Raw genomic sequence first — 72,089 nt, forward strand, 5'->3', positions numbered from 1 at the left:
TGGGCTGAGCGGGAACTATGCTTCCGCAGAGGAAGGGGAGCCAGCAGGCCAGAGGTGGATGAACGCAATGCCCTCGTTTGGGTGTAGGGACTGATCAGAGCCTGAAGGTACGGAGGTGCCGTTCCCCTCACTGCTCCATAGGCAAGCACCATGGTCTTGTAACGGATGCGAGCTTCAACTGGAAGCCAGTGGAGTTTGCGGAGGAGGGGGGTGACGTGAGAGAACTTGGGAAGGTTGAACACCAGACGGGCTGCGGCATTCTGGATGAGTTGTAGGGGTTTAATGGCACAGGCAGGGAGCCCAGCCAACAGCGAGTTGCAGTAATCCAGACGGGAGATGACAAGTGCCTGGATTAGGACCTGTGCCGCTTCCTGTGTAAGGCAGGGTCGTACTCTCCGAATGTTGTAGAGCATGAACCTGCAGGATCGGGTCACCGCCTTGATGTTAGCGGAGAACGACAGGGTTTTGTCCAGGGTCACGCCAAGGCTCTTCGCACTCTGGGAGGAGGACACAACGGAGTTGTCAACCGTGATGGCGAGATCATGGAACGGGCAGTCCTTCCCCGGGAGGAAGAGCAGCTCCGTCTTGCCAGGGTTTAGCTTGAGGTGGTGATCCGTCATCCATACTGATATGTCGGCCAGACATGCAGAGATGCGATTCGCCACCTGGTTATCAGAAGGGGGAAAGGAGAAGATTAGTTGTGTATCGTCAGCGTAGCAATGATAGGAGAGGCCATGTGAGGATATGACAGAGCCAAGTGACTTGGTGTATAGGGAGAAAAGGAGAGGGCCTAGAACTGAGCCCTGGGGGACACCAGTGGTGAGAGCACGTGGTGCGGAGACAGCTTCTCGCCACGCCACTTGGTAGGAGCGACCGGTCAGGTAGGACGCAATCCAGGAGTGAGCCGCGCCGGAGATGCCCAGCTCGGAGAGGGTGGAGAGGAGGATCTGATGGTTCACTGTATCAAAGGCAGCAGACAGGTCTAGAAGGACAAGAGCAGAGGAGAGAGAGTTAGCTTTAGCAGTGCGGAGAGCCTCCGTGACACAGAGAAGAGCAGTCTCAGTTGAATGACCAGTCCTGAAACCTGACTGGTTTGGATCAAGAAGGTCATTCTGAGAGAGATAGCAAGAGAGTTGGCTAAAGACGGCACGCTCAATAGTTTTGGAAAGAAAAGAAAGAAGGGATACTGGTCTGTAGTTGCTGACATCAGTGGGATCGAGTGTTGGTTTTTTGAGAAGGGGTGCAACTCTCGCTCTCTTGAAGACGGAAGGGACATGGCCAGCGGTCAAGGATGAGTTGATCAGCGAGGTGAGGTAGGGGAGAAGGTCACCGGAGATGGTCTGGAGAAGAGAGGAGGGGATGGGGTCAAGCGGGCAGGTTGTTGGGCGGCCTGCAGTCACTAGTCGCAAGATTTTATCTGGAGAGAGAGGGGAGAAAGAAGTCAAAGCATAGGGTAGGGCAGTGTGAGCAGGACCAGCAGTGTCATTAGACTTAACAAACGAGGATCGGATGTCGTCAACCTTCTTTTCAAAGTGGTTGACGAAGTCATCCACAGATAGGGAGGGGGGGGGGGGGGGGGGGGGATTCAGCAATGAGGAGAATGTGGCAAAGAGCTTCCTAGGGTTAGAGGCAGATGCTTGGAATTTAGAGTGGTAGAAAGTGGCCTTAGCAGCAGAAACAGATGAAGAAAATGTAGAGAGGAGGGAGTGAAAAGATGCCAGATCGGCAGGGAGTTTAGTTTTCTTCCATTTCCGCTCAGCTGCCCGGAGCTCTGTTCTGTGAGCTCGCAATGAGTCATCAAGCCACGGAGCTGGAGGGGAGGACCGAGCCGGCCGGGAGGATAGGGGACACAGGGAGTCAAAGGATGCAGAGAGGGAGGAGAGGAGGGTTGAGGAGGCAGAATCAGGAGATTGGAGGGAGAAGGATTGAGCAGAGGGAAGAGATGATAGGATGGAAGAGGAGAGAGTAGTGGGAGAGAGAGAGCGAAGGTTGCGGCGGCGCGTTACCATCTGTGTAGGGGCAGAGTGAGTAGTGTTGGAGGAGAGTGAGAGAGAAAAGGATACAAAGTAGTGGTCGGAGACATGGAGGGGAGTTGCAGTGAGATTAGTAGAAGAGCAACATCTAGTAAAGATGAAGTCAAGCGTATTGCCTGCCTTGTGAGTGGGGGGGGATGGTGAGAGGGTGAGGTCAAAAGAGGAGAGGAGTGGAAAGAAGGAGGCAGAGAGAAATGAGTCAAATGTAGACGTAGGGAGGTTGAAATCCCCCAAAACTGTGAAGGGTGAGCCATCCTCAGGAAAGGAACTTATCAAGGCGTCAAGCTCATTGATGAACTCTCCAAGGGAACCTGGAGGGCGATAGATGACAAGGATATTAAGCTTAAATGGGCTAGTGACTGTGACAGCGTGGAATTCAAATGAGGAGATAGACAGATGGGTTAGGGGAAAAATTGAGAATGACCACTTGGGAGAGATGAGGATTCCTGTGCCACCACCCCTCTGACCAGATGCTCTCGGGGTATGCGAGAACACATGGTCAGACGAGGAGAGAGCAGTAGGAGTAGCAGTGTTTTCAGTTGTAATCCATGTTTCCGTCAGCGCCAGGATGTCGAGGGACTGGAGGGTAGCATAGGCTGGGATGAAGTCAGCCTTGTTGGCGGCAGAACGGCAGTTCCAGAGGCTGCCTGAGACCTGGAACTCCAGGTGTGTGGTGCGTGCAGGGACCACCAGGTTAGAGAGGCAGCAGCCACGCGGTGTGAGGCGTTTGTGTAGCCTGTGCGGAGAGGAGAGAACAGGGATAGGCAGAGGCATAGTTGACAGGCTGCAGCAGATGGCTACAATAATGCAGAGGAGATCGGAATGAAATGAACTAAACATCTGGGAAAGGAGAGAGCAGGCCTCCCTCACCAAAAAAATAATAATATAACTCTCCCAACTTCCACCTCAGAAACTATAATTGTTTCACTGAACCACCCGAATAAAACTCTCCCAACTTCCACTTTAGAAATTAGAATTGTTGTAAACTACAGCAGACTGTTATCAGTAGCTGTAATTAAGTACAGCAGCTACCAACCACCTAACGTTAATGCCTCGGATGAGGTTAGAAAAACAGCTGAATGGTAGCAGCTAGCTGGCTCAATCACAGGTATTCTTAAGCATGAAATAACATTGGAAACAACTAACCACAGTTGCTAAAAGTTACCAGTAGCTACCCGCTAGCTAGCTAGCTTTGTTGGTCCAAGTAGTGGGTAAGCTAGCCTCGTGCTTCGCCGGGGTCTGCCGAATACAATACTTACCTACAATAATTACCTACAATAACCTTCAATAACTACCTGAGTAAGCTACCTATAATACCAAACTACAATACCTACCTACAATCTAAATACATGGTTTAAGCATAACTCAACACCATATAAGAAGCCAAGCTTACCTTTCATAACGCAGCAATGATTAAACGTTGGGTAGCTAGCACAAAGATATTGTATTTAGCTACTACAGTACAGCCAGCTGGTAGTGTTGGCTAGCTAGCAATGGCTGCTGTGTTGACTTTGTTTGAAAAACGGCGTCGCTGCGAACGAATGTAGCTGGCTAAAAGGATATTGTTTTTAGTTGCTACCGTTGCTAATAGCTACTCGCCAGCTAATCCAGGAGGTGAGTTAGCTAGCTAGCTTCGTGCTACACCCGGCACCGCCGAATACAAAAGTAACCTACAATAACTACACAACAGCTACCCACAACAGCCCACGATGCCTACCTATACTACTTAATAATATACAGCCCACGATGCCTACCTATAATACCTAACTACAATCTAAATACATAGTTTAAGCCTTACTCGACAAAGCCCAAGCTATGTATAAAGCCAAACTGGCAGACTGCAATCAGTAGCCGTAATTAAGTACAGCAGCTACCAACCACCTAACGTTAATGATAATGAGGTTAGAAAAACAGCTGAATGGTGGCGGCTAGCTGGCTCAATCACAGGTACTCTTAAGCGTGAAATAACATTGGAAACAACTAACCACTGTTGCTAAAAGTTACCAGTAGCTACCCGCTAGCTAGCTAGCTAGCTTTGTTGGTCCAAGTAGTGGGTAAGCTAGCCTCGTGCTTCGCCGGGGTCCGCCGAATACAGTCCTTACCTACAATAATTACCTACAATAACCTACAATAACTACCTGAGTAAACTACCTATAATACCTAACTACAATACCTACCTACAATCTAAATACATGGTTTAAGCTTTACTCAACACCATATAAGAAGCCAAGCTTACCTCCTGCTAGAGAAAACACAACCTCTCCCGACCACCGTCCACCGTCACCCATAAGGTTTCCAAATTTGCAGGAATCAGTCCCACCGAGATATAATGGCCTGACCCCACCCCAAATGACTGCCCGAAATACAATGTTTAGATGTCACACACCGGTACACGTGACCTGTTCCTCTAACATAATTTCTCATAACCCTCCTGGTAACGTGAAGTTTCCCACATTTAGTATGTCAATGAACATTCACACACTGTTTATTCTTCTCCTCCTAAATGCGAGATTGTGTGCGTCTTCTCTGCCAGGCTGCACTTAAGCAACGATCCAAAATAGATGCGTCACCCACTCCCCATCCGAGACAGAACTTCAAGCGACTCAAACACAGCCTCTTCCTGATTCACACAGAAACTGCTATATTTTTTAAACTCCTCGTCTGCTAGCCTGCTTGTCTACTAGCCTGCCGGTCTGCTAGCCTGCTTGTCTACTAGCTTGCCTGTCTGCTATCCTGCTTATCTACTAGCCTGCTTATCTACTAGCCTGCTTATCTACTAGCCTGCTTGTCTAATAGCCTGCCTGTCTGCTAGTCTGCTTGTCTATTAGCCTGCCTGTCTGCTAGTCTGCTTGTCTACTAGCCTGCCTGTCTGCCAGCCTGCTTGTCTACTAGCCTGCTTATCTACTAGCCTGCTTGTCTACTAGCCTGCCTGTCTCCTAGCCTGCTTGTCTACTAGCCTGCCTGTCTGCCAGCCTGCTTGTCTACTGGCCTGCCTGTCTGCCAGCCTGCTTGTCTACTAGCCTGCCTGTCTGCTAGTCTGTTTGTCTACTAGCCTGCCTGTCTACTAGTCTGCTTAAAAATCAATAGTCAACAACATTACATGCATGCTTATTTCTCATTCCAACAAAAACTCTGTACTTTTCCTAAATTTGATACTGGAGTGACCCTCGGTACTTGACCTTCCAGAATCAGCTGGGCGAATCACACAATTTCAACACTAAACGCAAGAACGTTGCTTACCTTTGTTCACAGTGGCCACTATAGTTGTGTGTGATTCGCTCAGCTTCCTCCAGATGGCGCAGCAACCCTATGGTCTCTTTTTCCAGTCCCTTCATGGTCGCCAATTATGCTGTAGCAAATTCATCCTTATACAGATCAAAGAACCAAAGTATTTCAGAGTTTTTGTAGAATTAAGATAGACTTTATTACATAAGCAATAGAGCCGAGGTGGTTTGCAAAACATCTCTATTCTACCTCTCAGCTCTCCGTTTAAATAATCATATTTACATACATATTAGCTTAAAACCCCTTCCTCTTGGGTTCCCCCACCACTGTATTCAGTTTCCCCCTCTTGACCGCTCCGTCCACCTCCTTAGTCTATGATAGTGGCGAAATCTGACTTCTATTCCGTTTGGAAACAATGATGGTACAATCAATCAAGCCCCCTTGTCATGCAAAAATAATTATGTTCAGTTTGAACTCTGTTCACCCCGGCTCACCCTGGCTTGACCTGGAGATTGATTGTTGGACATCGCAGGTCCACACTCAATCCCTCAAACATACCCAAACCCAACCCTTCTCTCCCCTCCCATCATGCTGTAATTACTTATGTTTAGTCTGAACTCTGTTCAACTCTGGCTCCGTTTTCAGGACTTTGTCTGAGGAGAGAGGTAAAAGGCAACAGTCTGGTTTCAGTCTCTGATAAGGTAGGACAGCTGTGTATTAGGTAAGAGCGAGGAATTCGACCCGAGGTCAGATCCCCATTTCACACACACACACAAACCCAGTGAGAGATATTAACTAAGTTATTGCCTAGCAACAGCGATGTACCCATGTTTAACCCTGGCTCTGTGTTCGTCATGTTGTGATTAACTTTGTTTATCTAAATAAAAAATCCTCATCAGCAGCTCGCGGCTGTGCTTCCCTTTGTAGTCTGTAATAGTTTGCAAGCCGGGTGCCACTGATTATATCCTGCCACAAGTTCTGCATCAAGTGTGTTTCAAAACTTGTTTCTTGGAAGCGTCCTTAACATGCACTATATATACAAAAGTATGTGGACACCCCTTCAAATGAGTGGATTCGGCTATTTCAGCCACACCCGTTGCTGACAGGTGTATAAAATCACGCATACAGCCATGCAATCTCCATAGACAAACATTGGAAGTAGAATAGCCTTACTGAAGAGCTCAGTGACTTTCAACATGGAACCGTCATAGGTTGCCACCTTTCCAATAAGTCAGTTCGTCAAATGTATGACCTGCTAGAGCTGCCCTGGTCAACTGTAAGTGCTGTTATTGTGAAGTGGAAACGTCTAGGAGCAACAACGGCTCATCCATGAAGTGGTAGGCCACACAAGCTCACAGAATGGGACCGCCGAGTGCTGAAGCGCGTAGCGAGTAAAAATTGTCTGTCCTCGGTTGCAACACTCACTACCAAGTTCCAAACTGCCTCTGGAAGCAAAGTCAGCACAAGAACTGTTCGTCGGGAGCTTCATGAAATGAAATTGGTGACCATGAAATTGATCACCATGCGCAATGCGTCGGCTGGAGTGGTGTAAAGCTTGCCGCCATTGGACTCTGGAGCAGTGGAAATGCGTTCTCTGGAGTGATGAATCAAGCTTCACCATCTGGCAGTCTGACGGCCAAATCTGGGTTTGGCGGATGCCAGGAGAACGCTACCTGCCCGAATGGATAGTGCCAACTGTAAAGTTTGGTAGAGGAGGAATAATGGTCTGGGGCTGGTTTTCATGGTTCAGGCTAGGCCCCTTAGTTCCAGTGAAGGGAAATCTTAATGTTACAGCATACAATGACATTCTGGAATGAGATGTTCGACGAGCAGGTGTCCACATACTCTTGGTCATGTAGAGTACCTCAGTCCAACAGCACGTTCTGATCATCAAAGCAACTATCGTGTATTTGACTGACTGGTCAAATAGCTCTAAATGTTGCAGATTGTGGCAAGGGTTCGAATCTCACATGAGTTCCCCCCCTTTCGAAATGTAGATTTATATGTATTGTAGTGTGTTGAAAAGAGACGTAGTCTAAAAACAACAGCTTGAAAAGTAAGAATGAATTTAGGACTGAATTTCAAACATTAAGGCTATAAGGCATCCAGACCTTATGAAAGTTGCACAGTATCCCCTTAATCTTATAATAAATCAAATCTAGTGATACATAACTTGACTTTAAGGAGCTACCTCTTTCAGTCTTGCACACAAAAACACACTGCTATCCCCTAATAATCATATTGCATAGGCTATATTACATGGACGTGTACACCTAAATGTAGGCCTACAACGTTTCATATGCATTTTTGTAATAATCTGTTTTGTCACATGTGCGTTATTTGACACGAGGAGTATGCAATTGAGATATTGCCTTCATGCAACCTCGGCTTCCAGGCCTGTGAGGTGACAGCCTGGTGGAGCCTACCTGTGGAGCCTACCCACAGTGATTAAACCCTCTCCTGGCAAAGAGACATTAGTGTAAGCTATCATTAGTATATTATTAGGCTACACATGTAGGCCTACAATGTTTTATAGGCTATGCATTATTTATAATCATCCACTTCGTCACATGCGTTATGAATCGAGCATCAAGGACCTACAGTGAACAGTTTTTTTCCTCAACAGAAAAGCTTGACGCGTGGGGGGCTCGAACCAGTGGTTAAAGTACACTATCAATTGTCAACTGCTTTAAAAGTGTGAAGCAACGGTGACAACAGTAGCCTGACAGCTATTTGACAAATCCATAAGGCTTTTAATTTTTGTTTGTTTTATGATGTACTATAAACAATGTTGTAAGGACTTCATTTATCTTTTTTCCTTAAAAGCACATGGATGTGTGTGAAACAGTGGGATTTTGTCATATACTGTATGCGAAAATGTGAAAATGTTGTCAAATGTTAGTAGTAGCTAGTAGTCTAGTCAAGGATGTATCAGTGCAATATTGGCACAAAACATTTCAAATCAAATCAAATTGTATTGGTCACATACACATATTTAGTACAGTGAGGGAAAAAAGTATTTGATCCCCTGCTGATTTTGTACGTTTGCCCACTGACAAAGACATGATCAGTCTATAATTTTAATGGTAGGTTTATTTGAACAGTGAGAGACAGAATAACAACAAAATAATCCATGTCAAAAATGTTAGAAATTGATTTGCATTTTAATGATGGAAATAAGTATTTGACCCCTCTGCAAAACATGACTTAGTACTTGGTGGAAAAACCCTTGTTGGCACTCACAGAGGTCAGACGTTTCTTGTAGTTGGCCACCAGGTTTGCACACATCTCAGGAGGGATTTTGTCCCACTCCTCTTTGCAGATCTTCTCCAAGTCATTAAGGTTTCGAGGCTGACGTTTGGCAACATGAACCTTCAGCTCCCTCCACAGATTTTCTATGGGATTAAGGTCTGGAGACTGGCTAGGCCACTCCAGGACCTTAATGTGCTTCTTCTTGAGCCACTCCTTTGTTGCCTTTGCCGTGTGTTTTGGTTCATTGTCATGCTGGAATACCCATCCACGACCCATTTTCAATGCTCTGGCTGAGGGAAGGAGGTTCTCACCCAAGATTTGATGGTACATGGCCCCGTCCATCGTCCCTTTGATGCAGTGAAGTTGTCCTGTTCCCTTAGCAGAAAAACACCCCCAAAGCATAATGTTTCCACCTCCATGTTTGACAGTGGGGATGGTGTTCTTGGGGTCATAGGCAGCATTATTCCTCCTCCAAACACGGCGAGTTGAGTTGATGCCAAAGAGCTCGATTTTGGTCTCATCTGACCACAACACTTTCATCCAGTTCTCCTCTGAATCGTTCAGATGTTAATTGGCAACCTTCAGTCGGGCCTATATATGTGCTTTCTTGAGCAGGGGGACCTTGCGGGCGCTGCAGGATTTCAGTCCTTCATGGCGTAGTGTGTTACCAATTGTTTTCTTGGTGACTATGGTCTCAGCTGCCTTGAGATCATTGACAAGATCCTCCCGTGTAGTTCTGGGCTGATTCCTCACCGTTCTCATGATCATTGCAACTCCACGAGGTGAGATCTTGCATGGAGTCCCAGGCCGAGGGAGATTGACAGTTATTTTGTGTTTCTTCCATTTGAGAATAATCGCACCAACTGTTGTCACCTTCTCACCAAGCTGCTTGGCGCTGGTCTTGTAGCTCATTCCAGCCTTGTGTAGGTCTACAATCTTGTCCCTGACATCCTTGGAGAGCTCTTTGGTCTTGGCCATGGTGGAGAGTTTGGAATCTGATTGATTGATTGCTTCTGTGGACAGGTGTCTTTCATACAGGTAACAAACTGAGATTAGGAGCACTCCCTTTAAGAGTGTGCTCCTAATCTCAGCTCATTACCTGTATAAAAGACACCTGGGAGCCAGAAATCTTTTCTGATTGAGAGGGGGTCAAATACTTATTTCCCTCATTAAAATGCAAATCAATTTATAAAATGCGTTTTTCTGGATTTTTTTGTTGTTATTCTGTCTCTCACTGTTCAAACAAACCTACCATTAAAATTATATAATGATCATTTCTTTGTCAGTTGGCAAATGTACAAAATCAGCAGGGGATCAAATACTTTTTTCCCTCACTGTAGATGCTATTGCGGGTGTAGCGAAATCCTTGTGTTCCTAGCTCCAACAGTGCAGCAGTATCTAACAATTCACAACAATACACATCAATCTAAAAGTAAAAGAATGGAATTAACAAATATATAAATATTGGGACGAGCAATGTCGGAGTGGCATTGACAAAAACACAGTAGAATAGAATACAGTATATACAGTCGTGGTCAAAAGTTTTGAGAATTACACAAATATTAATTTTCACAAAGTCTGCTGCCTCAGTTTTTATGATGGTAATTTGCATATACTCCAGAATGTTATGAAGAGTGATCAGATGAATTGCAATTAATTGCAAAGTCCCTCTTTGCCATGAAAATGAACTTAATCCCCAAAAAACATTTCCACTGCATTTCAGCCCTGCCACAAAAGGACCAGCTGACATCATGTCAGTGATTCTCTCGTTAACACAGGTGAGAGTGTTGACAAGGACAAGGCTTGAGATCACTCTGTCATGCTGATTGAGTTAGAATAACAGACTGGAAGCTTTAAAAGGAGGGTGGTGCTTGAAATCATTGTTCTTCCTCTGTTAACCATGGTTACCTGCAAGGAAACATGTGCCGTCATCATTGCTTTGCACAAAAAGGGCTTCACAGGCAAGGATATTGCTGCTAGTAAGATTGCACCTAAATCAACCATTTATCGGATCATCAAGGAGAGAGGTTCAATTGTTGTGAAGAAGGCTTCAGGGCGCCCAAGAAAGTCCAGCAAGCACCAAGACCGCCTCCTAAAGTTGATTCAGCTGAGCTTGCTCAGGAATGGCAGCAGGCAGGTGTGAGTGCATCTGCACGCACAGTGAAGCGAATAATTTTGGAGGATGGCCTGGTATCAAGAAGGGCAGCAAGGAAGCCACTTCTCTCCAGGAAAAATATCAGGGACAGACTGATATTCTGCAAAAGTTACATGGATTGGACTGCTGAGGACTAGGGTAAAGTCATTTTCTCTGATGAATCCCCTTTCCGATTGTTTGGGGCATCCGGAAAAAAGCTTGTCCAGAGAAGACAAGGTGAGCGCTACCATCAGTCCTGTGTCATGCAACAGTAAAGCATCCTGAGGCCATTCATGTGTGGGGTTGCTTCTCAGCCAAGGGAGTGGGCTCACTCACAATTTTGCCTAAGAACACAGCCATGAATAAAGAATGGTACCAACACATCCTCCGAGAGCAACTTCTCCCAACCATCCAAGAACAGTTTGGTGACGAACAATGCCTTTTCCAGCATGATGGAGCACCTTGCCATAAGGCAAAAGTGATAACTAAGTGGCTCGGGGAACAAAACATCAACATGTTGGGTCCATGGCCAGGAATCTCCCCAGACCTTAATCCCATTGAGAACTTGTGGTCAATCCTCAAGAGGCGGTTGGACAAACAAAAACCCACAAATTCTGACAAACTCCAAGCATTGATTATGCAAGAATGGGCTGCCATCAGTCAGGATGTGGCCCAGAAGTTAATTGACAGCATGCCAGGGCGGATTGCAGAGGTCTTGAAAAAGAAGGGTCAACACTGCAAATATTGACTCTTTGCATAAACTTAATGTAATTGTCAATAAAAGCTTGTAATTATACTTCAGTATACCATAGTAACATCTGACAAAAATATCTAAAAACACTGAAGCAGCAAACTTTGAGAAGACCAATACTTGTGTCATTCTCAAAACTTTTGACCACGACTGTAAATATGAAATGAGTAAAGCAGTATGTAAACATTATTAAAGTAACTAGTGTTCCATTATTAAAGTAACCAGTGATTCCATGTCTATGTATGTAGGGCAGCAGCGTCTAAGGTGCAGGGTTGAGTAACCAGGTGGTAGCCGGCTAGTGATAGCTATTTAACAGTCTGATGGCCTTGAGATAAAAGCTGTTTTTCAGTCTCTCGGTCCCAGCTTTGATGCACTTGTACTGACCTCGCCTTCTGGATGGTAGCGGGGTGAACAGGCCGTGGCTCGGGTGGTTGACATCCTTGATGATCTTTTTGGCCTTCCTGTGACATCGGGTGCTGTAGGTGTCCTGGAGGGCAGGCAGTGTGCCCACGGTGATGCGTTGGGCAGACCGAACCACCCTCTAGAGAGCCCTGCGGTTGCGGGCGGTGCAGTTGCCGTACTACGCGGTGATAAAGCCCAACAGGATGCTTTCAATTGTGCATCTGTAAAAGTTTGTGAGGGTCTTAGGGGCCAAGCCAAATTTCTTCAGCCGCCTGAGGTTGAAGAGGCGCTGTTGCGCCTTCTTCACCACATTGTCTGTGTGGGTGGACCATATCAGATTGTCAGTGATATGTATGCAGAGGAACTTGAAGCTTTTCACCTTCTCCACTGCGGTCCCGTCGATGTGGATAGGGGCGTGCTCCCTCTGCTGTTTCCTGAAGTCCACGATCAGCTCCTTCGTTTTGTTGAGTTGACGTTGAGGGAGAGGTTATTTTCCTGGCACCACTCTGCCAGGGCCCTCACCTTGTCCCTGTAGGCTGTCTCGTCATTGTTGTTAATCAGGGCTACTACTGTTGTGTCGTCTGCAAACTTGATGATGGAGTTGGATGCGTGTGTGACCACGCAGTCATGGGTGAACAGGGAATACAGGAGGGGGCTGAGCATGCACCCTTGTGGGACCCCTGTGTTGAGGATCAGCTAAGTGGAGGTGTTGTTTCCTACCCTCAACACCTGGGGGCGGCCCGTCAGGAAGTCCAGGACCCAGTTGCACAGGGCAGGGTTCAGACCCAGGGTCCCGAGATTAGTGATGAGCTTAGAGGGTACTATGGTGTTGAAGGCTGAGCTACTGTATAGCCAATGAACAGCATTCTTACATAGGTAAGGGATAGGGCAGTGTGCAGTGCGATGGCGATTGCAGCGTCTGTGGATGTATTGGGGCGGTACATAAATTGTAGTGGGTCTAGGGTGTCAGGTAAGGTAGAGGTGATATGATCCTTAACTAGCCTCTCAAAGCACTTCATGATGACAGAAGTGAGTGCTACGGGGTGATAGTCATTTAGTTCAGTTACCTTTGCTTTCTTGGGTACAGAAACAATGGTGGACATCTTGAAGCAAGTGGGGACAGCAGACTGGGATAGGGAGAGATTGAATATGTCCGTAAACACTCCAGCCAGCTGGTCTGCGCATGCTCTGAGGACACGGCTAGGGATGCCGTCTGGGCCTTCAGCCTTGTGAGGGTTAACACGCTTAAATGTCTTACTCACGTTGGCCACGGAGAACGAGAGGCCACAGTCCTTGGGAGCGGGTCGCATTGGTGGCACTGTGTTATCCTCACAGCGGGCAAAGAAGGTGTTTAGCTTGTCCAGGAGAGAGATGTCGGTGTCCTCGACGTGGCTGGTTTTCCCTTTGTAATCCATGATTGTCTGTAGACCCTGCCACATACGTCTCATTTCTGAGCCGTTGAATTGTGCCTCTGTACTGTACGTTTTGCCTGTTTGATTGCCTTATGGAGGGAATAACTACACTGTTTGTATTCAACCATATTCCCAGTCACCTTGCCATGGTTAAATGCGATGGTTCGCGCTTTCAGTTTTGTGAGAATGCTGCCATCTATCCACGGTTTCTGGTTTGGGTAGGTTTTAATAGTCACAGTGGGAATAACATCCCCTATACACTTCCTGATGAACTCAGTCATCGTGTCGGTGTATACGTCAATGTTATTCTCTGAGGCTACCCTTAACATATCCCAGTCCGCGGGATCAAAACAATCTTGAAGCATGGATTCCGATTGGTCAGACCAGCGTTGAATAGACCTTAGCATGGGTACTTCCTGTTTGAGTTTCTGCCTATAGGAAGTGAGGAGCAAAATGGAGTTGTGATCAGATTTGCCAAAGGGAGGGCGGGGAAGGGCCTTCTAGGCATCCCGGAAGGGGGAATAACAGTGGTCGAGCGTTTTAGCAGTGTGAGTACTACAATTAATGTGTTGATAGAACTTCGGTAGTGTTTTCCTCAAATGTTCTTTGTTAAAATCCCAGCTACAATAAATGCAGCCTCAGGATATGTGGTTTCCAGTTTGCACAAGGTCCAGTGTAGTTCCTTGAGTGCCGTCGTGGTATCGGCTTGAGGGGGAATATACACGGAGGTAATAATGTCAGCATTTGATTGTGAGGTATTCTAGGTCGGGTGAACAAAAGGACATACACCACCGCCTTTCTTCTTCCCAGAGAGTTCTTTATTCCTGTCTGCGTGATGTACTGGGAACCTAGCTGGCTGTATGGATGGGGACAGTATATCCGGAGAGAGACATGATTCCGTGAAACAGAGTATGTTACAGTCCCTGATGTATCTCTGGAAGGAGATCATCACCCTGAGCTCGTCTACTTTATTGTCCAGAGACAGAACATTAGCAAGTAATATACTCGGAAGCGGTGGATGGTGTGCACGCCTCCTGAGTCAGACTAGAAGTCCACTCCGAATACCTCTTCTCCGCCTGCGGCATCTTATAGGAGCCTCTGGGATAAGTTCAATTGCCCTGGGGGGTCCGAACAAAGGATCCAATTTGGGAAAGTTGCATTCCTGGTCGTAATGCTGGTGAGTTACCGCCGCTCTGATATCCAAAAGTTATTTCTGGCTGTATGTAACACAAAAAAACATTCTGGGCTAATAATGTAAGAAATAACACACAAAAAAGCAAAATACTGCAAAGTTGCTTAGGAGCTAGAAGCAGATCTGCCATGTCTGTCGGCGCCATCTTGCCATCATTTTGTAGCAGACCAACAGAACAAAAGTAAACCTTGAATTTGTAGGTTTTAAATATCCCTCTAGTGGCCAAGGTTGACCTGTTTAAAGAAATGCCATTGGTTGGTGGATATGAAATCTAAGATCTTTCATAGGCTGATGCAGAACTTGTGCCAGGATTTAATCAGTGTCAACTGTTGAAGTTAGCATAGGACTAACGTGTGCCATTTATCTGATGGGACCAGCTACAATTTAGCGCTCTGTCACATGCAAGTAAATCAACGATTGTAATTGGATGATACGCATTTTGAGCTGGAGAACACATTTACCTTTAAATGGTTGCTTATGTTCGCAAGTATGGCCTCATAATGTTTTGGGCTTTGAAATGGCACAGAAATATAATGTGAACCACTCCCAGTTTAGTATTTTGCCAATCGTCCCCCTCTCTTTTAGATACACACACACATACAGATGCAGGATCTTAATTTGATCACTTTTGTTGCTGAGAATTTTCCTGCAAACTTGTAGTGTATTCATGGTTTAAAAAGGCTTCTAAAGTTTATAATTTCCACTTTAAAATGTCAGACTTTATTTGCCCTAACGAAAGCGTATTTTATATCTATTGCTTCTGATATTTTTACATTTTTACATTTTAGTCATTTAGCAGACGCTCTTATCCAGAGCGACTTACAGTTAGTGAGTGCATACATTATTTTTCGTATTTTTCATACTGGCCCCCCGTGGGAATCAAACCCACAACCCTGGAGTTGCAAACGCCATGCTCTACCAACTGAGCTACATCCCTGCCGGCCATTCCCTCCCCTACCCTGGACGACGCTGGGCCAATTGTGCGGCGCCCCATGGGTCTCCCGGTCGCGGCCGGCTACGACAGAGCCTGGATTCAAACCAGGATCTCTAGTGGCACAGCTAGCACTGCGATGCAGTGCCTTAGACCACTGCGCCACTCGGGAGGTATATTGTTATGTAGCCCAGACTGTGGTCTCATTCCAGTTATATGTGACATTTGAATTGTCCATTTTTGATACTCTATATGTTCCTTGTTAATATGCATTGACTCCCGATTCGCCAGTCTCTAATCAACTGTCTGCTTGCACCTGTTGCACCTGTTGCGCACAGCAGGTGTCTTCTTAAGTACGTGTCTTCTTAATTTGTTTGTACAGCACTGATGAACGCATAAGGCCGAAATGTATGCTCCGTTCCTTAAAAATAAAAATAAAATTATATAGCACCTTTCACCTTCACTTTTTGTATTCTTTCAAGCATGGATTAAATTAATTATATTGTTTTTGCATCTCTGCCTCCTTGGGTTATTCATTTTCATGGTTTTGAGTGCAAGTACCTTTTGAACTCTACAGATATTTTCTCTCCCACGCACCGGCTGCTTTTTATTCTAGCCTGAGCGCAAACCCTCATACTTGCTTTCCAATAATTATAATCCACATAATAATTCACATTTCCTGCTGCTGAAGGATTATTTTCCTGCTGTAGGAAACTGGCTCAAATTAAGATCCTACATCTGTAGACACACACACACACACACACACACACACACACACACACACACACACACACACGCCACTCACCTGGGCTTCACATGAAAAAAACAGAAGACCTTCTCCACAAGTGCCCTCCTGTAAGAAAGGCTGTGATTGTGGTGAACAGAACGGGCATTTAATCTTTTTTGTCCTGGCCCTTTTTGTCTTGGGCCCCTGGAAGGACCACAAACTGTGTGTGTGTGTGTGTGTGTGTGTGTGTGTGCGCGTACAGGTGTAGGATCTTAATTTGATCACGCTGTTGCAGGAGAAATGTAATACTTGTAGTGTATTTGTGGTTTAAAAAGGCTTCTGAAGTTTGTAATTCCATTTTGACATTTCAGACTTGATTTTCCCTTACAAAAAAATTTATCAACCCCTACAAAAATGTCCATGAATTATAATCCACATAATAACCCACATTTCCTGTTACTGCAGGATTATCTTCCTGCTGTAGCAAACTGGCTCAAATTAAGATCCTACATCTATACATGTGTGCATGTGTACGTGTGCGCACGTGTGCATGTACTATGAACATTTTTGCTTTGTACAGCTATGTCAGACTTCTCTGATGGGGATAGAGTGGTTGAAAGCTGGTGATTTTGGACCAGCCTCATGCAGTCCTGAGAATGATAGAAAAGCTGTTCTATTGTACTGTACTGACATATTGGAAACCTTTTGATTGTCACTGTGACACCTGAGCACACAGCTAGAAGAACATTTCTATTCGGGAGACCGTGGGTGGCCACAGAACAGCTCATTAGGAACATAAAGAACGCAAAAAATACCTGCTAACTTTTCTAAATCTTACAAGTATTTTGGGATGTCAGGGAAAATGTATGGGTGTAAAAAGTACATATTGTCTTTAGGAATGTAGTGTAGTAAAAGTAAAAGTTGTCAAAAATATAAATAGTAAATTAAAGTACAGATACCCCCCAAAAAAATACTTAAGTAGTACTTCAAAGTATTTTTATTTAGTTACTTTACACCACTGATCTTCCAAAACAAAAGCTGCAACACAGCTAGTAAGAAGAAACATAAAATTAAATAAAAATAGTACCCGCAAAACACCAGTCTCAATGTCAACAGTGAAGAGGCGACTCTGGGATGCTGACCTTCTAGGCAGAGTTGCAAAGAAAAAGCCATATCTCAGACTGCCCATCTTAATCTTTTCTTTTTATTGGCCAGTCTGAGATATGGCTTTTTCTTTGCAACTCCGCCTAGAAGGTCAGCATCCCAGAGTCGCCTCTTCACTGTTGATGTTGAGACTGGTGTTTTGCGGGTACTGTTTAATGAAGCTGCCAGTTGACGACCTGTGAGGCATCTGTTTCTCAAACTAGACGCTTTAATGTATTTGTCCTCTTGCTCAGTTGTGCACCGGGGCCTCCCAGTCCTCTTTCTATTCTGGTTAGAGCCAGTTTGCACTGTTCTGGGAAGGGAGTAGTACACAGCGTTGTACGAGATCTTCAGTTTCTTGGCAATTTCTCGCATGGAATAGCCTTCATTTCTCAGAACAAGAATAGATTGACGAGTTTCAGAAGAAAGTTCTTTGTTTCTGGCCATTTTGAGCCTGTAATCGAACCCACAATTGCTGATGCTTCAGATACTCAACTAGTCTCAAGAAGGCCAGTTTTATTGCTTTTTTTAATCAGCACAACAGTTTTCAGCTGTGCTAACATAATTGCAAAAGGGTTTTCTAATGATCAATTAGCCTTTTAAAATGATAAACTTGGATTAGCAAACACAACGTGCCATTGGAACACAGGACTGATGGTTGCTGATAATGGGCCTCTGTACACCTATGTAGATATTCAATTAACAATCTGCCGTTTCCAGCTACAATAGCCATTTACAACATTAACAATGTCTACACTGTATTTCTGATCAATTTGATGTTATTTTAATGGAGAAAAAAATTGCTTTCCTTTCAAAAACAAGGACATTTCTAAGTGACCCCAAACTTTTGAACGGTAGTGTATATAATCACTATAATGAAATATGTTTACCAATAGTAAATAGGGCACTCGAAAACCACAGGCACAGCATGTGATAGTCAACATAAAATACACATTGGCTAGGGCTCACCCCCCTGCTAAAATAAAGGTTCAATAAAATAAGTAATAGTAAACTTGTGTTCTTACTGATTTTTAAAAACTTCTATAGTGCTAGAGATTCAGTTAACATAAAATACACAATGGCTATGCTAATACATTTTAGGTCTGTATAAATACATTGTAGGTCTGTGCCCTATTTACTATTGGTAAACATATTTCATTATTGTGATTGTGTTCCCCAAACTCTACATAATATATGTTTATAGATATGTGTTGTGTATTTGATGTATTGATGCAGGGCTCACCCCCCTGCTAAAATAATGGTTCAATAAAATAAGTAATAGTAAACTTGAGTCCTTACTGATTTTTTAAAAATGTTCTATAGTGCTAGAGACTCTGACTCAGATGACCTCTGGGAGCCAACACCAAAGAGACCACATTCAAGTCCTCCAGTAGATACTGGTTCATTCAGTCAGACCCCTGCTGCTGTCTCTGGCTCCACACCCACCCCGCCCGGCCATCTAGATGTGTGAAGGTTAGTGTCTTATGTAGGGAAGCTAATGATCCATCATGTATGACATTACTGGGAGTGTGTAAACTTGTATTTTTTTATTACCATAGTATTTTTCTATGTTCTCTATAGTTATGTACTTGAAAATGTATCAATTTACCAACTCGGCCACTTGGAGGCCACTTGGGTACATTTGGGAAAACTTGTGAGGGACACCTGGGTAACTTCATCCTAAATGTTATGTAGCTCGCTCATTCCTGAAGGTACAGTGGGGAAAAAAAGTATTTAGTCAGTCACCAATTGTGCAAGTTCTCCCACTTAAAAAGATGAGAGAGGCCTGTAATTTTCATCATAGGTACACGTCAACTATGACAGACAAAATGAGGAAAAAAAATCCAGAGAATCACATTGTAGGATTTTTTATGAATTTATTTGCAAATTATGGTGGAAAATAAGTATTTGGTCAATAACAAAAGTTTCTCAATACTTTGTTATATACCCTTTGTTGGCAATGACACAGGTCAAACGTTTTCTGTAAGTCTTCACAAGGTTTTCACACACTGTTGCTGGTATTTTGGCACATACCTCCATGCAGATCTTCTCTAGAGCAGTGATGTTTTGGGGCTGTCGCTGGGCAACACAGACTTTCAACTCCCTCCAAAGATCTTTTATGGGGTTGAGATCTGGAGACTGGCTAGGCCACTCCAGGACCTTGAAATGCTTCTTACGAAGCCAATAATTATGGATGGCACTGTAATTCATATCATAGGCCTAATAGTACTGTAGAGCTCTTTTTACTTGCAATCAATATAGCTGGGTCGCCCCGTCCTGTCCCTAGGGGTCCACTGCCCTGCAGCGCCCCAATCCAACACACCCCACTCAGCTTTAGGATCTTAGTGAAACATTCATTATTGGTTTCAGGTGTGTTAGGCCAAGGCCAGAGTGCCAACTAACTGTACGGCAGACCCCCAGGGCCAGGACTGACCCGCCCAGCAGCTCCCCTGACATGGGCATGTTTTCAATACAGACTCCTTTTGTCGTACAGTATTCCATATAAGGCATCCAGACCTTATGAAAGTTGCACAGTATACCCTGAATCTTGTAATAAATCAAATATAGTGATACATAACTTGACTTTTCTGCCATCCATTGTTACATTGTGGGAGGATAACCAACCTTCCAATTAATGGCAATGCATTTCTTATCCGCTATAAATGCTAGGATACACAATTTCTTCTGATAACAATCTCCAGTATCAACATTTCCAAGCAAACAAAAACTGGGAGAAGGGAGAATCTGTAGACATGCTGAGATAAAATAACATACTCTTTGCCAGAATTCAGCAAGCCTTAACAAGAGCATAACATATGCAAATATGTCCCCTTGTGTTTTACACCTCCAGCAGAGGAATTACATTTCTGAGTGCATGGTATTCAGTTTCACTGGCATATAGTAAGTTCTATGGATGGTCTTAAACTGCAGTAATTTATGTCTGAGATTATATGAACATGACTGGGCATTCAAACATATCTGTATCCATTCATTATCATCAATAGTGTCTCCCAGGTCTTCCTCACATTTTTGTTTTACATGTTTTGTGTCATCGAGAAAAGCCTCCATCAACCTTTGATACAGTTTGGAAATCAACTCTAAAGGTTTGTCAGACTGCCTTAAAATAGTTTAAATCTTTGAAGCTTCTGGCTTGTCCAGTGTTTGCTGCACAGAGAGAATAAAGTGTTGCATCTTCCCTGGTTGCCTGACCCTACTGAGACTCCTATCACCAGCCGATCCTGCTAAGATGAGGCATGACAAAGAATTACCTTGGTGTACATTTATATATGATATTATCCATGAATAGAATCAATGGTTCAATAATTGAATGACCATTATTCCCAGATCCCAGACTGTTACTTTTCTGTAGCCCTACCCATCAACTCAAGATGGAACTTTGTGTCCATTCAGTGATTGTTATAATATACTGCAAAATTCACCTGAGCTCCGTAGACTGGTCTCTCTGGCTGTCTGACTCTGCTGGGACACCTGTCACCCTCTGATCCTGCTAACACATTATGAGCATAGTGTTGTGTAGTGTGTACTGACGGTGCACCATTACAGTGACGCCTGTAGAGCTGTTTATGCCGTGTCAGTGTGAAAAGTAGGGAATTAGCTAGGGAAACTGTCAGATCAATATCGTTTGAATCAGGTCTAGTGTGATTGAGGCAAAAAATTATAGCAAAAGTTAGTGAGCTAGCTAGCTAACGTTAGCCAACTTTTGGCTAGCTCTAATGGTACAGCAACTGTCGAAAACTAGCCAAGTTAATTTACTTCTGTTGAAACGGGACACAACAAAGGCTACAAAACATTTAAATACACACAACAGCTGTTAGATACTGCTACCTGACAGATACTGAGATAGCTAGAGGCTAGAGCTGAACTGACTGTGGTAGCTACTAGCTAGCTACTGTAGCTAGTTCATTCACTTCAGATAGAACTTCAGTAAAGAGGGGATGAAACATTAGTTAACATTAGATGCTTTATTTTTTAATGTTAGCTAAGTCAAACAGCAGTTACCTTGCATCAGTGAAATAAAGTGTAGCCAGTTTCTGCTCTGATTGCTTTACAACTCAGAGAAAAAGTGCAACACACACAGACAGCAGCTGCCTCTGTTCATCTCTCCCGTGCTGGTCCAATACGCCAGCCTTTCAGAAGCTTTGCCTTCACACAGCCTGTCACCATGCTCTGCAGAAGCGGTCCTAAATCCAGCCGGCTGAAACTGCCAAACAGCCTACACGACCAATCTGAGGCGTCCGCATGGTCCTAAAGCACACCGATACCGCTTTTTGTATCACACTGCAATGATAAAACTGGGGGGGACAAAATGCAATTTCAGAATGTGGGGGGGTCATGCCCCCCCGTCCCCGTCCCCCCTCCCCCCCGTCCCCAGGGAAAGTTGCACCCCTGCCTGTGTTAAACCATGAAGATGTAGAGTGGTCTGAAATGCTTTATGCCCTATAATCAACTCACACTGGCCCACCCACCATACATACACAGATGGCCTTGATGCAGGGAATGGTGGATGGTTGGAGAAAGACATTCTGGCGGTGTTGTATCCACTTGTGTGGTCCGTGTGCGTGCATATCTGTGTATGAGAGAGAGACAGAGACAGAAAGTCTGAGCATGTGAAGAGCATGCACAAGTAAAAATGACTTGTTTTCCATGTTACAATACCACCCTCGTGTGGTTAAAAGATGAAACAATCCATGTTTGGCATTGAAGTTGTTGCTGGTGAGCCCAGTCCATAACAAAAAGTGATTTTGCCTTTCTGATAATGTATCAATAATAAAAATGTTAACTTTTACTCCCCACACCCTGAATCTTTTTGGGTTGCCTACGGGTAACGCTGTACCATAAGGGTACTAAAACACCACGGAAAACCGGGGGCAAAAAGGTTTTCTGTTTTCTAGAGGGTTAAATAATTGGATTCTGCAGGCTTCTGCAGAATGAAGGAAGAGCAAGGCTACTCAGTCAGCACTAGTTTTAAGAAACACTTATGCAGTTGCATGACAACAGTTCGTTCCGTGACACTTTACTCAGTTGCGTGGCAATGCTAGGGTGAAAGTTCAGATGATGATAGTGTTCTTTTGATAAAACATTTCAGACATCGACCTTTGACCCCTTCAAAGCAACTCAAGAGGTCAATTCACATCACAGTCAAACTGTTATTTTGATGTGATGCAAATTAAATAATCGTGTGAAATACTGCTCCATTAAATTAATTGTGTAGTCAGGAGTACATACAACACAATCTATGCAGAGCCGTTGTTCAGCTGTTGGTTGCATGTATTTATGGAATAGGATTGTAGTTTAGGGTAACAGTGAACTCAATCCTGATAAATGAATAACGCTGGGTGCCACCTACAGCAAGCTCATGCATCATCTATGTTCTTAATGCAGTGTTTATGAGCTCAACTCTGTACACCCCCACTCATGTTCACTTCCCCTCTCTCTCAATTTGTCTCTCAATTTGTCTCTCACTCTGCCCCCCACCCCACTCTCTCTCTCTCAATTCAATTTCAATTTCAATGTAAGTATGTTTACATTGCCAAAGCAAGTGAAATAGATAATGAACAAAAGTGAACTAAACAATTTTTTTAAATAACAGTAAATATTACACTCACAAAAGTTCCAAAATAATGAAGACATTTCAAATGTCATATTATGTGCAAATAGTTAAGTACAATGGGGAAATAAATCAACATAAATATGGGTTGTATTTACAATGGTTTTTGTTCTTCACTGTCTCTCTCTCTCTCTGCCCCTCTCTATGTCCCTCTCTGTCCCTCTCTGTCCCTCTCTCTGTCGCTCTCTCTCTCTCTCTGCCTCTCTCTCTCTCTCGCTGTGTCCCCCCCCCCCCTTCCTATCTGCTTTGCTGATATGATAGATTTCATGCAGCAGATTATGGGACCATCACACATGACTGATAACAAAGTAATCAGCTCATTATCTCTTTCTCTCTCTCGCTCTCTCGCTCTCTCTTTCTCTCTTTCTCTCTTTCTCTCTCTCACTCAAACACACACACAAACACATTAATCAAATTGACATTGACATTGATTATGAGAAGGGATTTGAAGTCAGAAATACGGTAGGTTATTGTAATTCATTAGGAAGAACTAAAGTCAAAGCTTGTGCTCTCCATCTTGTTTCCTTTCTGCATCATTACAATGAATAAGTGATCCGGCTAGCCTGTTAAGAGGCAGTGGGTTAGCTGACGCTAAGTGCCTCCACACTTATATATATATTTTAGTCATTTAGCAGACGCTCTTATCCAGAGCGACTTACAGGAGCAAGTAGGGTTAAGTGCCTTGCTCAAGGGCACATCGACAGATTTTTCACCTAGTCGGCTCGGGGATTAGAACCAGCGACCTTTCGGTTACTGGCACAACGCTCTTAACCACTAAGCTACCTGCCGCCCTTGACACACACACACACACACACACACGGACAAACACACACACAAACACACATACACATACACACACCCGACCCTTCTCTCTCTAAGAAATTGAGAGTGTGTTATCAGACGAACCCTGCCCATTAGTTTCACACGTAAACAGGCTGTATATAAAGGGTTGGGCCCATATAATCTGTCTCTACCTCTTGCAGTGTGTGTGTGTGTGTATGAGCAAATTCCCCATAGACAGATACAGGGCATATACAGTAACACAAACCCGGCCGGTGCCAAGATGCCTGCAGACTTCAATGGACAATGGGTGATGGTCACCAATGAGAACTTTGAGGATATCATGAAGGCCATTGGTAAGCTGTTCTTCTATTGTCTGTTGGAAAGTAGGGACACGAGATAGGGGTGGAGAGGAGAGAGGGAATTGACAGAGAAAGAGTGTGTTGTGTGCGTGTGCGTGTATATGTCTATGTGTGTGTGTGTGCACAAGTGTGTCTGATAGAGAGGGGGATGTCAGAGACAATGCTTGTGTAAAGACTTTATTTGAGCATGTTAGTGAGTGAGATTGTGAGAGGGACAGAGAGAGAGGGAAAGAGAGAGAAAGGATGATGTGGTGCTGCTTCATTTACTTATTGAGCTTCTGTCATGGCGACTTAACCTCAACTGTTTGTGTGAATGGCTCCTGCTTGTTACCACGTCGAACAAATATTGATTTACTCTTTTAAGCATTTTTATCCTCCCCATTCAGGAGAATAAAAAATCCCATCCCGAGCTCTGCCAAGAGGCGTCTGCGCATATCGCTGGCAAGTGAAGGCCCCCATCCATCCACTTAGCATGGCATTGATAAACCACAAGTCTTTTATTATTCATGACTTTATCTCCAATTCATAACTCCCTCTGTGTCATAACTCCCTCTGTGTCATAACTCCCTCTGTGTCATAACTGCCTCCTTGTCATAACTCCCTCCCGCTCAACCCAACAAATCCAAAAAATCCAAAATCCGAGGCGTCTCATTCCGTGCCACTCTATTATTTCCATGAGCGGATCGAAAATTACACCCATATGGAAACAGAGGGAGGGAGAACATATTTGGATGGGTAAATAAAAGAGCTTCATCAAAAAGAGAGATTGGTAGAAATTGAATTTACACTTTGTGGCCAATGCTATGTGAATATCAAAATGGAAGAGGCAGTCTCTTTTGCAGGCTCACAGTTTAACTTATTCAGGCCATTTTAAAAAGGGTAAATGAGATTATCAACAGAGCTGGTCTGAGTGGAATAGTAATTCTAGGACTTGAGCTGCAGTCTCATAACTGAAGAGGGGGACTGGTGGCTTATGCACAAGGAAACACAATAAAAATATATACTATACATAACTCACTGCCCAACCAAGGTGAACAGAATCTATATGAAATTATAAACTGGGTGGTTCGAGCCCTGAATGCTGATTCTCTGAAAGCCGTGCTATATCAGAACGTATACCACGGGTATGACAAAACATTACTTTTTACTCTTCCAATTACGTTGGTAACGTAATAGCAATAAGGCACCTCTGGGGTTTGTGATATATGGCCAATATACCACAGCTGAGGGCTGTGTCCAGGCGTTGCGTCGTGCATAAGAACAGCCCTTAGCCGTGGTATATTGGCCATTTACCACACCCCCTCAGGCCTTATTGCTTAAACATACTTCATCCTTATCCTGTTACAGTATCCACTGAGTGTCCAAGACATTAGGAACACCTTCCTAGAACAGCCTCAATTGGTCGGGGCATGGACTCTACAAGGTGGCCAAAGCGTTCCACATGGATGCTGGCCCATGTTGACTCCAATGCTTCCCACAGTTGTGTCATGTTGGCTGGATGTCTTTCGGGTGGTAGACCATTCTGAAAAACCCAGCAGCGGTGCGCCTACTACCATACCCCGTTCAAAGGCATTTAAGTATTTTGTTTTGCCCATTCACCCTCTGAATGGCACACATACACAATCCATGTCTCAAGGCTTAAAACCCCTGTTTTAACCTGTCTCCTCCCCTTCATCTACACTGATTGAAGTGGATTTAACAGGTGACATCAATAAGGGATCATAGCTTTCACCTGGTCAGTCTATGTCATGGAAAGAGCAGAACATCTTTACACGTTGACATTGTTGTTTCACTGTTTTTCCTCCAGATATTGACTTTGCCACCCGTAAGATCGCCGCCCACCTGACCCAGACTAAGGTGATCGTCCAGAACGGAGACAAGTTTGAGACCAAGACGTTGAGCACCTTCAGGAACTACGAGGTCAACTTCACGATCGGGGAGGAGTTTGAGGAGGTCACTAAGGGACTGGACAACAGGACGATCCAGGTAGGACCACAACCACTATGACCACGTCAGAGAGACACTCTGTCACTGCACTCTGTCCTAACTGGTTCCAAACCCTAACCTTTACCCTCTCCATCATGTTCTCTCCTTTTAGTCTATTCCACCATTTTTTATTTACATTTTTTATTGGTTTTCGTCTCCTGCTTTCCCTTGACTCTCAGTTTGTTAATGCATTCAGTATGGTCACATAGCCCTCACACACATAGCCCACAATCCAAGCATCTTAAAAAGTTTGGTTCAGTCTTGTTGACCCTGGATTTATGGAAACATACACACATCTTCAGCCTGGACTCAGGGTTACATTTACATTTTACAATTTAGTAATTTAGCAGACGCTCTTATCCAGAGCGACTTACAGTTAGTGAGTGCATACATTTTTCATACTGGCCCCCCCACAACCCTGGCGTTGCAAGCGCCATGTTCTACCAACTGAGCTACAGGAGGTTAGACGTAACATAGTAAATGAAAATCTGGGACACTCAAATTAGTGTGATATGTTACATTTGGCATGGTATGTATTAATTTGCATCATCCACCTCAAATGATATGTTACGAATTACAATTAGAACACACAGCCTTTGGGTTGCGAGACGTTCACGTCATTCATCCCGACCAACTACCCTCCTTTCGTTTTTGCCTTAAACAACCTTCTGTCTTATGCAACCATACCAAAAGTCAAATATAGTAATTTGAGTGACCCGGATTTTCGTTTACTATGTTACGTCTATGATACCAGCCTGATATCTTAGATGTGGGACATTTGGGTAAATGTGTGTCTACGGTAAGCTGACTGTGTGTGTTCTTCAGACACTGGTTACCTGGGATGGAGACAAGTTGGTGGCTGTGCAGACGGGAGAGAAGGCCAATCGTGGCTGGAAGCAATGGATAGAAGGAGACCTGCTACACCTGGTGAGAGAGAGAGAAAGATGGGGGGAGGGGGTTAGGGACAGAAAAGAGAGTGAGAGAAATGTCCTAGACTTCAACTTGAACATACATATACATATTCTTCATACCTAAGACAACAGAAGCGCTATACATTTAGTACATTTCTGAGGAGAGAGATAAAGAGACAAACAGCTATCAATCCTTCAGCTTTTATACATATCCTCATTCAGACTTACACTCTGGACTTTTTAATTATATTAAAGTGAGAAGGTGTACTTCTGTATGTCAATCAGTACAGTGGAAGTGGAAGTTATAAAGTCAATCTTGATTTCCAACTCTGAGAAAGAGAAGTGAAAATATAATCCCTTTAGGGCTTCATGCCAAATGGCACCCTATGCCCTCTATAGTGCCCTACTTTTGACCAGAAGTGCACTATATAGGGCACATGTGTCAAACCTATTCTATTAAGGGCCGAGTGTCTGCAGGTTTTCGCTCCACCCTTGTACTTGATTGATGAATTAAGGTCACTAATTAGTAAGGAACTCCCCTCACCTGGTTGTCTAGGTCTTAATTGAAAGGAAAAACCAACAACCTGCAGGCACTCGGCCCTCCGTGGAATGAGTTTGACACCCCTGATAGAGGGAATAGGGTGCCAATTCGGATACAGACCAGATGTTATTTGATTGTCTCATTGTCTTTCTATCCGTCTCTTCTTCTTTCAGGAGATCCACGTTGAAGACAAAGTCTGCAAACAAGTATTCAAGAAGAAACCCTAAAACATCTGACATAACCTTCTTTATTGTAACATTACCTACATGTGTTTCTGCCTGCATAATGATGTTATGTATTTATGATGTGATTGTACATACATTTAATAAATACTTAATTCAACCCAAGCAGATGGGATGCATTGACTTTGGTCTATAAATTAAATGAATATTTATATGGGTGTATATTGACCAGAGTTAACAGTACCTGCAAATAAACACAAACAATATTAACTTATAAAAACATAACATACCCTCTCAAATTAGCGTGTCATTGTAAGAGAACAGAACTACACTACCAGTCAAAGGTTTTAGAACACCTACTCATTCAAGGGTTTTTCTTGAAATCATGTAGTAACCAAAAAAGTGTTAAACATATCAAAATATATTTTATATTTGAGATTCTTCAAATAGCCACCCTTTGCCTTGATGACAGCTTTGCACACTCTTGGCATTCTCTTGACTAGCTTCACCTGGAATGCTTTTCCAACAGTCTTGAAGGAGTTCCCACATATGCTGACCACTTGTTGGCTGCTTTTTCTTCACTCTACGGTCTAACTAATTCCAAACCATCTCAATTTGGTTGAGGTTGGGGGATTGTGGAGGCCAGGTCATCTGATGCAGCACTCCATTACTCTCCTTCTTGGTAAAATAGCCCTTACACAGCCTGGAGGTGTGTTGGGTCATTGTCCTGTTGAAAAACAAATGATAGTCCCACTATGCCCAAACCAGATGGGAGGGCGTATTGCAGCAAAATGCTGTGGTAGCCATGCTGGTTAAGTGTGCCTTGAATTCTAAATAAATCACAGACAGTGTCACCGGCAAATCACCCCCACACCATAACACCTCCTCCTCCATGCTTTACGGTGGGAAATACACACACGGAGATCATCCGTTCACCCACACCGCGTCTCACAAAGACATGGCGGTTGGAACCAAAAATCTCAAATTTGGACTCCAGACCAAAGGACAGATTTCCACCGGTCTAATGTCCATTGCTCGTGTTTCTTGGCCCAAGCAAGTCTCTTGTTCTCATGGTGTCCTTTAGTAGCGGTTTCTTTGCAGCAATTCGACCATGAAGGCCTGATTCACACAGTCTCCTCTGAACAGTTGATGTTGAGATGTGTCTGTTACTTGAACTCTGTGAAGCATTTATTTGGGATACAATTTCTGAGGCTGGTAACTCTAATGAACTTATCCTCTGCACCAGAGGTAACTCTGGGTCTTCCATTCCTGTGGCGGTCCTCATGAGAGCCAGTTTCATCATAGCGCTTGATGATTTTTGTGACTGTACTTGAATAAACTTTCAAAGTTCTTGAAATTCTCCGTATTGACTGACCTTCATGTCTTAAAGTAATGATGGACTGTTGTTTCTCTTTGCTTATTTGAGCTGTTCTTGCCATAATATGGACATGGTATTTTACCAAGTAGGGCTATCTTCTGTATATATTCTGTTTTGATATCTTCACTATTATTCTACAATGTAGAAAATAGTAAAAATAAAGAAAAACCCTTGAATGAGTAGGTGTTCTAAAACTTTTGACCGGTGGTGTATGTGTAAATTGGCAAATCAATCGAAAACATTGTACTCTGTACAGTAGATGACCAGAAAAAATACATATATGAATAGCATCCAGTATATGACATTAATCAGTTGGGTTGTGAAGGCCTGCAACCTTATCTCCTACTTCACAAGGACAGATCTAAGAGATGATCAATGACAGAACACCAGGTTTACGGAACCTTTGAACATGCAACAGTGAGGAGGTGTGGACTTTGAATACAAGATTGGGAGAGGATTCCTCACACCACCCAGGCTTTCTTATCAAGACCTGATAGATTTGGAAACCTCAACAGAGGGTGCAGTTAAATGATGAAGTAGAACACCTCGACTATAAAGCATCGTAGGCATAGAGCTGGGAGCATATAACATTCTAATTGTTATGACACAAGTATGTGATTGCTTAGTTGGTTGGAACTTGCTTCTTGCAACACCAGCGTGGTTTGAAATCTGCATGGACTATACTGGGTAGGCCTAGGTACTGTAGCCTAAGCCTAATACATCTGCAATACTATTCAGTCATCATATTAGTATATTTATACACATAAGAAATAGGGAGATAATTTGTACAAATAGGAAATTAGGCAATTTTTAAGATGTTCAAATTAATTATTATTCATTAATTTATTCGTTTTTATTTATTTATGTATATATTTTTTGGAGGGGTGAGTGGGTAGCCTACATGCAATTACCTGATTATGCCTGTAGTCAGCGTCCATACATTTCTCTGTAACCTACATACAGACTGTCCTAGTGCTCCACCGGATCTTGCGAAGTGCAGCCAGGAAGCTCCATAGAATCCACGTCGCCAAGAAGACTCTCAGCTCCAAACCAGTCTACCAGCCCGACTCGTGTCTCAGGGTGGCCGGGCACTTCGACCAAACACTACCCGCAGACGTGGAACCATGGTAAGGAAATGAAAACATAGATTTAGAATGAAGTGCAACATAGATTTCGAGTGAAATGCTTTATAAAGATCCGCCGCCGCTCAGGCCAGTCGTTTAAGGCTATTATTTTGGGGGGAGGTGTGTTGCTTTTTTTTACGATTGCTACCCTATTGAAAACACATCCAATGAATTAACCTATGCCTGGCTAGTTGTGAATGATCGAGTATTTGAAGATGTTGCAGAAACTCGAGAAATGGCAACAGTGTAACAAAAACAATATGGTATTCAAAAGAGTCAGGAAGTCTCCGATCGATTGGTTACTAAATATGCTAGTAGTTCAATCTGCAACTTTATATAACGACTTTCTTCTAAACTACTTTATCGCAAATGGCTACCGCCTGAGCATTTCCAGACCAGAGCGAATTATTCATGCACCTCAAATGTGGTGGAATGCGCTTCAGTAAACAGACACGCCCCCATATAAACCAACCCTATAAGGTGAACAGTTGACTTGGTTCCACTTTGCCACTTTGTGAAATGTTGTATCTACACCAGGACTACAATTGTATAGCTGTTAGGGGTCGGATACACTTACAGTTTTATTGATAAGCATAATCAGAATAATTTGAATAGATGTAAAAAGTAAATAAAACATTTAAAGTTAAGTGTATCTGACCTGTCTCTATAAAAATATACTCAAATCTGGTCTCTGTCAAAGTTTTATTTCTTGTTCCCGTTCAACTGATCTGCATTTACATAGGAGTAAAGAGTTATCTGGTTAGTATCAATACAAGATACTGTGTCTAGTATTGATAAAGAAAAACCCTCCCGAGTGGCTCAGTGGCCTAATCCTGGTTCGAATCCAGGCTCTGTCGTAGCCAGCCGTGACCGGGAGACCAATGGGGCGGCGCACAATTGGCCCAGCGTCGTCCAGGGTAGGGAGCGTCTTCCAGGGTAGGGGAGGGAATGGCCGGCAGGGATGTAGCTCAGTTGGTAGAGCATGGCATTTGCAACGCCAGGGTTGTGGGTTCGATTCCAGTATGAAAAAAATGAAAATGTATGCACTCACTAACTGTAAGTCGCTCTGGATAAGAGCGTCTGCTAAATGACTAAAATGTAACTGTAAATGTATTGGTTAAATTAGGAGTCAGAGGTAGATTATGACTTAATATATTGGGTTCTCTCTCCCTCTGTCCATCTCAGCCTCTCCGGTTAGACATCAAGCGGAAGCTGACCGCTCGGTCAGACCGTGTGAAGAGTGTGGACCTGCACCCAACTGAACCATGGATGGTTGCCAGCCTGTACAATGGCAGTGTCTGTGTCTGGAACCATGAGACACAAGTAAACAACATTCATTCTCATTTAATTTGTTAGGATTCAGGGCTTATTCATTCATTCATTCATTGTACACATTGCTGCACATTATGTTCTTGAGGGAAATAGGAATGGATTCTTTCTCTATGACAATGATAACCATGATGCTGATGCTTCGTTTGAATCTCATGTCTGTGTAGACCCTGGTGAAGACATTCGAGGTGTGTGACCAGCCTGTGAGAGTGGCTAAGTTTGTGGCGAGGAAGCACTGGGTCATCGCTGGAGCAGTAAGTGTTATAACAACCTTATAACTGCTGATAATGCATCTATCTGTCCTATTCTATTCAGAGTTTTTCCATATCTCTCTCCCTGAATGCTGCAATACTTTTCCATTTTAACCTTCTCCACCCTCTCTCACTACACCTTCTCCTCCCCTTCACTCTCGCTCTTCTCGGGTCCTCCCCAGGATGACATGCAGATCCATGTGTTTAACTACAACACTCTGGAGAGAACTCACATGTTTGAGGCCCACTCTGACTACATCCGCTGCATCGCAGTCCACCCAACACAACCTTACATCCTTACCAGCAGTGGTATGTTGTCTCTCTCTCTCTCTCTCTCCCTCTCTCTCAATTTATATATATATATATATATAAATTAGTACCAGTCCAAAGTTTGGACACACCTACTCATTCAAGGGTTTTTCTTTATTTTTACTATTTTCTACATTGTAGAATAATGAATAATAGTGACGACATCAAAACTATGAAATAACACGTATGGAATCATGTAGTAACCAAAAAAGTCTTAAACAAATGAAAATATATTTTATATTTGAGATTAATCAAATATCCACCCTTTGCCTTGATGACATCTTTTCACACTCTTGGCATTCTCTCAACCAGCTTCATGAGGTAGTCACCTGGAATGCATTTCAGTTAACAGGTGTGCCTTCTTAAAAGTTAATTTGTGGAATTTCTTTCCTTCTTAATGCGTTTGAGCCAATCAGTTGTGTTGTGACAAGGTAGGGGGGTATACAGAAGATAGCCCTATTTGGTAAAATACCAAGTCCATATTATGGGAAGAACAGCTCAAATAAGCAAAGAGAAATGATAGTCCATCATTACTTTAAGACATGGAGGTCAGTCAATACGGAAAGTTTCAAGAACTTTTAACGTTTATTCAAGTGCAGTCGCAAAAACCATCAAGCGCTATGATGAAACTGGCTCTCATGAGGACCGCCACAGGAATGGAAGACCCAGAGTTACCTCTGCTGCAGAGGATACGTTCATTAGAGTTACCTGCCTCAGAAATTGCAGCCCAAATAAATGCTTCACAGAGTTCAAGTAACAGACACATCTCAACATCAACTGTTCAGAGGAGACTGTGTGAATCAGGGCTTCATGGTCGAATTGCTACAAAGAAAACCACTACTAAAGGACACCAATAATAAGAAGAGACTTGCTTGGGCCAAGAAACACGAGCAATGGACATTAGATTGGTGGAAGTTTGTCCTTTGGTCTGGAGTCCAAATTGGAGATTTTTGGTTCCAACCGCCATGTCTTTGTGAGACGCGGTGTGGGTGAACGGATGACCTCTGCATGTGTATTTCCCACCGTAAAGCATGGAGGAGGAGGTGTTATGGTGTTAACCAGCATGGCTACCACAGCATTTTGCAGCAATACGCCATCCCATCTGGTTTGGGCTTAGTGGGACTATCATTTTTTTTTCAACAGGACAATGACCCAACACACCTCCAGGCCATGTAAGGGCTATTTAACCAAGAAGGAGAGTGATGGAGTGCTGCATCAGATGAGCTGGCCTCCACATTCCCCCAACCTCAACCAAATTGAGAGGGTTTGGAATGAGTCGGACCGCAGAGTGAAGGAAAAGCAGCCAACAAGTGGTCAGCATATGTGGGAACTCCTTCAAGACCGTTGGAAAAGCATTCCAGGTGAAGCTGGTTGAGAGAATGCCAAGAGTGTGCAAATCTGTCATCAAGGCAAAGGGTGGCTATTTGAAGAATCTCAAATATAAAATATATTTTGATTTGTTTAACACTTTTTTGGTTACTACATGATTCCATATGTGTTATTTCATAGTTGTGATGGCTTCACTATTATTCTACAATGTAGAAAATAGTAAAAATAAAGAAAAACCCCTGAATGGGTAGGTGTTCTAAAACCTTTGACTGGTAGTGTGTGTGTGTGTGTATATATATATATATATATATGTGTGTGTATATATATATATATATATATATATATATATATATATATATATATATATATATATATATATATATATATATATATATATATATATATACTACCAGTCAAAAGTTTTAGAACACCTACCCATTCAGGATATACATAAATTGCAAACATCAACCATAGAATATTGTGAACATGAGCGTGTGTTTGTTTATGTGTCCAGATGACATGCTGATCAAGCTGTGGGACTGGGACAGGAAGTGGGTGTGTGGTCAGGTGTTCGAGGGCCACACCCACTATGTCATGCAGATCGTCATCAACCCTAAAGACAACAACCAATTCGCCAGCGCCTCCCTAGACAGGACCATTAAGGTACATACAGTACACACACACACACACTACTCTTTGTGCTTGAAGCACTACAGTTGTTGGTTTGATTATTTTTATGTTGAAGTGCTTATAGTTGTGTAGTGTATGTTTCATGAATTATATACAGTTGTTGTAAATTGTTACCACTACATTTCAGTAATACACTGAAGTATTTGTTGGCCCTTGGCTGTTGCAGGTGTGGCAGCTGGGTTCTTCCACCCCTAATTTCACTCTGGAGGGCCATGAGAAAGGAGTCAACTGTATCGACTACTACAGTGGAGGGGACAAGCCCTACCTTATATCAGGAGCAGACGACCGCCTGGTCAAGATCTGGGACTACCAGGTACACATGGATATAAACATGTAAACACAGTTGATGTACACATGTCACACAGTTTATATGCAGATGTACACAGTTTATATACACATGTACACACAGTTTATTTGCACACTTTCACACACTCTCAAACACAGAATGAAACACACACATATGCACAGCATACACACTTTTCAGATCAGAAAATACACACAAACTCCACTTGAAGTGTTATGCGTCTGTACTAGTGATCATATATATTGAGTTGACTGATTCTACGCTAGTCCTCTCCTCTACCTCCAGAATAAGACGTGTGTGCAGACTCTAGAGGGCCATGCCCAGAATGTGTCCTGTGTCAGCTTTCACCCTGAGCTGCCAATCATCCTCACTGGCTCCGAGGACGGTGGGTAGTGTAGTGTTTACCTTATCTCTTTAGAATGGAATAACAAGGTGTTTACCTATGTTATAACATAGTAATAACATTTTAAAAGTTGTAACATTGTATCGTGGTAATAACATGGTGTTTTCTTGTCATGTTGACTAGTTCCTGTCTTCCCTGGATCCTTTATGTTTGACCACCCTCTCACATGTGACTCTCTTTCGCTCCTCCCATCTTTCGTCTCCTAATGGACATACAGGCACAGTGAGAGTCTGGCATTCCAGCACGTACCGCCTGGATAACACACTGAACTATGGGATGGAACGTGTGTGGTGTGTGTGTGGCCAGCGAGGCGCCAACAGTGTGGCGCTGGGATATGATGAAGGCAGCATCATCATCAAAGTACCAATTTATGGAAACTCTAAACTATACATCTAGAATGATGTGGTGTCAGTGATCTGATTATTAGTATTGTTGGTAATCATATAGAATGTTTGTATTGTTTTTATACAGCACCAGTTTGATTCTATAGGCCTACATATCACCCATGTATGTCCAAGTTGTATGTTCAGCTCAAGTTGAAATATTATGATTTGAACATCACTCCTTCTCTTCCTCTGTCTCATCTTCTTCACTCTCTCCCCCCTCTTCTCCCTTTCTCCCCTTAATCCCCTTCCCCATCTCCCCCCTCCCTCAGTTGGGCCGTGAGGAGCCAGCCATGTCTATGGACTCTAACGGTAAGATCATGTGGGCCAAGCACTCTGAGGTGCAGCAGGCCAACCTGAAGGCCATGGGAGAGGCTGAGATACAGGACGGAGAGAGGCTGTCTCTGGCTGTCAAAGACATGGGCAGCTGTGAGATTTATCCCCAGACCATCCAGCACAACCCCAACGGCAGGTCAGTGTGTGCGTGTGTTACCGTGTTTGTGTGCATGTGTGTACTAGTTGCTCATCAAATGTAAACAAAAAAGTGTATATATATATATATATATATATATAGATATATAGATATATAGATGCTTTTATCCAAAGCGACTTACAGTCATGCGTGCATACATTTGTATGTATGGGTGGCCCCGGGAATCGAACCCACAATCTTGGTGTTACAAGCACCATGCTCTACCAACTGAGCCTTACAGGACCATAAATGTACAGTATATGTGTGTGTGTCAGTGGAGGCTGCTGAGGGGAGGACAGCTCATAATAATGGCTGGAATCTATGGAATGGTATCAAACGTGGTTTATGTGGTTGATACCATTCCATTGACTCCATTCCAGCCATTACTATGAGCCAACCTCCCCTCAGCTGTCTCCAGTGGTGTGTGATCACACACTAACTAATGTCCGTTGTGTGTGTGTTGCAGGTTTGTGGTGGTGTGTGGGGATGGAGAGTACATCATCTACACTGCAATGGCCCTGAGGAACAAGAGCTTTGGTTCAGCACAGGAGTTTGTCTGGGCCCACGACTCCTCAGAGTAAGTAAAGTCAACCGCACCCTGACAACTCATACACAGTCATCTATGGACCATCCACGGTCTAGTATGGTCAGGCTGACTTAACCGCTGTTGTTTCTATGGCAGGTATGCTACTCGGGAGAGCACCAGCATGGTCAAAATCTTCAAGAACTTCAAGGAGAAGAAGTCTTTTAAACCAGACTTTGGGGCAGAAGGTGAGACAAACATATCAGATTTGATCCAGTATGAACTGACTCCCTCTGTGTGCGTGTGCATGCAGATGATATGCTGATGTGTTATAACTAACTATATGTGTGTATCATCCCCTGCAGGTATCCACGGTGGGTTCTTGCTGGGCGTGAGGTCAGTGAGTGGTCTGGCCTTCTACGACTGGGAGAACACAGAACTGGTCCGCCGCATTGAGATCCAGCCTAAACATGTGAGTCAGCTACAGTATTTAAACTGCTAATAATCCACAGTTGATCTATATCAACTTTCAGACACTTGACCATTTACAGATTTATAGCAGGTCCAGGCTGCGCCTAGCTCAGGTCAAGAGGGTGAGAAGCCACCCACAGCGACCCAACCCTCCTCTAACCTCCTCCCCACAGCGACCTAACCTCCTCCCCACAGCGACCCAACCCTCCTCTAACCTCCTCCCCATAGCGACCCAACCCTCCTCTAACCTCCTCCCCATAGCGACCCAACCCTCCTCTAACCTCCTCCCCACAGTGACCCAACCCTCCTCTAACCTCCTCCCCACAGCGATCCAACCCTCCTGTAACCTCCTCTCCACAGCGATCCAACCCTCCTCTAACCCCCTCTCCACAGCGATCCAAGCCTCCTGTAACATTTTACATTACATTTACATTTTAGTCATTTAGCAGACGCTCTTATCCAGAGCGACTTACAGTTAGTGAGTGCATACATATTATTATAATTTTTTTTTTTTCATACTGGCCCCCCGTGGGAATCGAACCCACAACCCTGGTGTTGCAAACGCCATGCTCTACCAACTGAGCTACATCCCTGCTGGCCATTCCCTCCCCTACCCTGGACGACGCTGGGCCAATTGTGCGCCGCCCCATGGGTCTCCCGGTCACGGCCAGCTACGACAGAGCCTGGATTCGAACCAGGATCTCTAGTGGCACAGCTAGCACTGTGATGCAGTGCCTTAGACCACTGCGCCACTCGGGAGAGTAACCTCCTCCCCACAGCAACCCAACCCTCCTCTAACCCAGAGCGACCCAACCCTCATCTAACCCCCTCTACACAGCGATCCAACCCTCCTCTGACCCCCTCTCCACAGCAATCCAAGCCTCCTGTAACCCCTTCCCCACAGCAATCCAACCCTCATGTAACCTCCTCCCCACAGCAATCCAACCCTCCTGTAACCTCCTCCCCACAGCGATCCAAGCCTCCTGTAACCTTCTCCCCACAGCGATCCAAGCCTCCTGTAACCTTCTCCCCACAGCGACCCACTCCTCCTCTAACCTCCTGTAAGCTCTCCACAGCAACCCAATCCTCCTCTAACCCCCTCTCCACAGCAATCTAACCCCCTCTCCACAACGATCCAACCCTCCTCTAACCCCCTCACCACAGCGACCCAACCCTCCTCTAACCTCCTCTCCACAGCGATCCAACCCTCCTATAACCTCTTATCCACAGCGATCCAACCCTCCTCTAACCCCCTCTCCACAGTGCCCCAACCCTCCTCTAACCCCCTCTCCACAGCAATCCAACCCTCCTGTAACTTCTTATCCACTGCGATCCAAGCCTCCTGTAACCCCCCTTTCCACAGCGATCCAACCCCCTCCCCACAGCGATCCAACCCTCCTCTAACCTCCTCTCTATAGCGACCCAATCCTCTTCTAACCCCCTCTCCACAGCGATCCAACCCTCCTGTAGCCTCTTATCCACAGCGATCCAACCCTCCTCTAACCCCCTCTCCACAGTGACCCAACCCTCCTCTAACCTCCTCTCCACAGCGATCCAAGCCTCCTCTAACCCCCTCTCCACAGCGATCCAAGCCTCCTCTAATCCCCTCTCCACAGCGACCTAACCCCCTCTCCACAGCGATCCAACCCTCCTGTAACCTCTTATCCACAGCGATCCAACCCTCCTCTAACCCCCTCTCCACAGCGATCCAAGCCTCCTCTAACCCCCTCTCCACAGCGATCCAACCCTCCTGTAACCTCTTATCCACAGCGATCCAACCCTCCTCTAACCCCCTCTCCACAGCGATCCAAGCCTCCTCTAACCCCCTCTCCACAGCGACCCAAGCCTCCTCTAACCCCCTCTCCACAGCGACCCAACCCTCCTCTAACCCCCTCTCCACAGCGATCCAAGCCTCTTCTGCCTTTCTCCACAGCGATCCAACCCTCCTCTAACCCCCTCTCCACAGCGATCCAACCCTCCTGTAACCTCCTCTCCACAGCAATCTAACCCCCTCTCCACAGCGATCCAACCCTCCTGTAACATCATCTCCACAGCGACCCAACCCTCCTCTAACCCCGTCTCCACAGCGATCCAACCCTCCTGTAACAACCTCTCCATAGCGACACAACCCTCCTCTAACCTCCTCTCCACAGCGATCCCACCCTCCTCTAACCTCCTCTCCATAGCAAGTCAACCCTCCTCTAACCCCCTCTCCACAGCGATCCCACCCTCCTCTAACTTCCTCTCCACAGCGATCCAACCCTCCTCTAACCTCCTCTTCTTTCCTCAGATCTTCTGGTCAGAGTCTGGGGAGCTGGTTTGTATCGCCACGGAGGAGTCTTTCTTTGTGCTGCGCTACCTGGCTGAGAAAGTGGCAACAGCACAGGAGACCAAGGAGGGAGTCACTGAGGACGGGATAGAGGACGCCTTCGAGGTGAGACTACACTACATCTAGAGATTAGATTCTGGACAGGAGGATTTATTTTGTATTTGTACTGTAACATTTTCTTCTATATCTATTTCTCTCCCCCTCCCCCCTCTCTCTCTCTAGGTGTTGGGTGAGATTCAGGAGGTGGTGAAGACAGGTCTGTGGGTGGGAGACTGTTTCATCTACACCAGCTCAGTCAACAGACTCAACTACTACGTAGGAGGAGAGATCGTCACCATCGCCCACCTGGACAGGTAAGACTATACCTACCTGCTGAGACTGCTACAAACCATTGACCTGTTCACCTCAAATTACCTGCTATGTACTGTAGCTGTCGGTCTAAAATACTGGTGTTGTATTGACTCCCCTGTCTCTCTGGTATAGAAATTATGTACTGTAGCTGTCGGTCTAAAATACTGGTGTTGTATTGACTCCCCTGTCTTTTTGCTATAGAACTATGTACTGTACCTGTCGGTCTAAAATATTGGTGATGTATTGACTCCCCTGTCTGTCTGCTATAGAACTATGTACCTGCTGGGCTACATCCCTAAGGATGACCGTCTGTATCTGGGTGATAAGGAGCTGAACATCGTCACTTACTCTCTGCTGGTGTCAGTGCTAGAGTACCAGACTGCTGTAATGAGGAGGGACTTTGGGATGGCCGACAGGGTCCTACCCACCATCCCTAAAGAGATGAGGACCAGGGTCGCCCACTTCCTAGAGAAACAGGTGAGACTGAGAGGGTGGGTGTATTTTTACATTGGTATGCGTCTTAACGCATACCATTTCAGTGAATGTGTCCTCTCTTCTGTCTGTGTATCTTTGTGTGTGTAACCCTTTCTCTTATCTCTATCTCTCTCTACAGGGTTTCAGGCAGCAGGCCCTGGCTGTGTCCACAGACTCAGAACACAGGTTTGAGTTGGCTCTGCAGCTAGGAGAACTGAAGATCGCCTACCAGCTGGCTGTAGAATCCGAGGTAAGACATCACGTAAAGAGAAAGACTGGGGACATTTTTGACAAACTGGGAATTATATAGCAGTCTTGGAATGAAAGGGAAGTATTGAGAAATGTAGGGCCAAATGTGGATATTGGGAGACATATTTGGAGACCTCGGTATAAGATGACATGAGAATAACTGTAGTAAAGGGTATATCTTATCATATTTTTAACTAATCAAAAGCATAGTGAATAGGGCTTCTGTTTTGTGTTTGTGATGACTGTCTTTCTAACATGGCATACCTGTTCCCTCTCTCTTTTTCCCTCCCTTTCTCTCTCTCTCCACCTCCTCTTCTCCTCTCTCCCTGGCACGGTGCCCTGCAGTCGGAGCAGAAGTGGAAGCAGCTGGCAGAGCTGGCCACCACTAAGTGCCAGTTTGGCCTGGCCCAGGACTGTCTGCACCATGCCCAGGACTATGGAGGGCTGCTGCTGCTGGCCACAGCCTCGGGCAACGCCAGCATGGTGGGCAAGCTGGCAGAGGGGGCAGAGAGAGACGGCAAAACCAATGTGGCTTTCCTTACCTATTTCCTCCAGGGGAAGTAAGTGTGTTTAGGGAGAGAAGGGTGTGGGGGTGGATGTTACAGAGGAAGGTGAGGAGGAGTGAGCAGAGAGTACTGGCCGGTGTTTAGGTTGAACTTTTATATGTATATCATCATCATGTGGTCCTCTGTAGCTCTGTAGCTCAGCTGGTAGAGCACGGCGCACGCCAAAGTAGTGGGTTCGATCCCCGGGACCACCCATACACAAAAAAAAAAATGGCATATTATTATTATTATTATTATTATTATTATTATATCATCATAATCTGTCAATACATTATTCTTATCGTTTCATCATTTATAATTCATTATTGGATCTTGGTGCGCTTTATATGTTTATGATTTAGCTCTGTATGTGTCAATGTCCTTGGTTTCATCATTAATAATTGTATCTCCATATTTCTGTTCTGTTTATTCCTTCCAGACTGGACAAATGTTTGGAGCTCCTCATTAAAACCAACCGGCTGCCAGAGGCTGCATTCCTGGCCAGAACGTACCTGCCCAGCCATGTGTCTAGGTACAGCACTGGCAGGTTGACGTTTATTATCAATAATCTTGCCCTGGAGGCAGAACTAAGCAATTTCCGCTAGTGGGCCAGCAGTCATAATTGGTTATATTGTAAAAATTCATGAAAACAAAATCTAGTTTTTTGGTCTTCATTTAAGGTTAGGGTTAAGCATTCGTGTTAGCAGTGTTGTTAAGGTCAGTGTTGTTAAAGTCAGATTTTATGACTTAGTGGCTATGCCAGCTAGTGACCACTCCGCAGAGCTACCTCCAGAACATGATTCATGATGGAAAAACGCTAACCTGCATAGCACTGTGTGTGTGTCTGTGTGTACTGATCTCGCTGTGTCTCCAGAGTGGTGAAGCTGTGGAAGGAGAGCCTGGGGAAGGTGAATCAGAAGGCAGCTGATGCGTTGGCTGACCCTACAGACTACAGCAATCTGTTCCCCGGCCTACAGGAGGCCTTCCTGGCCGAAGACTACCTGAAGGAGACCCACGTCAGGCTGAGGCCTGCCGCAGAGTACCCCCTCATCACCGTGAGTAGATACACACACACACACACACACATCTTGGGCATATTGTGGCAAAACGATTGCAACCGTTTTGATTTTTTTTTAATGTTTCATACCTATTTAACACGACCCTGATTGAACATGTTCTTTCCATCTTACACTGAACAAAAATATAAACGCAACATGTGAAGTGTTGGTCCCATGTTTCATGAGCTGAACTGAAAGATCCCTGAAGTTTTCCATGCGCACAAAAACCTAATTTCTCTCAAGTTTTGTGCACAAATTTGTTTACATCCCTGTTTGTGAGCATTTCTCCTTTGCCAAGATAATCCATCCACCTGACAGGTGTGGCATATCAAGAAGCTGATTAAACAGCATGATCATTACACAGATGCACCTTGTGCTGGGTACAATAAATGGCCCATTGTCGTGCCATTCATCCGCCACCATCACCTCATATTTCAGCATGATAATGCACGGCCCCATGTCGTAAGGATCTGTACACAATTCCTGGAAGCTGAAAATGTCCCAGTTCTTGTATGGCCTGCATACTCACCAGACATGTTTGGGATGCTCTGGATCGATGTGTACGACAGCGTGTTCCAGTTCCCGCCAATATCCAGTAATTTCGCATAGCCATTGAAGAGGCGTGGGACAACATTCCACAATCAACAATCTGATCAACTCTATGCAAAGGAGATGTGTCGCACTGCATGAGGCAAATGGTGGTCACACCAGATACTGACTGGTTTTCCTATCCACGTCCCTACCTTTTTTTAAAGGTATCTGTTACCAACTGTATTCCCAGTCATGTGAAATCCATAGATTAGGGCATAATTAATTTATTTCAATTGACTGATTTCCTTATATGAACTGTAACTCAGTAAAATCTTTGAAATTGTTGCGTTTTTATTTTTGTTCAGTATAGTTATATTACTGTAGTGTATTAGTGACACCTAGTGGTGCAATACCAGCTGAGCACTATAGATACATGTGATGCACTGATGAACTCGCTCAATGTGTGCGACCACCAGTAAAATACATGTCAAGTCAATACTCTACAGTTACCATAACTCCTTTGTACCCTCTGCCCTTGTTTTCTAGTCAAATAAATAATATAATAATAATGCTTATTATATAATAGTATAAGCCTTGTACCTGTACTTGTAATAGTACTGTTGTAATACTGTGCTGTTCTACCTCCCCACCTCACTGTTCTACCTCCCCACCTCACTGTTCTACCTCCCCACCTCACTGTTCTACCTCTCCACCTCACTGTTCTGCCTCCCCACCTCACTGTTCTACCTCTCCACCTCACTGTTCTACCTCTCCACCTCACTGTTCTGCCTCCCCACCTCACTGTTCTACCTCTCCACCTCACTGTTCTACCTCTCCACCTCACTGTTCTACCTCTCCACCTCACTGTTCTACCTCTCCACCTCACTGTTCTACATCTCCACCTCACTGTTCTACCTCTCCACCTCACTGTTCTACCTCCCCACCTCACTGTTCTACCTCCCCACCTCACTGTTCTACCTCTCCACTCTGCAGCCCAATGAGGATAGGAATGTCCTGGGGGAATCTGCAGACTTTGTGCCAAAAGTAGTGCCGGCTGAACCAGAGGTAAAGTCTGGAATCTCACACCTACTGGAATACTGGACATGGCCACAGCTGTTGTATATAGTACTACTTACATAACCCCTAGTTTAGACAACCATTCAGTGTGATTTGTCAACTTGTCATTCTCAATTAAAATATGCTACTATCACTGTTCTATGTGCAGGAGGTTGCTGGGAGCATGGATGAAACCCCTGTATTGGTAGCAGTGGTAGAAACCCCCGTAATGGCAGCAGTGGTGGAGGCTGCAGCTCCAGAAGCTCCAGTAGTGGAAGAGTCCATTGTCATGGAAGAGGTAGAGCCTGTTGTGGCTGCAGTGGAGGAGTTTATCCCAGCAGTAGAAGAATCTATCCCAGTGACAGAAGTGGAACCAACTATGGCTGCAGTGGAAGAATCCATTGAGATGGCAGAGGAGGAACCCATTATTGTTGAAGTGGAAGCTCCCAAGCCAGAGGAGGCAACAGCAGTGGAAGATACCATCACTAAGATAGAGGTTCTTGTCACCATAGAAAACGGCACAGAAGCACCCCTCTTGGCGCCAGAGGTAGCACAGTCCACCCCAGAGGAAGAAGTCATAGCAACACCAAAGGAGGCTGTTGAGGAAGAACCTGCGACAATGAAGCCCATAGCAACAGATGCACCTGTTACCGAGTTGGTCACAGAACCACAGATTGTAACAGAAGCACCAGTTGCAGAGGCAACAGAATCAGAACCTGTTACCATAGAAGCGGTGGTGGAAGTTGAAGCACCCATTGCCGCAGCAGTACTAGAAGCCATAGCAGCAGAAGCACCCATTACTGAGGCAGTAGCAGAACCCATAGCAGCAGCTGAAGAAGCCCCAGTCATTGTAGAAGAGAATGAACCTGCTCCAGCCCCAGTCCTAGCCCCAGTCATAGACCCAACCCCAGTCCTAGCCCCAGCCATAGACCCAACCCCAGTCCTAGCCCCAGCCATAGACCCAACCCCAGTCCTAGCCCCAGCCATAGACCCAACCCCAGTCCTAGCCCCAGCCATAGACCCAACCCCAGTCCTAGCCCCAGCCATAGACCCAACCCCAGTCCTAGCCCCAGCCATAGACCCAACCCCAGTCCTAGCCCCAGCCATAGACCCAACCCCAGACCTAGCCCCAGCCATAGACCCAACCCCAGTCCTACCCCAAGTCATAGACCTTAGTCCTGTCCTACCCCCAGCCCTCGGCTCAACCCCACACATAGATATAGCCCCAGAACCAGTCATAGACCTAGCCCCAGCCCCAGCCATAGACCTAGCCCCAGCCATAGATCCAGCTCCAAACCCAGCCGTAGAGGACCAGGCTGCAGCAGCCCCAGCAGTAGAGCCCCTACCAGCCCTCATCCAGGTGGTTCCACCAGGCCCAGAGCCAGGCCCTGCAGCCCCTCTAGCTGCCCCCTTAGAGGGTAAAGGAGTGGAGGAGCCAGCCCCTGCAGCAGTAGCGGTAGCAGCAGCATCCATGGACCTGCTGGATCTGAATGATAAATGGAATGATGAGGAGGTAAAGCTAACCAGAGTCTATACATCCTGTCATGACTTACACACTATTTAGAATGCTAATCTATATTGGAAATCACTTTTTGATGTTTATTGATATTGAACAATGATGTACTCTATATGAATGTTAAGGGACAACAATGTACCAGCGAGGTACTTCACCCTCGCCCACACTGACTCATCACTCATATACATTGCTTTTCCCTCCAGGGCCTTGACGATCTGGACCTGGACAACTTTGATCTGGACGATGACATCGACACCACAGATGTCAATCTGGACGATGACTTCTTAGACAACTGAAAGTCTTGGTGGAGAAATCTCTTTAAAGTGACCAAAGAACACGTAGTGTGGGAGTGTGTGTGGGTGAATGGGAGTGTGTGTGGGTGACGGGTGTTTTTACCTTTACAGTGAAACTGGTGAAAGGTGGGGTGGATGAGTTTATGTCTTTCTATCTTTATACATGAACTGTGAAACACCGTGGGAGGGGGTTTGTAGAATGCTTTGGGTGATAATGGGATGTACAGGGTTCATTCATTAGGAATGAACGCAGGACATTTTTTGAAACGGGAAACAAAAATGTGCCTTATTGAACAGGTACAAATTTACTGTGTCAAATAGATTTCTCTGGTTTCGCACATGCTGAACACGACCCTGGGTTGTATTCATTAGTCGTATTTCGTTGCAAAACATTTTGCAATGGAAACTGTTTACTCCAAATACAAAACAAGTTTCTATTGCACAAATTCAGGTCGGTTCCTAGAGTAAACTTTTTCCATTGCAAAATATTTAGCAATGGAATCCAACTAATGAATACACCAACTGTCACATTGACCTACAGTATAGAATGATAGTGTGAACCAGAGGGGTCATGGGTTTGAAATGTTTACCGTATCCTCTCACATAGGAAGAGAATAGTTTACTACACTACAGTACCTCTTACCCCTAGCTAACCAGGCTTGGGTCTATCTTTCATTAGTTAGGTTCTCTCCACAGGTGATGAGCTTGTCATCAGTATACCTCTACATGTCATGGCAAGCATGCTGCTCTGTCATGGTCTAGTGTAGGGTTGCCCAACCCTGTTCCTGGAGAGCTACTCTCCTGGAGGTTTTCGTTCCAACCCCAGGTGTTAATAACCTGATTCATCTTATCAACCTGCTAATTATTAGAATCAGATGTGCTAGATTAGGGTTGGAGCAAAAACCTACAAGACAGTAGCTCTCCAGGAACAGGGTTGGGCAGTCCTGGTCTAGTGCTTTATGCCTCTGCTGTTTTTATAAGGAACCTACTTCGCTGTTACAGATGTGAACCCAAGTGCCTTATGTACTGGTCTAGAAAAGGGATTGAAATGTTATCAACTCAGTAAAGATGACAAGTGTTTGTCTGAATCAGGCCATAGGAATAATTCAGATTCAATAAATGAGAGAGAAAGTATATAAACACATTTTTATTTTGTATGTACATAAATCATGATCATTAAAAAGCTTACAGTCAGTTCCAATGTTGATATACAGTATGATTAAGGTTATGGACAAATGACAAGGTTGAAATGCAGAAGTGAATATCTGCACTGCGTCGTGTGCCCTTCCACCAAATGATAGACTGAAGCTTGGTGCACCCCAATTATGTGCACATTTTGATGCCATTCATTCCAATGGACACTTGGCTTGCAAGTGGTTCATATGAGCTCCATAGTTGAAGGACAAAGTTATTCTCTTTGTTTACTGTAATTGTCCAGTTGATGAAAGTTTGGGTCATGGATAGGCAGGCCATTGGGGATAATGTCACAGCTCCATTGGTTTGTTGTTGTGGGTGTGAGGTGTATGGGACGGTCAGACTGAGCTCTGCTGTGATGTGACAGAGCTCTCCAGTGGTTAGGTATGGTGATGCATGGGACGGTCAGACGGCGCTCTCTGCGGAGGTCTGTTCGTAGGCCTGCAGGGCCAGCTCTATGTATCCTGCCCTCTGGGACTCCCGCTTGGCGTAGATCTGGTGGGGAACAGACACACAGAGGTTAAACAAAGGGTTTACTGGGTATCATGGCTACCAATATGGTGACTGGTGCATCAACCTATCAATCAGGTCCTGAGATGCACTAGTGTCTGCTGATTGGGCCCCACCTTGAGCAGGTCCAGTCCAGAGGCCTGTTGGCTGGAGGCCTCCTGGGCTATCTCACTGTGTGGATGGACCTTGTTGAACAGACCCACCAGACTCACTGCATCCTGCAACCTAGAACAACCAGAACAATAAAGCCAGTGTTAGTGTGGATACTCTGGGCTAACAATGACAGTTATGGTGTTAAATCATTACTTGTTGTCACAATGTAACACTGTTATAATATGGCATTTGGAGTCATAAACAGATGGCATGGGGTGTCAGTTTCAATAAAGTTGGAGAAAAACAAGCCTCTAACACAGTGGTTCCCAATCAGGGGTACTAGGACCCCTGGGGGTACTTGAGAAGATTCATGAGACCATAGTCTAACAAGTAAAATGCACATGAGGGGGTACTTCAGGGGTACTCCGGGCAGAGCAAAATTCAGTAGGTGGTACAGTAACCGAAAAAGGTTGGGAGCCACTGCTCTAACATACACGGACACTCACAGGTCTTTCTGCAGCATGTCTATGATGAGTCCGTCCACCCTCCTGGCATTGACCAGGTACCAGACCAGGCCACCAAAATGTCTGGTGGAGCGCAGCAGACCATACTTCCCCATCTTCTCTAGATTCTCATAGGTGGCTGCATGCACCTGGACAACAGAGCACAGCCAATAGGAAGAGGGTTTTACTAACTGCTAATGGGTAATAATAACTGAACAATACATCTGGACAGCCTGTTGAGTGTGAAGGCAGTGGTCTTTTACCCTGATGTATTCTGAGGAGTCAGGTTCAAACTGGACCTGGCACAGATCCAACACATCCTCATGACGATCCTGGCCAAACACCACCTTCAGGTTCTCCTCCTTGAAGACAGGGGGTGCTGTGAGCCTGCGGCCCCCTTTAGGGAAGTAGACCTGCAGGATCCTGTCTCTCTCCTCCCACGATGCCTTCCTCAGTGTCCCAGTGGGTTCCCGGATCACTATGAACCGCTCCTGGAAACACCAGGAGACAACCATGGAAGAGAGAACAAAATTTGAGTGAGAAGACAAAAAAGAGCACTAATTGTAAATGATAACCAATATTTATGTTGATGGACACAAACCATTACACACTTTGCCTGTGGTGTACTGTATGTTGAATGTAACGTTGGTGGACACAAACAAACACACTCTCTTCCTCTCTCTCCTACCCTGTGCGGTATGTTGAAGGTGATGTCAGTGAAGACGTATTTGGCTGTGTCCATGCCCTCCAGGATCTTGTCCTCAGACAGGACATCGTTGATGGGCTTCCTCTCCGGCAGCACTGGAGGCATCTTCAGCAGCCTCTGGGCCTGCTCCCTGGCACTCTGGGTCGCCTACAACACAAACACTGACACATTAACAAGACTGACACTAGCTGTACAGAGACATAATCTGCCAACTGAAATGTTCAGAATGTTGCAGCAGATGTTGTAGACCCATTCCCTACTCTGCATGACAGACAAACTATCTGCCCTGCTGTGTGTGTGTGTGTCCATACCGCCTTCAGCTGTGCATCGGTCATAAGTTTGTACGTGGGCGGCTTCAGCTCCTGTTTGATGGGTCTGAACACCTTCTCCAGGTCCAAGCCTGTGATTCGGGTTAGGATGTCCTGCACCTCTGCATCCATAAACTGGGGCTTCACATTGGCATCTGGAGAACCTAGAAACAAATGAATGACTTCAGAGATGGATTAAGCTAGCTCTGGTCTCAGATCTGCAAGTACGCCCTGCATCAGAGTTAGTCACACTGCGCATATTGACACAGGAAGTGATCTCACTGATGTCGCAAAACAGGAAGAATGGCGCCAAGTACAAACCAAAGATTGTATGTACAAACCTTCCTCTCCTGAATAAAAGCCTTCTAGATACTTTTCATAATTGCACTTATCTTCAACTCCTGGAATGATTGTTACATCATTGTTACATGTTCTCCAAAGAATCTTAAAATGGACTTGGTACTTAAAGATCAGAAATCAAACTTGACGAGAGTGAGGATGAAGATAGATACAGTATCAGTCAAAAGTTTAGACACACCTACTCATTCATTCCAGGGTTTTTCTTTATTTTTACTATTTTCTACATTATAGAATAATAGTGAAGCCATCAAAACTATGAAATAGCAAATATGGAATCATGTAGTAACCAAAAAAGTTAACAAATCAAAATATATTTTATATTTGAGATTCTTCAAATAGCCACCCTTTGCCTTGATGACAGTTTTGCACACTCTTGGCATTCTCTCAACCAGCTTCATGGGGTAATCACCTGGAATGCATTTCAATTAACAGGTGTGCCTTGTTAAAAGTTAATTTGTGGAATTTCTTTCCTTCTTAATGCGTTTGAGCCAATCAGTTGTGTTGTGACAAGGTAGGGGTAGTATACAGAAGATAGCCCTATTTGGTAAAAGACCAAGTTCACATTATGGTAAGAACAGCTCAAATAAGCAAAGAGAAATGATAGTCCATCATTACTTTAAGACATGAAGGTCAGTCAATCCGGAAAATTTCAAGAACTTTGAAAGTTTCTTCAAGTGCAGTCGGAAAACCATCAAGCGCTATGATGAAACTGGCTCTCATGAGGACCGCCACAGGAAAGGAAGAACCAGAGTTCCCTCTGCTGCAGAGGATAAATTCATTAGAGTTAACTGCACCTCAGATTGCAGCCCAAATAAATGCTTCAGAGTTCAAGTAACAGACACATCTCAACATCAACTGTTCAGAGGAGACTGCGTGAATCAGGCCTTCATGGTCGAATTGCTGCAAAGAAACCACTACTAAAGGACACCAATAAGAAGAAGAGACTTGCTTGGGCCAAGAAACCTGAACAATGGACATTAGACCGGTGGAAATCTGTCCTTTGGTCTGATGAGTCCAAATTTGAGATTTTTGGTTCCAACCGCCGTGTCTTTGTGAGACGCAGAGTAGGTGAATGGATGATCTCTGCATAGTGAGTGCATACATTTTCATACTTTTTTCGTACCCTGGTGTTGCAAGCACCATGCTCTACCAACTGAGCTACATGGGACTTGTTTCTAAACCAATACATGTATTACTAGTAAGACATAATGTGGTATATTGTTTAATTTCAGATTTTTGGTGACCTGAGCCTTTTAACCAAAATATCACAAAAGAGACAGAAATGTTCACCTGCCCCTTTAAGGGCGGGAAGTTACCGTGGTAACGCGACTCAAGAACCTGTGAGATTGAGTGACTAATAGCTGCGTTGTCTTCTCTTCCCTAGAAGTTGAAACTGAAACATTGAAAAACAACCTAGCTTGTAAACAAAACAATGTAATTAGCCAAGGAACACAAGGACAAAGTCTCACTTCAGTAGACTTTCGTTTCAAGTAAATTAGACCAACTGTTATGCCTGTGCACTGCCAATCTAAAAATGAATCTTTCACTCAGCTCTTCACGTGCGCACAGGCTCTAGCCAGGCAGTGTTGCAACTCGAGGTGGGATAGGCTATAGGATTTGTAGTGCTTTGACTTTGTGCGATTAATTTACCAGCTATGAAACAAAAAAACGGCAGAAATACTTTGAAAACAGCTACCGCTGCATTTACTTTGCTATAAATGTGATCATACTTGTCTTTTTATTTCCAAATGCTCGCACTGTGGAGCCCTGACCACCCTTCAACGTGGCTGGTGAAATGTACATCTTACCCGGCAATGCCAAAATCTACCCGCATATGGCAGGTGTTAATTGTAGGCCCTGTATTATTATTATTTGTATTATTATTTTTTATTAATTATTATTATAATAAGTCATTTACATTTCTAATTGTCGGAGTGGACATGCTACACTTGTGAGAAAACAATTTTTGTTTATTTCATTCCATTTATGAATTTTGTTAATTTATTAATCGTCTTTTGTTTGAAAAGCTCCTGTCAATGTTGAGTAAGGACGCGCACCTGATTATGCATATAGACGTAGGACTAGTCTACATGGCCAGCGCGCAAATGTAGGCCTACAAATGTGCCCATTTGGGGATGTTTGATAGTATTTCTGATTGTCTTAACTCACCACCACTAATGACCTGTGGAACTTCAAGGTAATTTTTCTTCACCTCAAACAGCAAGTAAACTAAACCTGTTTTTAGAATCAAATGAGAGTGACAATAGTTCCTCAAAAGTATTTTAACAATATTTCCAGCTCTCTCCCTTTCATTAACCACTCGACATTAAAGGCTAAATATAACGCTCTGATCCAGTGGAAACGTCATAGAATGCCTGATTACTTCTTAACCCTTGCACAAATAGCCTACAGCCGTGTCAGTCCTGAGGTCACTGGCCTCGGGACTGACACATTTTATACAATGTTTCAAGTTTGCTAGAGTGAATTTTGAGCGACCCAGTTGATACAATATTTCAAGTTCAAGTTGAGCAATGTTTTTATGTGTTGGCTTTATGTAGTCTATTTTTACATTGTAGGCAATATGTTACTTTTATATAATTTTCATTTAGATAGAATGTAGATTAACCACAGACAATGACTTTGAGATACAAAGACTATTATACTTTAAATGAAACTGTTCTACAAAAATGTGCATATGAAAATCCTAACTGGCATGCAGATCATTAGAAATGGTAGGATAAATTGGCACTCCAAAAGGAAAAGGTGTAGCCTATTACAGGCAACTTCAGGAGCATAATGGCAGAATCTGCCAAGGCCAGCAGCAGTAGGAGGGTCGGGAACAGGTTTTTTTTCTTCTGGTTCGGCTATCTTGAGCTCTTCTTCTTCTTCGATGAGGTTTAACGGCAGTTGGCATCCAATAAATGTTCCATTACCGCCACCTACTAGACTGGAGTACAACTCCCTTATACTTTGCTTGAAAAAATAAAATAAAAAATACCCTACCATCTAACACTATACTCACAAAAAAAGTAAACACCACCCTACTCCACTAATTAAATAAATGTAGTCCTACTTCAGACCAACAGCCTGAAAGGATGGGACACCACCACTTAACACACCCTGTAACTCTTCTGACGTCAAGTCTCGCAAACCCAAATACCTCTCTGCAGCTGCCACCACAACCTCAATTTTCTGCGACTTATGTTCCATCCCTGCAGTACAGTTGATAACCATTGCTATAAATCCAATCTTACTGAAACATACAGTATATCACTTGTTGGTTTAGCCCTCTGTACTGGTACAGATCTACTACTCACACCACTCCTCTCAGGATCCCTCCCCTTTGACCCATCTTCCTCTACTTTCTTCACTGCCTCAACATATGACAACTTCTGCACTACTTTAACCCTGGAAACCTCAACCTGCCTCTCTCGCACGGGACATTTCTGATCCCCAGCCCCATGGGCACCCCTACAATTAACACATACCATTACTTTCCACAAATTCCTTTGTCTCATGCCCTTCTGCACACTTCTCATACCTAGGAACCTCCCTCCTACACACTGCTGCCACATGCCCATAAGCTTGACACCTGTAACAACGTAATGTATTCGGCACAAAAGCTCGTACAGGATAACTTATATATCCTAACATCACTTTGTCGGGCAAAGACTCAACCAAACTCAAAGAACAGACAACGACGCTTCTATTTCACCACTCACGCCACCTGTCTGCATCGCACCAAATGACAAGCACCACAAACACCGGGAATCTTCCCCTTCAGTTGGTCAACTTTTACATTTACCGCTACCCCAGTAATCACTTCTTTCAATGGCGCCCTTTTCTTGAATGCAGAGTGCCTGCTCCCTCTGCCCAGCAGAAACAAACAATTATCACTAGACCACTTCTGGTTACCCTAACGGATTCCAAAGCACCCAACTCTGCTTTCACCCACCCTGAAACCACAAATGGATCAGCCAAAAGGCAAGGGTCCACTATTTCCCAAAACGTCATTACTACTGTCACAGACTCCTCTTTATCCTACCGCAACACTTTACCATTTCAAACAAGCGCGCTCTTCCAACCACCATCTCGCTTCCTTCACCCTCCGATCCCTCATACTACGCCCCCAACATCTGCCGCCCTACTCTATCTTGATCTCTGGCTCCCTCGAGACATTTGTGTGTCTTAATTAGTTAATCAAACCGCCTGCTTAAAGCATCAGACAAGTTCAGTACATATAGCTTAGTTGCGTTTATTAAAACACATAGTGTTGAAAAATACACGTTTTAAAATTTCAACCAATCGATTGGTGGAAAGAAAAAACTACTCTTGGTCGACCAAGATTTTTTTTTTTTTTTTTTTCGGGGACAGCCCTAGTAGAAATGAGCTTTAGATGCCCAAAACAATCCTGAGGGAGGACCCCCAGACCCACCGCCAGGTTATGTCCAGAAATCCGTCCATTATGATGTAGCATTGCGATAAAGCCACTCTCACTACACTGGAAGTTAATAGGAAAACGACTTTTAGATCGCAAAAACGTATATCATAGGTCAGATTTCAATACTGGCCGATGTCATAACGCGGGAGGTTGTCTCCTCTCCAATGAGCCATTGATCATATTGTTGCGATATTCCTACCTCGAGAAATGTGTAATTTAACAGAGGGTCCAGCACATTTCTCATATTTGTCTGCCTCTTCAGTCCGGGGTGCATTGCATGTTGCCGTTGCGAATGTCAGACTCCACTCTGCGAGGCACATCGATCTGAAGGTTGAACATGGCGAGATTGTAGACTCCTAAATTGATAGTGCAGTTTGTTCAGGTGATTTTACAGGTAACTAGCTACTCCACATGCTGATATTGATTTTGGTATAATTGTGTGTAACTAAACTCAGCAAAAAAAGAGACGTCCTCTCATGGTCAACTGCGTTTATTTTCAGAAAACTTTAAATATTTGTATGAACATAACAAGATTCAACAACAGACATGAACTGAACAAGTTCCACAGACATATGACTAACAGAAATTGAATAATGTGTCCCTGAACAAAGGGGGGGGGTCAAAATCAAAAGTAACAGTCAGTATCTGGTGTGGCCACCAGCTGCATTAGGTACTGCAGTGCATCTCCTCCTCATGGACTGCACCAGATTTGCCAGTTCTTGCTGTGAGATGTTACCCCACTCTTCCACCAAGGCACCTGCAAGTTCCTGGACATTTCTGGGGGGGGAATGGCCCTAGCCCTCACCCTCCGATCCAACAGGTCCTAGACGTGCTCAATGGGATTGAGATCCGGGCTCTTCGCTGGCCATGGCAGATCACTGACATTCCTGTTTTGCAGGAAATCATGCTCAGAACGAGCAGTATGGCTGGTGGCATTGTCATGCTGGAGGGTCATGTCAGGATGAGCCTGCAGGAAGGGTACCACATGAGGGAGGAAAATGTCTTCCCTGTAACGCACAGCGTTGAGATTGCCTGCAATGACAACAAGCTCAGTCCGATGATGCTGTGACACACCGCCCCAGACCATGACGGACCCTCCACCTCCAAATCGATTCCGCTTCAGAGTACAGGCCTTGGTGTAACGCTCATTCCTTCAACGATAAACGCGAATCCGACCATCACCCCTGGTGAGACAAACTGCAACTCGTCAGTGAAGAGCACTTTTTGCCAGTCCTGTCTGGTCCAGCGACGGTGGATTTGTGCCCATAGGTGACGTTGTTGCCGGTGATGTCTGGTGAGGACCTGCCTTACAACAGGCCTACAAGCCCTCAGTCCAGCCTCTCTCAGCCTATTGCGGACAGTCAGAGCACTGATGGAGGGATTGTGCGTTCCTGGTGTAACTCGGGCAGTTATTGTTGCCATCCTGTACCTGTCCCGCAGGTGTGATGTTCGGATGTACCGATCCTGTGCAGGTGTTGTTACACGTGGTCTGCCACTGCGAGGACGATCAGCTGTCCGTCCTGTCTCCCTGTAGCGCTGTCTTACGGGTCTCACAGTACGGACATTTCAATGTATTGCCCTGGCCACATCTGCAGTCCTCATGCCTCCTTGCAGCATGCCTAAGGCACGTTCACGCAGATGAGCAGGGACCCTGGGCATCTTTCTTTTGGTGTTTTTCAGTCAGTAGAAAGGCCTCTTTAGTGTCCTAAGTTTTCATAACTGTGACCTTAATTGCCTACCGTCTGTAAGCTGTTAGTGTCTTAATGACCGTTCCACAGGTGCATGTTCATTAATTGTTTATGGTTCATTGAACAAGCATGGGAAACAGTGTTTAAACCCTTTACAATGAAGATCTGTGAAGTTATTTCGATCTCTACGAATTATCTTTGAAAGACAAGGTCCTAAAAAAGGGACGTTTCTTTTTTTGTTGACTTTACGTTTGCTTGCTGGCTGGCTAGAGCCGATGGAGAGAGCGTTGCATTGTGGGTTGTGTAGTCAACTTGAGCTGTAACAGATTTCCACAAAGATTGTCACGTTGCTACCAACCTTATTATAATGACAAAATGAAACATTTGTTCGCATAAAATAGTTCTAACATAGGAATTAGTAGTTCTGGGTGGATGTTTCCTTTAAGTTAGCTAGTTAGGGCCATGGTAGCCAGATACAATGTCTGTGACGTTCCAAGTCCGATTGCTGTCACATTCAAAACAACTGGGAACTTCGGGAAAAAACGAGCTCTGACTGGGAAAATCGTTTTGAACGGTCATCCAACTAGGATTTCCAAGTCGGAAAAATCTGGCATCTTTCAAAAATTCCGACTTCCCGACCCAAAGATGACTGACGTCATGATTTGACCTCGTTTTTTTCTGAGTTCCCAGTTGTCTTGAAACCACCAGTACTTTATGCTAAGAAATGCTAATGGGACCTTCAAGACCACTGGGAACTCGTAAAAAAACGAGGTCAAATCATGACGTCAGTGATCTTCGGGTGGGGAAGTCGGACCTCTAGAAAGAGGCCAGAGTTCCCGACTTGGAAATCGTAGTTTTGAACGCGGCATAAATGTACGTTATTGTCAACGTGTGTAAATAGCTTCAAGGATAACAGCTAGCTACTAGTACCATTCAAGTGATTCAGATGCTGAAAAGTGAACGCTAGCTACATTTTCGCATAGGCAGCTAGATAACAATAGCTGCACATGCTACAAGGTCAGTGGTAGAGCTCCCGTTTCTCAGTGTGGCGACAAATTGTAAATAAACGACTTACTGTTGTCAGACGGTGCACTGCACAGCATCCTTCTGCTACATCTGACAAGTATTCGTGTGTTTTGATCGACATTTTTGACCCAAGAATAGCTCCTAAATAGGCACCGCGCTGCACCAAGCGCGGCCATGTTTGTAGTTACCTCATCGATCACACTGACGTGACCTTTACGTTCTAAGTAGAAATGGGGGAATCATGGGAGATGGAGTCTTTCGATTGTGTGAGTGTTTTATGAAGGATGTTCACCAGATGGCGCTAATTGATAATTTATTTTGTGTCCACTTGCAAGTTGTTCATTACATTTTACATTTTAGTCATTTAGCAGACGCTCTTATTCAGAGCGACTTACAGTTAGTGAGTGCATATATTTTTCATGGTTACAGTGGTGATTCTCATGACATTCTGACATGTTGTAAGTACCATAAACATGTATTATGTTTGTCTGACCAATATAGACAGTCTTTTCACATTACAAAAAAAAAAAAAGAAAAACCCTGGAATGAGTAGGTGTGTCCAAACTGTTGACATTTAGCCATTTAGCAGACACTCTTATCCAGAGCAACTAGGGTTAAGTGCCTTGCTCAACGGCAGATTTGGTCACCTAGTCGGCTCGGGGATTCGAACCAGCGACCTTTCGGTTACTGGCCCAATGCTCTTAACCGCTAGGTTACATGCCATGGAAACACACACACATATTATACATGCATTACATGGATATACAGGACATGAATATGCAGTACATGGAGTTAATTTGTGGAATTTCTTTCCTTCTTAATGCGTTTGAGCCAATCAGTTGTGCTGTGACAAGGTAGGGGTAGTATACAGAAGATAGCCCTATTTGGTAAAAGACCAAGTCCATATTATGGTAAGAACAGCTCAAATAAGCAAAGAGAAACGACAGTCCATCATTACTTTAAGACATGAAGGTCAGTCAATACGGAACATTTTAAGAACTTTGAAAGTTTCTTCAAGTGCAGTCGCAAAACAGGAAGAATGGCGCCAAGTACAAACCAAAGATTGTATGTACAAACCTTCCTCTCCTGAATACAAGCCTTCTAGATACTTTTCATAATTGCACTTATCAATCTTCAACTCCTGGAATGATTGTTACATCATTGTTACATGTTCTCCAAAGAATCTTAAAATGGTACTTAAAGATCAGAAATCAAACTTGACGAGAGTGAGGATGAAGATAGATACAGTACCAGTCAAAAGTTTAGACACACCTACTCATTCATTCCAGGGTTTTTCTTTATTTTTACTATTTTCTACATTATAGAATAATAGTGAAGCCATCAAAACTACGAAATAGCAAATATGGAATCGTGTAGTAACCAAAAAAGTGTTAACAAATCAAAATATATTTTATATTTGAGATTCTTCAAATAGCCACCACTGCCTTGATGACAGTTTTGCACACTCTTGGCATTCGCTCAACCAGCTTCATGGGGTAGTCACCTGGAATGCATTTCAATTAACAGGTGTGCCTTGTTAAAAGTTAATGTGTGGAATTTCTTTCCTTCTTAATGCGTTTGAGCCAATCAGTTGTGTTGTGACAAGGTAGGGGTAGTATACAGAAGATAGCCCTATTTGGTAAAAGATCAAGTCCACATTATGGTAAGAACAGCTCAAATAAGCAAAGAGAAACGATAGTCCATCATTACTTTAAGACATGAAGGTCAGTCAATCCGGAACATTTCAAGAACTTTGAAAGTTTCTTCAAGTGCAGTCGGAAAACTATCAAGCGCTATGATGAAACTGGCTCTCATGAGGACCGCCACAGGAAAGTAAGAACCAGAGTTCCCTCTGCTGCAGAGGATAAATTCATTAGAGTTAACTGCACCTCAGATTGCAGCCCAAAAATTTTTTTCAGAGTTCAAGTAACAGACACATCTCAACATCGACTGTTCAGAGGAGACTGCGTGAATCAGGCCTTCATGGTCGAATTGCTGCAAAGAAACCACTACTAAAAGGACACCAATAAGAAGAAGAGACTTGCTTGGGCCAAGAAACACAAGCAATGGACATTTGACCGGTGGAAATCTGTCCTTTGGTCTGATGAGTCCAAATGTGAGATTATTGGTTCCAACCGCAGTGTCTTTGTGAGACGCAGAGTAGGTGAACGGATGATCTCCGCATGTGTGGTTCCCACCGTGAAGCATGGAGGAGGAGGTGTGATGGTGTGGGGGTGCTTGGCTGGTGACACTGTCTGTGATTTATTTAGAATTCAAGGCACACTTAACCAGCATGGCTACCACAGCATTCTGCAGCGATACGCCATCCCATCTGGTTTGCGCATAGTGGGACTATCATTTGTTTTTCAACAGGACAATGACCCAAAACACACCTCCAGGCTATGTGAGGGCTATATGACCAAGGAGAGTGATGGAGTGCAGCATCAGATGACCTGGCCTCCACAATCCCCCAACCTCAACCCAATTGAGATGGTTTGGGATGAGTTGGACCGCAGAGTGAAGGAAAAGCAGCCAACAGGTGCTCAGCATATGTGGGAACTCCTTCAAGACTGTTGGAAAAGCATTCCAGGTGAAGCTGGTTGAGCAAATGCCAAGAGTGTGCAAAGCTGTCATCAAGGCAAAGGGTGGCTACTTTGAAGAATCAAAAAAATATATATTTGTATTTGTTTAACACTTTTTTGATTACTAGATGATTCCATATGTGTTATTTCATAGTTTTGATGTCTTCACTATTATTCTGCAATGTAGAAAATAGTCAAAATTAAGAAAAACCCTTGAATGAGTAGGTGTTCTAAAACGTTTGACCGGTAGTATATATATTCCATTTAGATGCCATGGGTGTCAACATGTTGGGGTGCCATGCTCTTTGGGCACCCAGGCTTAAAAAAACAGTCTCTTGCCTTCTCTCTGCATGATAGAACTGTGTCTGATGTAAGAATTCAGATATTCCTATATTCAGCAATTTGGCTGTTTTTCTGCACTGCCTTGTGATGTCTGCCTATCCTTGAGGCAAAGCTTTGAGTCAGAGTACTAGATATTCCTACACCATCATTACAATGTGTTCCTGCATTGTCTGATAGATAGCTGAGAAATCTGTCTGGATGATAGAGAATAAACACAATTTCTCATGCAGACATACAATACACTTTCTCATGCAGACATACAATACACTTTCTCATGCAGACATACAATACACTTTCTCATGCAGACATACAATACACTTTCTCATGCAGACATACAATACACTTTCTCATGCAGACATACAATACACTTTCTCGTGTAGACACCCACAAAAACACAGACACTTAACGTTGCACTTTAGCACAGATTTACTGTGAAACACCTTATGATTTGGTCTGTGAAACATTCTTAATAATAAATGATCGTGGGATAGATTCTAGGGCAATATTTTTGTATGAAAACTTTAAGGACGTCACAAACATTTTGTTAGATAATTATTCATTCTTACCAATAAGTCAGCAACTGATGGGAAAGTTCTATTATGGTAGGCAATTGAATTTTGATTGTGCACTATAGTGTATTCCATAATCCTGAGTGGCGCAGTGGTCCAAGGCACTGCATCGCAGTGCTAACTGTGCCACTAGAGATCCTGGTTCGAATCCAGGCTCTGTCGCAGCCGGCCGCGATCGGGAGACTCATGGGCGGCGCACAATTGGCCCAGCATTGTCCAGGGTAGGGGAGGGAATGGCCGGCAGGGATGTAGCTCAGTTGATAGAGCATGGCGTTTGCAACACCAGGGTTGTGGCTTCGATTCCCACGGGGGGCCAGTATAAAATATTAAAAATAAAAAATAAAAATGTATTCACTAACTGTAAGTCGCTCTGGATAAGAGCGTCTGCTAAATGACTAAAATGTAAATGTAATAATAAAAGGAGAGATTGAAACCAAAGAGACTCTGTTTTTGGACTGTTGAGAATCTATTCAGAGAGAAAGAATAGGCTAGCTTTGGCAGACATTCTCTGGTCGTCCCTGGTAACATGTAGGAGTGAAGCCTTGATCACTGCTTAGATCTTCTAGAGAGGGATTATGAAAAGACCAGGTGGCTATCTCTCACAGTGAGCCCACGGCACACACACACACTCACAAGCCACCACCATATACAGTCACGTAACCAGAGCTACCTATCTGTACGTCATCATCAAAAACAGCATGTGTCACACATAAATCCTTCCCCCAGGGAAGGGCTAGACAGTAGATGGGGGGATGTAAGATAGAGCAGGGTAAAGGTGTGTGTTTGTCAGTAATGAGGTGATGTGTAGCTGTAGCTAGCTGTATGTAATGACGTGAGGATTGAGCTGTAAGGGGCCTATGGCTCCAGATGTACGCAGCTGTCGCCTTGCTGACAGCCCTAATCCTGCTACCCACAACTGAGTGCTCTGAGAGGGACTGCGAGAGCGAAGGAGAAAGAGGGAGAGCGAAATGGTAAATGCTTTCTGCATTTCTGATTCTCCTCTGTATAGTCTTTATTTTTCTGTAAGATAGAGGGAGAGGAGAGATGGAGAAGAAATCTGCCTCACTTTCTACATATCTGTTGACCCTCCTCCTCCTTTCTCTCTCGGGACAGAGATTGTTGAATACAAACAGGAAGCTTGGTGACACCCATGATGAGGCAGGATCAAGTTCAACACACACACATATACAGTGCATTCGGAAAGTATTCAGACCCCTTGACCTTTTCCACATTTTGTTACGTTACAGCCTTATTCTAAAATTGATTTTTTTTTTTATATATCTGAATGCACTCTATATGTTTTACATTTACATATGGGTTAGAGTCAATTGCATTTAGATTCAGGTAATTCAGCAGGAGATTCATAAAAAAAATTGTGAAGTGCAATTAGGGTGTTTTTCAGCTCTTGAATTCCAATTCACTTCCTAAATTGACATGGGATTGACCCCAAACCTGAAATACCTAGACATGTAGGCCTACATATTTTCTCACACCCACACATTCAATATTGGACTGGTTGAGTGTAAGGGTGTGTGTCAGCGTGACTGGGCGCAGCAGGAAGCACAGAGAGGTGAAACCTGAGTAGAGGGGCTCTCTGATAGAGGGGCTGCTATGGGGGGCGGTGAGGGGGGCACTCAGGGAGCGAGTCAGTCTATGTTTATTTGTCTTTCTGCACGGTGGACAGAGGAGAACGGGTTCAGAGGAGGGTGGACAGAGGAGAACGGGTTCAGAGGTGAAAACGGAAAGGTTTGTGACTATGAAGAAGGAAGGTTTTTTGAAAATCGATATGACCAAAATGTGAGAAAATAAATACTACAAATGCTGTATAGAGGAATAGTATAAGGTAACTATTAAGGCACTGACCAGTTAAAATAATGTTTCATTGAGAGTGAATTGTAATGTGTCAATGACTTTTAGTAGAAAAGCATTTATTGACACTGACATAGAAAGAAGAAAAATCTGAAAGGATACATTTTCCCAAATTCCACCAATTTAAAATGTTCTCAAATGCTTCGGAAATAAGTGTTATAAAACCCCTAAGGTCCATGTCCGCGCACCTGTGGAAATCCAATTAGCATAATAAAAACATTCCCATAAAAATCTGTCAGTTTAAGCTAGAGATATCTGTTTTTTTTGCATTGGATGCGCCACCTATGTCGGTGAAAGGTGATAGAGATAGATTGGTGTTTGTCAGACCATGAGACATTCCAAAAATCGGTCTTCTCACAAAATAGTCTGTAGAGTCAAAATGGTTTGGCCTACAAACTATTTTGAAAGATGAGATTCTTACGAACACTATAGTGTTCTCCGTTTTGCTCTACAACACCCACAAGTGTCTTGTGACTCGTCTGAAGTCGGTACAGCCGATCTGCCAACTTCTGTCTGTAGTGTCTGAACAGTTAGGGCTACACACCTCTGTGGAAAGGTGAGACTCTCACGAACACGTACATGTCGGTTGTTTTGGTCTAGGACGCCCACAGGCCTCACAAGACTTGTCTGTAGATCCCCCGGTACCAGTTGAAAAAATCTATGGAAGTATATATATGGAGACTGTTTAGTGCCAAAAATCAGGGGTTAAATACATGTCAAATGTTTGTGTGTGTGTGTGTGTGTCAGCTGAGAAACAGGGGCATCTCTGTGGCTTCAGTCTCAAGTACAGCAGCTCCTCCTCTCCTCCTCATCTTTGAACGAAGAGGAGTGAGAATGGGAGAGAAGGAGATAGGAGGACAGAGAAGACAGATAGGAGTGAGGGAGAGATTGAGGAGAGGAGAGGGAGGAAGAGAGAAGGGCACAGTGACATAGCGATGGGATCCTCCACAACTATAACCTGCATCTTTTTATAATGATTACCCAGGGAAGTTAATGGCTCCCACCATACTGGAATCAGATAGATAGAGAGAGAGAGAGAGAGTATGAAAATTCCTAGAGGGAGAGTTCACCTGTACCCTCTGACATCCCTTGACCTGCCTACATCTGTTCATGCTCACTGGTTTCTATTGAAGCCCAGACGAGCCCCATGCCATGGACTAAGCTATATGCCTCCCAACCCTTCTTAGGCTTTTCACCCCAACTTCGCCCCTTACTGTCCCCCACACTCACACACACACACACACACACACACACACACACACACACACACACACACACACACACACACACACACACACACGTACACACTCATCATCACACCAATCACACAGACTACCCCCAACCTCCCCCTCCAAATGAAACTGGAACCAATTAGCCACCTCACCCTGCTGCACCTCTACCGTTAGGAAGACCTTTAGACTGCATTTGTTTCCAACTAAAGCCTGTCTTGGTTTACGTGCAACGCGAGAAGGCCCTCCTTTCTACTCCTCTGGTCCACTCCTCTTGTTATTTAATGCTGTTTTTATAATTTAGGCTGGGGTTGGAGGGGGGTAGGATGGGGGTGAGGATGGGGAGCGTGGCACTGATAAAGAAGCTAATACCCAGTATCTGAGGAGGTCAGAGTTCAAGCTGGGAAAACTGGGTGGTGCGATGAAGGGGGGGCTGAGGGGGGCTGGTGAAGGAGGAGGGTGGGAGGCAGGGGGGGGGCTGGTGAAGGAGGAGGGTGGGAGGCAGGGGGGGGGCTGGTGAAGGAGGAGGGTGGGAGGCAGGGGGGCTGATGAAGGAGGAGGGTGGGAGGCAGGGGGGGCTGGTGAAGGAGGAGGGTGGGAGGGTGGGAGGCAGGGGGGCAGGGGGGCTGGTGAAGGAGGAGGGTGGGAGGCAGGGGGGCTGGTGAAGGAGGAGGGTGGGAGGCAGGGGGGGGCTGGTGAAGGAGGAGGGTGGGAGGCAGGGGGGGCTGGTGAAGGAGGAGGGTAGGAGGCAGGGGGAGCTGGTGAAGGAGGAGGGTGGGAGGCAGGGGCGGCTGGTGAAGGAGGAGGGTGGGAGGCAGGGGGTGCTGGTGAAGGAGGAGGGTGGGAGGCACGGGGGGCTGGTGAAGGAGGAGGGTGGGAGGCAGGGGGGCTGATGAAGGAGGAGGGTGGGAGGCGGGGGGGCTGGTGAAGGAGGAGGGTGGGAGGCAGGGGGGGCTGGTGAAGGAGGAGGATGGGAGGCAGGGGGGGCTGGTGAAGGAGGAGGGTGGGAGGGGAATAAAGGTTGAGTAAAGAGAAAAGAGGAAGGAAAGGTGCTTCTGAGTAGGGGACAACATTGGGCCGGGGCCTCATTGCCACATCATCCTGGACTTATGAGGGACAAGAAGAAAGCAAACGAAAGATGGGAGGGAACGCTCTCTCTGGTCAGTGACAGTAATCAGAGTCAGTGTCCCACAGGAACAGGAAGTCCCACGGGATCCAGCTACTGATCCGCCCAAGCACTCGGAAGCCTCCGCTACACCATGTCCCAAACACACACACACACACACACACACACACACACACACACACACACACACACACACACACACACACACACACACACACACACACACACACACATATACACACACACACATATACACACACACACACACACACACACACACACACACACACACACAATCTGTTCCCCTACTCCGCTATTCCTCCCCTCACCACACACACTCTGGCTCCAAATTAGACGGTTGATTGAGCCACCCACTAATTTCAGCCAAAGACGCCCTGCTCCCTCCGAGTGGCCCTTGCATCCCGGCTCCGAATCAGAATTGTCGGAAGAAGAGGTGATCAATCGCTGTCATCCCTGTCACGACAGAACAAGGAGTGATGCGGAGCGGAGGGGAACGCTGGAGAATGTTGTGGAAGTGGGGTAACACGCCAGATCCTGACATCTGTTGTTGTTATTATTGTCGGGTGGAGAGATTTGAGATTTGCGTGCGAGTGTGTGTGTGAGAGAAAGAGAGAGAGAAAGAGAGATGTACTGTGTGTTCCATAGTCTGATGACTCTCTGATGGTGAAGAGCAAAGCAGAGTTACCACTGTCAACTGACACACTGATAACACAATACAAACACTGTCTACTAACACACTGATGACAACATACAAACACTGTCTACTAACACACTGACAACACCATACAAACACTGTCTACTGACAACACACTGATAACACCATACAAACACTTTCTACTGACAACACACTGATAACACCACACAAACACTGTCTACTAACACACTGATAACACCATACAAACACTGTCAACTAACACACTGATAACACCATAAAAACACTGTCTAGTAACACACTGATAACACCATACAAACACTGCCTAGTAACAACACACTGATAACACCATCCAAACACTGTCTAGTAACAACACACTGATAACACCATACAAACACTGTCTACTAACAACACACTGATAACACCAGACAAACACTGTCAACTAACACACTGATAACACCATACAAACACTGTCTACTGACACAATAATAACACCATACAAACACTGTCTATAGAAGCATATAGAAGCATACCAGATGGACATCATGAACATGATCAGAGGAAGTTCAGGAGTAAAAACAAACAAAATATAATTAGTGACTGTGTCAATAAAATGTATATAGTATGTATAAGCATGAAGTAGAGGTATGTATATATAGATATATAGATATGTATATATGCGAGAAAAAATAAAAAACATATGGGGGATTGGAAGTGATGCAGACAATTACATTGATGGAAGTTACAATCTATCGGCAATATTAAAGCAGATCTACCCCCTAACAAAAAATAAATAAAAAATAAAAAAAACACATTGATAACATCACACAAACACTGTCTACTAACACACTGACAACACCATACAAACACTGTCTAGTAACAACACACTTATAACACCATACAAACACTGTCTACTGACAACACACTGATAACATCATACAAACACTGTCAACTAACACACTGATAACACCATACAAACACTGTCAACTAACAAACTGATAACACCATACAAACAATGTCCACTAACACACTGATAATACCATACAAACACTTTCAACTAGCACACTGATAACACCACACAATCACTGTCTAGTAACAACACTTTGATAACACCATGCAAAAACTGTCTACTAACAACACACTGATAACACCATAAAAACACTGTCTACTAACACACTGATACACCATACAAACACGGTCTAGTAACAACACACTGATAACACCATACAAACACTGTCTACTAACACACTGATAACACCATACAAAAACGGTATAGTAGCAACACACTGATAACACAATACAAACACTGTGTACTAACACACTGATAACACCATACAAACACTGTGTACTAACACACTGATAACACCATACAAACACTGTCTACTAACAACACACTGATAACACCATACAAACACTGTCTACTAACACACTGATAACACGAATCAAACACTGTCTACTAACAACACACTGATAACATCATACAAACACTCTCTACTAAAAAACACACTGGTAACACCATAAAAACACTGTCTAGTAACACACTGATAACACCATATAAACACTGTCTACTAACACACTGATAACACCATACAAACACTGTGTACTAACACACTGATAACACCATACAAACACTGTGTACTAACACACTGATAACACCATACAAACACTGTCTACTAACAACACACTGATAACAACATACAAACACTGTCTACTAACACACTGATAACACGAATCAAACACTGTCTACTAACAACACACTGATAACATCATACAAACACTCTCTACTAAAAAACACACTGGTAACACCATAAAAACACTGTCTAGTAACACACTGATAACACCATATAAACACTGTCTACTAACACACTGATAACACCATACAAACACTGTCTACTAACAACACTCTGATAACACCATACAAAGACTGTCTAGTAACAACACACTGATAACACCATACAAACACGGTCTACTAACAACACACTGATAACACCATACAAACACTGTCTAGTAACAACACTCGGATAACACCATGCAAAAACGTTCTACTAACAACACACTGACAACACCATACAAACACTGTCTACTAACACTCTGATAACACCATACAAAAGCGGTCTAATAACAACACACTGATAACACAATACAAACACTGTCTAGTAACAACACTCTGATAACACCATGCAAAAACTGTCTACTAACAACACACTGATAACACCATAAAACACTTTCTACTAACACACTGATAACACCATACAAACACTTTATAGTAACACACTGATAACACCATACAAATACTGTCTACTAACACACTGATAACACAATACTAACACTGTCTAGTAACAACACACTGATAACACCATACAAACACTGTCTAGTAACAACACTCTGATAACACCATGCAAAAACTGTATACCAACAACACACTGATAACACCATACAAACACTGTCTACCAACACACTGATGACACCATACAAACACTGTCTAGTAACAACACACTGATAACACCATACAATCACTGTCTACTAACACTCTGATAACACCATACAAAATTGGTCTAATAACAACACACTGATAACACCATAAAAACACTGTCTAGTAACAACACTCTGATAACACCATGCAAAAACTGTCTACTAACAACACACTGATTTCACCATAAAACAATTTCTACTAACACACTGATAACACCATACAAACACTTTATAGTAACACAATGTTAACAACTTACATACACTGTCTACTGACAACAAACGGATAACACCATACAAACACTGTCTAATGACACACTGATAACACCATACACACACTGTCTAGTAACAACACACTGATAACAGCATACAAACACTGTGTACTAACACACTGATAACACCATACAAACACTGTCTACTAACACACTGATAACACCATACAAACAATGTCTACTAACAACACTCTGATAACACCATACAAACACTGTCTACTAACACACTGATAACACCATACAAACAATGTCTACTAACAACATACTGACAACACCATACAAACACTGTCTACTAACACTCTGATAACACCATACAAAAGCGGTCTAATAACAACACACTGATAACACAATACAAACACTGTCTAGTAACAACACTCTGATAACACCATGCAAAAACTGTCTACTAACAACACACTGATAACACCATAAAACACTTTCTACTAACACACTGATAACACCATACAAACACTTTATAGTAACACACTGATAACACCATAAAAATACTGTCTACTAACACACTGATAACACAATACTAACACTGTCTAGTAACAACACACTGATAACACCATACAAACACTGTCTAGTAACAACACTCTGATAACACCATGCAAAAACTGTATACCAACAACACACTGATAACACCATACAAACACTGTCTACCAACACACTGATGACACCATACAAACACTGTCTAGTAACAACACACTGATAACACCATACAAACACGGTATACTAACAACACAATGATAACACCATACAAACACTGTCTAGTATCAACACTCTGATAACACCATGCAAAAACTCTCTACTAACAAAACACTGATAACACCGTACAAACACTGTCTACTAACACACTGATAACACCATACAAAAGCGGTCTAATAACAACACACTGATAACACCACACAAACACTGTCTAGTAACAACACTCTGAAAACACCATGCTAAAGTGGTCTAATAACAACACACTGATAACACAATACAAACACTGTCTAGTAACAACACTCTGATAACACCATGCAAAAACTGTCTACTAACAACACACTGATAACACCATAAAACACTTTCTACTAACACACTGATAACACCATACAAACACTTTATAGTAACACACTGATAACACCATAAAAATACTGTCTACTAACACACTGATAACACAATACAAACACTGTCTAGTAACAACACACTGATAACACCATACAAACACTGTCTAGTAACAACACTCTGATAACACCATGCAAAAACTGTATACCAACAACACACTGATAACACCATACAAACACTGTCTACTAACACACTGATGACACCATACAAACACTGTCTAGTAACAACACACTGATAACACCATACAAAAACTGTCTACTAACACACTGATAACACCATTCAAAAATGGTCTAGTAACAACACAATGATAACACCATACAATCACTGTGTACTAACACACTGATAACACCGTACAAACACTGTCTAATAACAACACAATGATAACACCATACAAACACTGTCTAGTAACAACACTCTGATGACACCATGCAAAATCTGTCTACTAACAACACACTGATAACACCATACAATCACTGTCTACTAACACTCTGATAACACCATACAAAAGCGGTCTAATAACAACACACTGATAACATCATACAAAAACTGTATAGTAGCAACACACTGATAACACAATACAAACACTGTGTACTAACACACTGATAACACCATACAAACACTGTGTACTAACACACTGATAACACCATACAAACACTGTCTACTAACAACACACTGATAACACCATACAAACACTGTCTACTAACACACTGATAACACGAATCAAACACTGTCTACTAACAACACACTGATAACATCATACAAACACTCTCTACTAAAAAACACACTGGTAACACCATAAAAACACTGTCTAGTAACACACTGATAACACCATATAAACACTGTCTACTAACACACTGATAACACCATACAAACACTGTCTACTAACAACACTCTGATAACACCATACAAAGACTGTCTAGTAACAACACACTGATAACACCATACAAACACGGTCTACTAACAACACACTGATAACACCATACAAACATTGTCTAGTAACAACACTCGGATAACACCATGCAAAAACGTTCTACTAACAACACACTGACAACACCATACAAACACTGTCTACTAACACTCTGATAACACCATACAAAAGCGGTCTAATAACAACACACTGATAACACAATACAAACACTGTCTAGTAACAACACACTGATAACACCATACAAACACTGTCTACTAACACACTGATAACACCATTCAAACAGGTCTACTAACACACTGATGACACCATACAAACACTGTCTAGTAACAACACACTGATAACACCATAAAATCACTGTCTACTAACACTCTGATAACACCATACAAAATTGGTCTAATAACAACACACTGATATCACCATAAAAACACTGTCTAGTAACAACACTCTGATAACACCATGCAAAAGCGGTCTAATAACAACACACTGATAACACAATACAAACACTGTCTAGTAACAACACTCTGATAACACCATGCAAAAACTGTCTACTAACAACACACTGATAACACCATAAAACACTTTCTACTAACACACTGATAACACCATACAAACACTTTATAGTAACACACTGATAACACCATACAAATACTGTCTACTAACACACTGATAACACAATACTAACACTGTCTAGTAACAACACACTGATAACACCATACAAACACTGTCTAGTAACAACACTCTGATAACACCATGCAAAAACTGTATACCAACAACACACTGATAACACCATACAAACACTGTCTACCAACACACTGATGACACCATACAAACACTGTCTAGTAACAACACACTGATAACACCATACAAACACGGTCTACTAACAACACAATGATAACACCATACAAACACTGTCTAGTATCAACACTCTGATAACACCATGCAAAAACTCTCTACTAACAAAACACTGATAACACCGTACAAACACTGTCTACTAACACACTGATAACACCATACAAAAGCGGTCTAATAACAACACACTGATAACACCACACAAACACTGTCTAGTAACAACACTCTGAAAACACCATGCTAAAGTGGTCTAATAACAACACACTGATAACACAATACAAACACTGTCTAGTAACAACACTCTGATAACACCATGCAAAAACTGTCTACTAACAACACACTGATAACACCATAAAACACTTTCTACTAACACACCGATAACACCATACAAACACTTTATAGTAACACACTGATAACACCATAAAAATACTGTCTACTAACACACTGATAACACAATACAAACACTGTCTAGTAACAACACACTGATAACACCATACAAACACTGTCTAGTAACAACACTCTGATAACACCATGCAAAAACTGTATACCAACAACACACTGATAACACCATACAAACACTGTCTACTAACACACTGATGACACCATACAAACACTGTCTAGTAACAACACACTGATAACACCATACAAAAACTGTCTACTAACACACTGATAACACCATTCAAAAATGGTCTAGTAACAACACAATGATAACACCATACAATCACTGTGTACTAACACACTGATAACACCGTACAAACACTGTCTAATAACAACACAATGATAACACCATACAAACACTGTCTAGTAACAACACTCTGATGACACCATGCAAAAACTGTCTACTAACAACACACTGATAACACCATACAATCACTGTCTACTAACACTCTGATAACACCATACAAAAGCGGTCTAATAACAACACACTGATAACATCATACAAAAACTGTATAGTAGCAACACACTGATAACACAATACAAACACTGTGTACTAACACACTGATAACACCATACAAACACTGTGTACTAACACACTGATAACACCATACAAACACTGTCTACTAACAACACACTGATAACACCATACAAACACTGTCTACTAACACACTGATAACACGAATCAAACACTGTCTACTAACAACACACTGATAACATCATACAAACACTCTCTACTAAAAAACACACTGGTAACACCATAAAAACACTGTCTAGTAACACACTGATAACACCATATAAACACTGTCTACTAACACACTGATAACACCATACAAACACTGTCTACTAACAACACTCTGATAACACCATACAAAGACTGTCTAGTAACAACACACTGATAACACCATACAAACACGGTCTACTAACAACACACTGATAACACCATACAAACATTGTCTAGTAACAACACTCGGATAACACCATGCAAAAACGTTCTACTAACAACACACTGACAACACCATACAAACACTGTCTACTAACACTCTGATAACACCATACAAAAGCGGTCTAATAACAACACACTGATAACACAATACAAACACTGTCTAGTAACAACACTCTGATAACACCATGCAAAAACTGTCTACTAACAACACACTGATAACACCATAAAACACTTTCTACTAACACACTGATAACACCATACAAACACTTTATAGTAACACACTGATAACACCATACAAATACTGTCTACTAACACACTGATAACACAATACTAACACTGTCTAGTAACAACACACTGATAACACCATACAAACACTGTCTAGTAACAACACTCTGATAACACCATGCAAAAACTGTATACCAACAACACACTGATAACACCATACAAACACTGTCTACCAACACACTGATGACACCATACAAACACTGTCTAGTAACAACACACTGATAACACCATACAAACACTGTCTACTAACACACTGATAACACCATTCAAACATGTCTACTAACACACTGATGACACCATACAAACACTGTCTAGTAACACACTGATAACACCATAAAATCACTGTCTACTAACACTCTGATAACACCATACAAAATTGGTCTAATAACAACACACTGATAACACCATAAAAACACTGTCTAGTAACAACACTCTGATAACACCATGCAAAAACTGTCTACTAACAACACACTGATTTCACCATAAAACACTTTCTACTAACACACCGATAACACCATACAAACACTTTATAGTAACACACTGATAACACCATAAAAATACTGTCTACTAACACACTGATAACACAATACAAACACTGTCTAGTAACAACACACTGATAAC

General features: G+C 43.7%; 3 protein-coding genes and 1 long non-coding RNA gene across 4 annotated transcripts; 2 read left to right on the plus strand and 2 right to left on the minus strand.

Annotated features, from left to right (window-relative positions):
• Window positions 1-21,322: 21,322 nt before the first annotated feature.
• On the minus strand, window positions 21,323-26,871 carry LOC311102077. Its single transcript, XR_014609969.1, has 3 exons — window positions 26,796-26,871; window positions 21,699-21,790; window positions 21,323-21,515 (listed from the first exon to the last, which is right to left on the minus strand). It is a non-coding gene; the product is annotated as an uncharacterized lncRNA (long non-coding RNA).
• LOC311102076 (retinol-binding protein 2-like) lies at window positions 23,895-27,638 on the plus strand (the record flags this gene model as incomplete). Its single annotated transcript, XM_084143296.1, has 4 exons — window positions 23,895-23,967; window positions 25,781-25,959; window positions 26,785-26,886; window positions 27,585-27,638. The coding sequence occupies 4 exons, from the start codon at window positions 23,895-23,897 to the stop codon at window positions 27,636-27,638; spliced, it is 408 nt and encodes a 135-aa protein (XP_083999422.1).
• A 2,331-nt stretch (window positions 27,639-29,969) lies between these two features.
• LOC311101901 (coatomer subunit beta'-like) lies at window positions 29,970-46,155 on the plus strand. The gene is made up of 22 exons (XM_084143136.1): window positions 29,970-30,098; window positions 31,281-31,418; window positions 31,592-31,678; window positions 31,858-31,984; window positions 33,828-33,976; window positions 34,170-34,316; window positions 34,593-34,692; window positions 34,928-35,070; window positions 35,366-35,565; window positions 36,032-36,142; window positions 36,248-36,336; window positions 36,454-36,560; window positions 38,850-38,993; window positions 39,111-39,241; window positions 39,509-39,716; window positions 39,853-39,963; window positions 40,308-40,522; window positions 40,947-41,039; window positions 41,382-41,562; window positions 43,090-43,161; window positions 43,322-44,665; window positions 44,872-46,155. The coding sequence occupies exons 1-22, from the start codon at window positions 30,096-30,098 to the stop codon at window positions 44,962-44,964; spliced, it is 3,993 nt and encodes a 1,330-aa protein (XP_083999262.1). The 5' UTR covers window positions 29,970-30,095; the 3' UTR covers window positions 44,965-46,155.
• LOC311101902 (small ribosomal subunit protein mS22-like) lies at window positions 46,089-55,987 on the minus strand. Its single transcript, XM_084143137.1, has 7 exons — window positions 55,840-55,987; window positions 48,279-48,439; window positions 47,950-48,114; window positions 47,525-47,752; window positions 47,265-47,410; window positions 46,782-46,890; window positions 46,089-46,650 (listed from the first exon to the last, which is right to left on the minus strand). The coding sequence occupies exons 1-7, from the start codon at window positions 55,964-55,966 to the stop codon at window positions 46,561-46,563; spliced, it is 1,026 nt and encodes a 341-aa protein (XP_083999263.1). The 5' UTR covers window positions 55,967-55,987; the 3' UTR covers window positions 46,089-46,560.
• Between the last annotated feature and the right edge of the window lie 16,102 nt (window positions 55,988-72,089).

The sequence above is a fragment of the Coregonus lavaretus genome (assembly GCF_964263955.1).
Source record: "Coregonus lavaretus genome assembly, chromosome: 26".
In the NCBI taxonomy this organism is placed as follows: domain Eukaryota; kingdom Metazoa; phylum Chordata; class Actinopteri; order Salmoniformes; family Salmonidae; genus Coregonus; species Coregonus lavaretus.

Coding starts and splice junctions, on each gene's coding strand:
- LOC311101901 (XM_084143136.1), top strand. Junction 31,419..31,591: donor TCTGGAACCATGAGACACAA/GTAAACAACATT, acceptor ATGTCTGTGTAG/ACCCTGGTGAAGACATTCGA. Junction 39,717..39,852: donor CCCACTTCCTAGAGAAACAG/GTGAGACTGAGA, acceptor CTCTCTCTACAG/GGTTTCAGGCAGCAGGCCCT.
- LOC311101902 (XM_084143137.1), bottom strand. CDS start 55,966: ATGGCCGCGCTTGGTGCAGCGCGGTGCCTATTTAGGAGCTATTCTTGG. Junction 48,440..55,839: donor CAGTGCACCGTCTGACAACA/GTAAGTCGTTTA, acceptor ATTTGTTTCTAG/GTTCTCCAGATGCCAATGTG. Junction 47,753..47,949: donor CCTTCAACATACCGCACAGG/GTAGGAGAGAGA, acceptor TGGTGTTTCCAG/GAGCGGTTCATAGTGATCCG.